The sequence below is a fragment of the Suncus etruscus genome, chromosome 13 (assembly GCF_024139225.1).
Source record: "Suncus etruscus isolate mSunEtr1 chromosome 13, mSunEtr1.pri.cur, whole genome shotgun sequence".
Classification (NCBI taxonomy): Eukaryota; Metazoa; Chordata; class Mammalia; order Eulipotyphla; family Soricidae; genus Suncus; species Suncus etruscus.
In genome coordinates, this window is record NC_064860.1 from 48,255,780 (window position 1) to 48,321,440 (window position 65,661).

Consider the following 65,661-nt stretch of genomic DNA (forward strand, 5'->3'; position numbering starts at 1 on the left):
GTTTGTTGACATTCATTTTCAAAGTAACATTACATCCGCAACTTCCTCTGTAGAAGGAAGACATTTCATCCCACTATTAAGCTAAGGTTTTAATATTTCACTTTGAGCATCTACCTACTTTGTCAGCCATTTACTTTAACCCTGTTTAACAAGGCATTTTGAGTTTATTACAAACACACAGCTCTTTGACAAAATCAAGAAACTGGTTTTCCTTTACAAATACAAATGTATATTATCCATATATATCTTGAAGATATTTTCACCTAAAGTTTGAAAGATAGAAAGCAGGCAGATGATTTAGAACTGATCAGTCCTAGTCTACGAGTCTAATTATATTTAAAGCACTGTAATTGTTGTTCAGGGGTAGTGACCAGTAGATGGCAGGCTCGTCAAGACTATCAGTTCTTCAGAAATCAAAAATCAATCTCTCTCCTCTTTCTCCCTTTCTCCCTTTCTCTTTTTTTTTCTTTCTTTCTTTCTTTCTTTCTTTCTTTCTTTCTTTCTTTCTTTCTTTCTTTCTTTCTTTCTTTCTTTCTTTCTTTCTTTCTTTCTTTCTTTCTTCTTTCTTTTCTTTCTTTCTTTCTCTCTCTCTTTTCTTTCTTTCTTTCTCTCTTTCTTTCTCTCTTTCTTTCTCTCTCTCTCTTTCTTTCTTTCTTTCTTCTTTTCTTTTTCTTCTCTTTCTTTCTTTTCTTTCTTTCTTCTTTCTTTCTTTCTTTCTCTTCTCTCTCTCTTCTCTCTCTTTCTTTCTTTCTTTCTCTCTTTCTTTCTCTCTTTCTCTCTCTCTTTCTTTCTTTCTTTCTTTCTTTCTTCTTTCTTTCTTTTCTTTCTTTCTTTCTTTCTTTCTTTCTTTCTTTCTTTCTTTCTTTCTTCTTTCTTTCTTTCTGTCTTTCTTTCTTCTCTTTTCTTTCTCTCTTTCTTTCTTCTTTCTCTCTTTCTTTCTTTCTTTCTCTCTCTTCTTCTTTCTCTTCCTTCTTTCTTTCTTTCTTTCTTTCTCTCTTTTCTTTCTTTCTTTCCTTTTCTTTCTTTCTTTCTTTCTTTCTTTCTTTCTTTCTTTCTTTCTTTCGTTTCTTTCTTCTTTCTTTCGTTTCTTTCTTTCTTTCTCTTCTTTCTTTCTTTCTTTCTCTCTCTCTCTCTCTCTTTTTTCTCTTCTCTCTCTTCTTTCTTTCTTTCTTTCTTTCTTTCTGTTCTTTCTTTCTTTCTTTATCTTTCTTTCTTTCTTTCTTTCTTTCTTTCTCTCTCTCTCTCTTCTTTCTTTCTTTCTTTCTTTTCTTTCTTTTCTTTCTTCTTTCTTTCTTTCTTTCTTTCTTTCTTTCTTTCTCTCTCTCTTCTCTCTCTCTTTCTTTCTTCTCTCTCCTCTCTTTCTTTCTTTCTTTTCTTTCTTTCTTCTCTTTTCTTTCTTCTTTCTTTCTTCTTTCTTTCTTTCTTTCTTTCTTTCTTTCTTCTTTCTTTCTTTTCTTTCTTTTTTTTTCTCTTCTTTCTCTCTCTCTCTCTCTTTCTTTCTTCTTCTTTCTTTCTTTCTTTCTTTCTTTTCTTTCTTTCTTCTTTCTTCTTTCTGTTTCTTTCTTTCTTTCTTTCTTTCTCTTCCTTCCTTCCTTCCTTCCTTCCTTCCTTTCCTTACTTCCTTCCTTCTTCTTTCTTCTTCTTTCTCTTTTCTTTCTTTCTTTCTTTTTCTTTCTTTTCTTCTTTCTTTCTTTCTTTCTTTCTTTCTTTCTTTCTTTCTTTCTTTCTCTTTCTTTCTTTCTTTCTTTCTTTCTTCTCTCTTCTTTTTTTTTTTTTTGGTGTTTGGGCCACACCCTGTGACGGCTCAGGGGTTACTCCTGGCTATGCGCTCAGAAGTTGCTCCTGGCTTCTTGGGGGACCATATGGGACGCTGGGGGGATCAAACCGCGGTCCATCCTAGGCTAGCGCAGGCAAGGCAGGCACCTTACCTCCAGCGCCACCCGCCCGGCCCCGTCTTTCTCTCTTTCTTTCTCTCTCTCTTTCTTCTTTCTTTCTCTCTCTCTCTCTTCTTTCTTTCTTTCTTTCTTTCTTTCTTTCTTTCTTTCTTTCTTTCTTTCTTTCTTTCTTTCTTTCTTTTCTTTCTTTCTTTCTTTCTTTCTTTCTTTCTTTCTTTCTTTCTTTCTCTCTCTCTCTCTCTCCTCTCTCTCTCTTTCTTTCTTTCTTCTTTCTTTTCTTTCTTTCTTTCTTTCTTTCTTTCTTTCCTTTCTTCCTTCCTATCTTTCTTTCCTTCCCTCTTTCTCTTTCTTTCTTTCTTTCTTTCTCTCTTTCTCTCTCTTTCTCTCTTTCTTTCTCTCTTTCTTTCGCTCTTTCTCTTTCTCTCGTTTTCTCTCTCGTTCTCTCTCTTTCTCTCTCTCTTTCTTTTCTTTCTTTCTTTTTTTCTTTCTTTCTTTCTTTCTTTCTTTCTTTCTTTCTTTCTTTCTTTCTTTCTTTCTTCTTTCTTTCTTTCTTTCTTCTTTCTTTCTTTCTTTCTTTCTCTCTCTCTCTCTCTCTCTCTCTCCCTCCCTCCTCCCTCCCTCCCTCCCCACCCTCCCTTCCTTCCTTCCTTCCTCCTTCCTTCCTTCCTTCCTTCCTTCCTTCCTTCCTTCCTTCCTTCCTCCTTCCTTCCTTCCTTCCTTCCTTCCTTCCTTCCTCCTTCCTTCCTTCATTCTTTCTTTCTTTCTTTCTTTCTTTCTTTCTTTCTTTCACTCTTTCTTTTTTTTTTTTTTGGTGTTTGGGCCACACCCTGTGACGCTCAGGGGTTACTCCTGGCTATGCGCTCAGAAGTTGCTCCTGGCTTCTTGGGGGACCATATGGGACGCCGGGGGGATCAAACCGCGGTCCATCCTAGGCTAGCGCAGGCAAGGCAGGCACCTTACCTCCAGCGCCACCCCTAGCCCGGGCCCCGTCTTTCTCTCTTTCTTTCTCTCTCTTTCTTTCTTTATTTTCTTTCTTTCTTTATCTTTCTTTCTTTCTTTTCTTTCTTCTTGTCTTTCTTTCTTTCTTTCTTTCTTTCCTTCTTCTTTCTTTCTTTCTTTCTTTCTTTCTTTCTTTCTTTCTTTCTTTCTTTCTTTCTTTCTTTCTTTCTTTTCTTTCTTTCTTTCTTCTTCATTCTTCCTTCCTTCCTTCCTTCCTTCCTTCCTTCCTTCCTTCCTTCCTTCCTTCCTTCCTTCCTTCCTTCCTTCCTTCCTTCCTTCCTTCCTTCCTTCCTTCCTTCCTTCCTTCCTTCCTTCTTCCTTCCTTTCCTTTCTTTCTTTCTTTCTTTCTTTCTTTCTTTCTTTCTTTCTTTCTTTCTTTCTTTCTTCTTTCTTTCTTTCTTCTTTCTTTCTTTCTTCTCTCTCTCGTTCTTTCCTTTTTCTTCCTTTCTGTTTTTCCTCCCTTTATTTCACACAGTTACAGAATTATTCATGTTTGAGTTTCAGTCATACACTGTTCTAATGCCCTTTACTATTATTGTACATTTCCCACCAGTTTCCCTCCCTCTTCCAGCCTGTCTCTATGGGAGATACTTTCTCTTTCCCCGTTTTTAGACACAATACTTTTGTTTTGTTTGGGCCACAACTTCCAGTGCTCAGGGCTTACTTCTGACTCTGGGCACCATCTCAGGGCCCCATAGGATGTTGTGATTGAATGTGCTTTCACTCTGATCCATGGATTTTTATTTTGGGGGGGGGTCCACACCCGTTTGACACTCAGGGGTTACTCCTGGCTATGCACTCAGAAATTGTTCCTGGCCTGGGGGGACCATATGGGATGCCTGGGGATAGAACCGAGGTCCATTCTAGGCTAGCACTGGCAAGGCAGACAGACGTCTTACCTCTAGCACTGCTCTGGCCCCGTGACCCACGTTTTTAAATTTAAATACTTTTATTAAAATGGTATCATGCATATTACTTTACCTACTTTCAGCACCCAGTTCTTGTCCAGAGTGATCATTCCCAACTATCACTGTCATAATGGTTCTTTTTCTGTTCTAATTACACACCACCCCCTCTAATTTGAAGAAAGCTTTCATGAACAAGTCCTCAAGACCCTCATTTATAGTATCTTGTGTATTATTCTAATACAATGGTATTTTTGTATAGTCCACAAATGATCATTCTGTCTATTCCTTTCTCTATAACTCATTTCACTGCTCCCGAGAATATACCTTAGGCCTAGGGGTTCCAAAAACAATGTAGAAAAGGCTTTTGTATTCCTATGTTCATTGCAGCACTATTTATAATAGCCAGAAACTGGAAACAACCCAAGTGTCCAAGACCAGATGAGTGGATAAAGAAACTATGGTACATCTATTAGCAAATTCTTAAAGGTACCCATATGTTTCTTTTAAACAGTAGCTTTTTAAGGTTTATGTTAACTTCAGCATCAAAGAAAGAATCCTGTCAAAAAGGAAACACAGAACACTCAAGTTCCCTTCATCGTGGCATAGTCTTATTCTTTGTCTTCCACAGTTAGTAAAGGACAGAAATAAGGAAACTGAACTTTTACCCAGTGCCCCAAAGCATTAGGAAAGCATTGAACTCTTGCACTCTGTGTGGCATTCCTGAAGATGGTAGGTAAGTGCAGGTCCACTGGCTTATGTTCTTTCTGAATAATAAAAAATAGATATAAAAATAACAGTAACTTAAAAAGCACACAAAAATATAAAACCCTTCTTAAAGAAAAGGAAAACAAACCACAAAAACCAAAAACCCCCCTAAAGACAAAAATCAAACTCATAGCCAAATAGCATTGTGATGTTTAATGGAATCACAAAAGCCAACCATTTGCCAAAATGGGATTAGTTTATTGCAGGTGTTTATCATCAAAATTGAATCATATTTCCAATTTTTTATTTTGCAAGCTGGCATTCAAAAGCATTTCAAAGATGCTTTGCAGTACTGCTCATTGCTTCAAGTTTTTGACATTTATTCTAGTTCTATAGATGTGTTATGTTGTCAAGTGTTTGCAAAAGGTCAAACCTGTTAAACTGTTAGAAAAATAAACACCAAGTTAAAAACTTAGTTGAGGAACATTATTAAAGTGAATGCCCAAGGCATTGGATTGATAACTGTGCTGTGTTCATATTTCACCACCACCACAGCATAAGGACATTCATGCTTAATCATAGTAGTTTTAGATCTGTTAACTGGTATAATCCCCCCCCCCAGGAGATCATTAAATTTCTTGTCTCGTAAGAGTTTAGATAATGATTTTATCTGGTATGGCTCCAAGCCTTATTTTATTGACCAGGAGCTGTTTTCCACCAGCCCTTCCTTAGTGGATTTTCTTGACTTCATGTATTATTCAGGAAGGATTTGCCAACCTGTCGAGTAAACTGGGTGAAACACATATATGTGGACTTACCGGAGCTTAGAGATCTCCCACAATTATTCATAGAATCCATATGTGGACTGATTTGTGCCAAACATTAGGAGTTGGCACTTTTCATTGGTAGCAAAGCATCTCCTCAAGAAAGAATATTTAATTTTATCCCCTAATATATCTAGACAGCATATGGAAGATTTTACACCTCATGAAGATGGCAGGAAATTTCTCAATTTTCTTTCTGTGTCTCATCTCCAACATCCTTTAGACATTTGTCTCTCTGCAAGCATCTCTTCTTGCTTATCTTTGATAGTGATGATCTTTCATTCATACAGAAGCCCTGAGTGGTTCATTTCAGCATCACTCTCTCTTTTTCTTGTGAAGCAAGATAGGTTTTTTTTTTTAATTTATTTTTGTTTTTAGGTCATACCCAGAGGTATGCTCAGGATTTGTTTTGTGTTTTACCTGACAGCTCTAACCATTACCTTCTGAGCAGTTCCTAATACTCAATATATTGTCTTCTGAAGGTAAAAGCTGGCGATGACCATAAAAATGAGCTATGATTTTGTTTTTTGAGTTCTATGTTTAGTGCCATGTTCTTGCTTTCTATATATTAAATAGGACTTTATTCTTTTTACCCTTGCTTAGAAAAACTCCATTCTTTGACTTTTTTAAACTTTAGTTTCCTGCTTTTAATTTTTACCTTATTTTTCTTTAATTCCACCCCTCCCTTCATGATTTTCATGATGGATTGTTGTTTTTGTGATTGATTGTGGTGCTCACACACTTGGCCATAGTGTTCCTTGTGCTGCTTGTGCAAAGTCTGGCTGAAGTGCTCCCATGCTCGTGATGTGGTGCTCTCCCAGGTGCTCATTGGGGGTTGATTTCTGATTTTGTCAGATAACTTTAGTTATGCCTATACTTATCTTGCTGTCAGCTGGAGTCAGAGACCCTATGGTGTTGTGGAGATGGTTATTTAGGAGAGTGGTAGAGACTGAACTTATTGCTTATGCAGGTTGAGCTGTGTCTCATTAGTGTTGGCTTATGGCTCTAGATCCGTAAAAAAGTTTACATAGGTGACATATTTTGTGTTGACTATATACCTGCTCATAATAATAACATAGAATAAAAGTATAATAATAACATAAAATAACAGTGGCGCAGCAGTAAGGCGTTTGCTTTACACGCCATTGACCCAGGACAGACCGTGGTTCGATCCCCTGGCGTCCCATATGGTCCCCCAAGCCAGGGGCAATTTCTGAGCTCATTGCCAGGAGTAATCCTTGAGTGTCACTGAGTGTGGCCCAAAAACCAAAAAAAAAAAAAAAAAAAAAAAAAAAGATTAAAAATAGACTAATAACAATTGAATAAAAGTAGTTCTCACCCCTTCATTTTCCATTGTCACTTCAGACAGTGATAGACCTTCCTGAAAAGTGTGGGCCTCCCTCTTGCTCAGATACTTTGAGAATACCACACATTTTCTTCTGTAAAAAATTATTTTTTCCTCTTATCTCAGCTGGTAAGCAATCATTATTGTGCTGTGCTGATGATATAATGACCACCCTGTCACCCAGACCCTATGATTTAAGACCATTTCTTCATCCTTTCCACTATCATATATTTCTTGTAACTCTCTCTGTCTAGTCTAGAGCAACTCTGAGTTATTTTATTTGTGGGTCTCATGTGTGTCATTTAGATCCCTGAAATTCCCAAGACAACAGTGTTTACTCTGCTCTCTTGTCCTTCTCTTTTACATATAATTAGGTAGGTGTTTCCCAATTTTTAAATATGTTGCATTTTTGAGATTTCCTTTTAATTGTGTTTATAAAAAGAGCCACAGTTAATTTGATTGTCAATTTCATTCCCATTAAGTAAAATTACACTTAAATTCTGTGCTCAAAGTGATATTACAGATTAAGACTCTTATACTGCATTAACTGAAAAATAAAGAACTTTGTGGCAGAACCAATCCCCTTATGCCCCAGTATTTTCAGAAAGGAAGGACTAGCAACTGGATTATCACATCTACATTTGTGTTAATAATTACTTGTAGGGTTTTACTTTAGTATATTTGTTTGTATTGAAAGATATTTCTAATTAAATTGTGGTCACTGTAAATGTCTTTATCAAAACCAAGGCCAGTTTTATAATTTATTTTCCAAGAGATTTTTTTTTCTCATTTCATAGATTTTATTTGCATTGAGTTTGAGTTTATTTTATTTGAATTTTCGGTCAGATCTGATTGTGCTCAGGGCTTACTCCTGGTTCTCTGCTCAAAGATAACTACTGGTGGGGCTGAAGAGATAGCATGGAGGTAAGACATTTGCCTTGCATGCAGAAGGATGGTGGTTTTTAATCCTGGCATCCCATATGGTTCCCCGAGCCTGCCAGGAGCGATTTCTGAACATAGAGCCAGGAGTAACCCCTGAGCACTGCCAGATGTGACCTCCAAAAAACCAAAAAAAAAAAAAAAAAAAAAAAAAAGAAAGAAAGAAAAGATAACTACTGGCAGTTCTTATGAAACCATGTGGGAACTATGTATCAAATCTGAGTTGGAAGCTTGCAAGGCCTACTCCCTACCCATTGTATTATCCCTATGGCCCCTGGTTTTGTTTTCTAAAGGAAAGTTATAGTCATTTGTTCCCCTCTTCATACTGAATGTTCTGTTCATTCCTCTTGTAACAGTTACAAGTTATGATATTGACCTTTAGGAATTTCATTCAGATAGACTGTGGTTTCATGAGGAGTCATTCCTAATCCTGTCTATGTTCTCTTCAGGGCAGCTTCATAGCAGATAGGAAGAGATCTAGTGCAGCCAGTTTGCTCAACTATAAAGTTCAGTTCTCAACTGCCACACTGCAATGAGTTTTAAAGATTAAATATTGGATATTTTTCAAATTCCACCTGGAAAATGTATCTTCCTGATTTTGTTTTTCAAATCAGTGCTTTTGTTTTTCAAACCAGTGTGTACTGATAAAAAGAAATCTGAATAAAGCAGTATATATTAATTTTATGTCGGTTTCTTACTTTTCGTGTTTTTGGTGGTATTAAGGATCAAACTCAGGGTTTCACATGTGAAAAGTAAATGCTCAATCTTAGCTACTTCCTCAGCTTGTTTTGTTAGTTATTCAGGCTTTTTTCTATCAACAATGGAAAGTTTTACAAGGCCCTTTCCAGCATTTTCAGCAAGATATTTAAAGTGAATCATGCTATGATTTGATGTACATTATAAAGGGATCTCTTCACATATTTATCTTTCTGTATGAGAAAATTTGCATTTTCCTCTCAGAAAAATTTTAGTGATTTAATAAAAGTTAATCACCAAATTATGCATTAGCTATGTTTCAGACATTAATTAATCAATACCTAAAAATTAATATCTGTTAGACACTTTTTATTTTCCCCCTCACCAGCACTTAGTAACCATAATTGTGTTCTGTTTCTATGAAGTCAATGTTTAATACACTTTTTATGTTTTAATACATTTTTTACTTAAATGATACTTGCACTATTTGTTTCTCTCTGTCAGGCTTTTTAATTTTTAATTTTTTGTTTTTTTGGGTCATCACACTTGGCAGTGCTCAGGGGTTACTCCTGGCTCTGTGCTTAAAAATCACTCCTGACAGGCATGTGGGACCAGATGGGATGCCTGGTTTTGAACCACCATCCATCCTCGATTGGCTGTGTGTAAGACAAACACCCTACCACTGTGCTATCTCTCCAGCCCTGGTTTATATTATTTAATTAGTCTTTTCAAAAATTTTGGATAAATACCCCCCAAATATAATAATATGATAGCTAGATAATATAGTCTATCTATCTATCTATCTATCTATCTATCTATCTATCTATCTATCTATCTATCTATCTACCTACCTATCATCTACTAGTGCTAGCCCTAAATTATTTATTTTCTGGGCCTTTTAACCTTCATGATATATATGTATATTAATATGAGGTAGTATGAATATCAACTTATCTTCATCCCATTCTTTCCTGCCAACCTCAGACATCATATTTCAATTTCAGTAAACAACAATGTTGCCACTCAGTTGCATAAGTCTTAAATAATGGTCTCAGTTTCCTAACATGTAAACTAAGAGAGTTGTACTTGATTCCCTCAAATATTACATTTGAGTCTACAAATTTGTAAGTCATTAGCTATAAAAATTAAATGAACAAAAGGATTTGAGATGATTTTTGTTTGAAATTCTGCCTTCATCTTGACCTTAACATGTCTTATTATTGAAGCAAAACCCTTTAGTTCTTGAATATATTGGTTTCCATTTATAATATACTCTCTTCCAGGTTTTCCTCATGAATTATTTTTAGCTACAACTTGGAGATAAGTAGATATATTCTTTTTTTTATTTAAACACCTTGATTACATACATGATTGTGTTTGGGTTTCAGTTATGTAAAGAACACCACCCATCACCAGTGCAACATTCCCATCACCAATGTCCCAAGTCTCCCTCCTCCCCACCCGACCCCCGCCTGTACTCTAAACAGGCTCTCCATTTCCCTCATACATTCTCATTATTAGGACAGTTCAAAATGTAGTTATTTCTCTAACTAAACTCAGCACTCTTTGTGGTGAGCTTCCTGAGGTGAGCTGGAACTTCCAGCTCTTTTCTCTTTTGTGTCTGAAAATTATTATTGCAAGAATGTCTTTCATTTTTCTTAAAACCCATAGATGAGTGAGACCATTCTGCGTTTTTTCTCTCTCTCTCTGACTTATTTCACTCAGCATAATAGATTCCGTGTACATCCATGTATAGGAAAATTTCATGCCTTCATCTCTCCTGACAGCTGCATAATATTCCATTGTGTATATGTACCACAGTTTCTTTAGCCATTCGTCTGTTGCAGGGCATCTTGGTTGTTTCCAGAGTCTTGCTATGGTAAATAGTGCTGAAATGAATATAGGTGTAAGGAAGGGGTTTTTGTATTGTATTTTTGTGTTCTTAGGGCATATTTCTAGGAGTGGTATAGCTGGGTCATATGGGAGCTCGATTTCCAGTTTTTGGAGGCATCTCCATATCGCTTTCCATAAAGGTTGAACTAGACGGCATTCCAACCAGCAGTGGATAAGAGTTCCTTTCTCTCCACATCCCCGCCAACACTGTTTATTCTCATTCTTTGTGATGTGTGCCATTCTCTGTGGTGTGAGGTGGTATCTCATCGTTGTTTTGATTTGCATCTCCCTGATGATTAGTGATGTGGAGCATTTTTTCATATGTCTTTTGGCCATTTGTATTTCTTCTTTGTCAAAGTGTCTGTTCATTTCTTCTCCCCATTTTTTGATGGGATTAGATGTATTTTTCTTGTAAAGTTCTGTCTGTGCCTTGTATATTTTGGAGATTAGCCCCTTATCTGATGGGTATTGGGTTAGGAGCTCCAGTGGCGCAATCGGTTGCGCGCGGTACTTATAAGTAGATATATTCAAAAATAGACTTGAAATATGAAATAATTTCCACTCCTATTTAGCTTGAAAACATCCATATAAAATTATAGTGCTAGAGAGAAAGAATAAATAATGAACAAAATTTCAAAAACAGATTGAAGATTTGTGTATAAATACATGTTAGCATTGGCAACATTTTAATAGTTCAATTCTCTAGATGTCAGTATAGAAGGTACCAATAGAAAGCTGAAGTTACCTGAACTCAAAACCAAGTAAGAGGCAGAAGATATAGCCAAGCAGGTAGATAGTTTTATTTGCATGTGGCCAAAACAGATTTGATCCCCAGAATCCCATATTTTTAAATATATTGTATTAATTTATTTATTTTTGTTAATATATTTATTTAGGCACTGTAATTACAAACATGTTTTTGTAATTGTAATTGTAATGGGTTTAAGTCATAAAAAAGTACACTTCCCTTCATCAGCGCAACCTTTCCACAACCAATGCCCCCCCACCCCCCATCACCCTCCAACCTTATCCCCTGCCTGTCTTCAAGACAGGCATTCTATTTCTCTCACTCACTATCATTATCATAATAGTTGTTGGTGTAGTTATTTCCTAACTGTGCTCACCAATCTTTGAAGTTCACCAAGCTTCATATCATGGGCTGGTCCTTTCAAACATCATCTCTATTATCTCTGGATATCTCACAGATGAGTAAGACTATTCTGCGTCTATCACTCTCTGATTTATTTCACTCAGCATAATAGTTTCCATGTTCATCGATGAAGAGAAAATTTTCATAGTATATAAGTACCACAGTTTTTTAGCCACTCATCTGTTGTTGGGCATCTGGGTTGTTTTCAGATTCTGGCTATTGTAAATAGAGCTTCAATGAACACAGGTGTGCAGAAGGCATTTTTGTATTGTGTTTTGTGTTCTTAGGATATATCCTAAGAGTGGTGTAGCTGGATCATATAATAGCTCAATTTCCAGGGTTTTTTTTTTTGAGGAATCTACATATTGTTTTCCATAAAGGCTGGATTAGACAGCATTCCCACCAGCAGTGGATAAGAGTTCCTTTATTCTCTCATCCCATCCAACACTCACTGCAAAGTCCCATATTATCCCCTGAAAACTGCCAAGAGTGACTCCTGATCATAGAGCTAGGATTATGCCTGAGACTTTTGGTGAGGTCCTCAAACAAACAAGTAAAATTTACACTCAAGTAAGAGATTTTTTTTTCTTTTCTTTACAGATAATTTTGACTGCTTTTATTTAAAGATGAGAATACTATTCCCAAAGTTAGTTAAGAGGTTTTGATCAACTTGTCAAAACCCAGCCAGTACTTAGCACTGTGGATTCTGGTTTTGTAGCTCAAGTTGCAGGATATGGAACACCCAGGAGCCCTTGGGAATCTACTCTGGCATTGTGCTTGATTTTCTTTTCTACAAACACAACCCCACAGCTTCTGAAAGATTGTGCCACTTCGTGCTTGTAAGCAGAGTCCTAACCACAAATTGCAGTTTGGGAATGGTTTTCCTGCTACAGGACATAAGGTTTCAGGTCATAGGAAAACAACATCAGACTAATTATTGGAGCCTTAGCTCTCGGGGACCCTTGGTAAGTTGGATGCAGCAGAATCTTTGGGGTATTTTTGTCAAGGTTGGTCCCTATGTCTGGATTCCTTTTTGCCATGATTCTCAACATACATGATTGGCAGCTTTGGTTTGTGTTATTAATGTCATTTCAGTAGCACATTGCATCTGTATGAAATGGATTTGCGAAGATAGTCCCCATATTTCTCAAAACAACCCTTTTCTTGCCCTCTTCTTTCTCAGGGAATGTTTTGGGTGAAGGTTTTTTGCTTTAGCAATATTTTAGATTTTCACTTATATATTTCTGTTTTTTATTTTATTACATTTTTACTTTATAACCAGTATATTAAGGAGCTAGTCATACATTTCAAGAATTATTTAAATTCTGGGCCCGGAGAGATAGCACAGCAGCTTTTGCCTTGCAAGCAGCCGATCCAGGACCAAAGGTGATTGGTTCGAAGATCCCGATGTCCCATATGGTTCCCTGTGCCTGCCAGTAGCTATTTCTGAGCAGACAGCCAGGAGTAACCTCTGAGAACCGCCGGTTGTGGCCTAAAAACCAAAAAAAAAAAAAAAGAATTATTTAAATTCTGATATTCAGATTGAAACTTGTGAACAAGACTTAAACTTATTATTGGTAATTAAAATTATACTATAATTAAAGAATTAAGGCTACTTATAATTTGCTATGTTACCAACATGACAGTTACTTTGGCACACAGTTAACTGGTTTAAATTAACCTGTAGCATATCTAAAAAAAATACCATCTTATCTTATACATGTGATTATTTTTTATATAAATACCCTGTCATTCTATCTAAGTATATCCTGCACCAATATTTACTACTGATGCTAATTATGATCCAGAGGAGACAATGTAACAAGGTCTGAGTTTCATATATATTTAAAAAAGAATCAAAATAGCAGAGAACATGGGAATGTGATTCTACAAATTCTCAAGAAGAAGCATAAATGAAAAACCCTTTCTTTTTAGTATCTTTTCTATCCAAGCCAAAGTCAACAACAATAGAATCAAGAGACCTGGACTTTAACATCTAAACTTAACTGGGCCTGTTCTATTGGCAGGCCAGGGAACAAAGAGTGGTGGTATACAATGCACTTTGGGAACATTGATGGAGTTGAGTTTGACACTAGTGTTGAGATTAGCCCTGATTCATTGTATATCTGAAATTCAACTATGAAGGATTTTGTCGATCACAATGGTTTCAATAAAATAAAATAAAAAAGAAAGATATCTTTCTGTCACTGTTACTACAGGCTGAATTATATATGTCCAGCTTAGCTCCTCAGTCTAAGCTATTCCATGTATGTAGCTAAAATCAATTACAGGGTTATTAGCTAAAAAATTGCTAGCAGCAATTTTCCATAAAAGTAGTTTTTATAGGTATTAAATTCATCTTGCACACTGAAGTCATCGTACATATAGAGCAAAGCCAGAGCTTTCATATTTAAGTTTATAATTTATTTAACTTTTAAACACCACTATAGTTTAGTATTAAAACAAAACAAGTGCAGGTAGTGAGTCTATTATTTATAGTCCTTCACTCATTCATGACTCATATAAAATGCCAGCAGTGTATGTAACTTACTGGGCACATAAAGAGTTGTGTTGGAATTATGTGCATGAGAAGCCATTATTCAGAGCACAGTATACAACAAAATATCAATTCACAAAAAGAAACAGTTTGACAATGAATCCCATCCATCCCAGGGTGGGGGGGATGTTTACCGTCCTTGTAAGCTTCTCTGTTGTAATATTTGTTGTTGTTTTTTCTTTTCCTGAGTTGAATTCAATACTACTAGTTCTACTTGGTCCAATTTATAGCTGCCTTCTACTTCCTTTCTCTCAGGAATGCGTTTTTCCAGCAAAAAGAGTTTATTAGGAGAGAGAAAGCTTTGTTTTTTTTTCTTTTTTTTATCTGTGATACTCATTCAATTACTTTATTTATTATTATTATCATCATCATTATTATTATTTTTATAAACCCAACTACAAACATGCTTGTAATCATGGTGCTTAAATAGAAAGAAAGTATTTCTTAAGAGAGTTTATCTTAGGGGCTGGAGAGATAGCACAGTGGTAGGGCATTTGCATTGCAAGTGGCTAACCTAGGACTGGTGTTGGTTTGAATCCGGGCATCCCATATGCTCCTCCGAGCCTGCCAGGATTGATTTCTGAGCAGAGAACCAGGAGCAACCGCCGAGCTCTGCCAGGTGTGGCCCCAAAACAGAAACAAACAAAAAAGAGAGTTTACTTTAAATTCAACAACTAGGTGACCCATTTTCATGTGTTCTTTAGTAAATTGGAAGGCCTTCATTTAAAACACACTTGCTATCTCCCTACTTGACAATCTAACCTGGAGGAGAGGTGATGACAATAGTTTGGTTGTCAAGAGTAGATATTGGCTTCAAACAACACAATGCTTTAAATAATTGTATGTCCATACACAAGAAAAGTCTTCTATTGCCTACTAAAAAAGTTTGGTCCTTCTGATCTAAAACAATGATAATGTTTCATGGCTTCTGTCCTGTTTTTTTTTTTTTTTAAATCCCTTTGATTATGGAATGTTATCATCTAGCTATCTTTTATGCTTTTGCCACATGAATTTACAGAATATTCTCTTGGACTACCTTCCATTGCAGCGTTTACATCTGCCTTTAGGATTAAATAATTTCCCCATGACTCTGGTATTACATGCACACAGATTGAATTTCTTAAACTATTCTAGGTCCTGTCTGATGAATTCTTAATTGTATTCCAGTACCCCTGCAATTGGGACACCATTCTACTATTTCATTCTACTCCTTGGCTTTCACATGTCACAAATCACATTCTTTTGTAGAACTGGCTTTTTTGTTGCACCAATTACATAAATCTTCCAGGGTTGCTGAGAGTTGATGCACAACAGCTTTACCTCTCTTTTCTTTCTTCATCCTTCCTCCTCCTCTTAATGACATATTAAAGATATCCATGAATGAGTTGGACTGGTCACTTGCTCCACCTTCTTTAATTGCCTGTTCTCATCTTTTGTCATATAAATCCCTTTTCTTTGCACCAGAGAGCACTTCACACATTTGGAAAATATGTTCAACCTCTCTCTATCATTTGGATTCTAATAAGTGTTACCTCAAGACCAGTTTTTGGCAAGTTTTTTTCAATTACATGGTATCATGATTAGCCCCCGTCAAACATCATAGTACTTTTTTTCATCATTTTATTTTGTATTTAAAGAACTGTGATTTAAAAAGTTATTAGTAGTTGAGGTTTTTTTTGTTTTGTTTTGGTTTTTTTTTTGGGCCACACCCGTTTGATGCTCAGGGATTACTCCTAGCTAAGTGCTCAGAAATTGCCCCTGGCTTGGGGAAACCATATGGGACACCGGGGGATGGAACCGCGGTCCTTCCTTGGCTAGCACTTGCAAGGCAGACATCTTACCTCTAGCACCACCTCACCGGCCCCAGTAGTTGAGTTTTATGCATATAATGATTCAAACACAAATTCCATCACCAGTGTCAACCTTTATCACCAGTGCTCCCATACTCTATCATCCATCCTTCCCTGCCTCACTTCCCACCTGCCAGCCTGACAGACACATAACAAAGTTTGGTAGTTGAAACTTAGATCTCATATTTTCAGTGTTGTTGATCTGTGATTTGGATTTACGACTCTTCCACAGTAGTCATATAACTGCAGCCCTGACTACTGTTCCTCCATTACATCCTTTCTCAACTTCTTCCTTCCTGCCTTGTTTTCTTTCTACTTCCAAAGGTCTGGCTTTTGGACACTTGAAAGTGTCTTTCTTCTGTTTTACTGTCACCATTTCTATAGCCAGTGAGAGGTAAACTGGCTGAAGTTGGTGTTGGAGAGCAGGAGGGGAGTGTATTGCTGTGTGCAGCTCAGGCCACAGAAACTTCTCCACTCTCAAATGAGAGTTCTAGACAATTTCTATTTTGGTTTTTATACATTAAGAGGTAGAGTTTAATTATATGCTTCTACATTTCTTTATAGGTAAGAGCACTGCATTGTTACTGACCTGCTTAAAAATGCCTTGTAAATATTAGGTGTTCAGACATGTCACTTTGCAAAAACTAACATGGTAGATTTATTGAGTGATGGAATGAGAAGGGGAGTTTGAAATAAAAAAATTATGAAAGAACCTCATTAGATTCTCCTAAGATCAAATCCCAAATATATTATTCATTTGTGTAGAGTATGGCATTTGGTGTGGGACATATCTGAAGTAGTATATATACATGCAAAAATATTTTGTTCATTTTTTAGCACCTATTGAAATGCAAAACTAAATCTAGAAATAGAAAGAGAACAATTATTTATCTTAACTAATTGAAATTTGGGCTTCATAATTATCAACATGAGTAAATTACATTGAATGAACCAAATATTGAAAACTACTTTCTATCTGATCAAAATTGGACAATTTATAAAATTTAAAAATCTTTATTGGATGTTCACTAATCTTATTAATTTCTGTAGATACAAATTGACTAATTGTCTGCTTTACTTTTTTTACTTTTTATAAATTTTTTTTGGCTTTTTGGACCACACCCAGTGACACTCATCGGTTATTCCTGACTATGCACTCAGAAATCGCTCCTGGCGTGGGGGACCATATATGATGTTGGGAGATCAAACCGAGGTCTGTTCTGTGTCAGCCGCGTGCAAGGCAAGTGCCCAATGGCTGCACTACGGCTCTTGTTTTACTGTTTTAATTCAGGAAAACAAATATCAGCTAGTAATACAATACAAAGTAATATGATCATTACAGATGCTTAGTGAAGATAGAAGCAATGAGTTGGAAATGAAGAATAGTTTTGGGTAAAGCTGATAGAGAATCAGGGAAAGTTTTTTCAGCGAGTGGCTTAAGATAGACCTTGAACAATGAAGGAAACCTTGAGAGACAGGAAAAGGAATAAAAATAAAACACATCCAGAGCTCAAAAAATTTGATGAGCAAAATTTGCCAAGACATTATTTAATGAGATATTTGAATGATGCAATAATGATAACTAATTTCAGATATTTGTGTTGCTACAAAGCACTTGTGATCTTTCTAAGGTCTGAATAACCTCTACCCAGAAGTGGATCAAGTATGGAATGTTTTTAAAAATTGGACATAATGATTAATAATTCTTACAACATTGAGACAGTGAAGTGAGCTATCAGAACTAGAGACTAATCAGACAACACCTTAAACAAGTTGAATTTGCTCCATTAGGATACTTTAATGGCCAATTAAAATATTTCCTTCAGTAGATAGTGTACTTTCAAAGTTTATGTGCAAGGTCTTGTAATGTAAACAAAGATGTTCTCCACTAAAAGCTGCTTTATTGTCTAACAATTTCTGGCTTGTTAATATAGGCATGGTTGGGATTTACATTTTATTACTAAAGCTTATTAAATTTATCTTCTGACGAGCTGAGCTTTGATTTCAAAATTGGAACAATGCATTTTTCTCCACATTGTCTCTTTGGTTCTTGCAAACCCCAGAGAACATACCATTGGAGTGTGATGGAAATTATTTCACTTTCTCTTGATTTATGGTTTAGTGGAGAGTATTTAAGACTGGCATTGGGTTACAGGTTTATTTTTTGATTTCCCCCGAGACCCCTCCCTTTCAACATGTCTCATTGCTACGGCATGTTCCAGGGCAACCACTCTCCCCACCTCCAACCACTTTCTGGGAAAAAATTCCAGAGAATGCCAGTCCTGAAGCTGATGGGACTGATGGCCCTTCTGGGATTGCTGCTGCCCAAAATATGTTTCCAGAGCATTTCATTCCAAGCAAGGTGCTGTCTTCTCACAAGCGCTCTTGAAGCTTTGCTTTTTTTTTTTTTTTTTTTTTTTTGGTTTTTGGGCCACACCCGGTAACGCTCAGGTGTTACTCCTGGCTATGCGCTCAGAAGTTGCTCCTGGCTTGGGGGACCATATGGGACACCGGGGGATCGAACCGCGGTCCGTCCAAGGCTAGCGCAGGCAAGGCAGGCACCTTACCTTTAGCGCCACCGCCCGGCCCCGAAGCTTTGCTTTTTATACTCTTTATGATTCTGAAAAGAATGTCAGGTGATCCATAGTAAAACATTGGTATCATACTATCACACTGGATATAGAAAGTAAAAATTTATGACGTAGACTAAAAGAAGAGAGAAAAGTGTCACCCAGACTAAATCTTTAGGATGAGTGTTTCAGCCTCCACACTGTTAGTGTTCTAGAAAGGGAAATTAGTTTTGTATTATAACAAAATTTGTATTTCTCAACATTTAATTAAGACAGGCCACTTTGCATGATGAGGGGAAAATCTGTTAAATTAAAAGAAAAATAGGAAGCAGAGTGATAATAGAGTGGGTAGAGCATTTCATTTGCCTTGCATTCAGCCAATTTGGGTTTGGCCTCCAGTACTCCATATGGTTACCTAAATCTTTCTAGGAGTAATCCTTGAATGCAGGACCAGGAGTAAGCCATATGATAGCAAGTTGTGGCACTAAAACAAAAATCTAAGTATAAAAATTGTAACCACAATATTAGGACATGGAATTGTAGGATTTATTTCCTATGAGTTTCTACAAGTACCACTTAATCTGAAAGTTTGAAATATGAAACCTAAATGGTTGGAAACTTAAGAGAGCACTTTCCTTAAGTTGCAAACACTAATGGTGTCCATTTGAAACTCACCATATGCACCTAGGTTGGGTGACTTGGGTTATTTGGGAGGATTCATTTATGAGAGTTTTTGTATACAAGCACTTTTCCCTGTGTAAAGACTGTGTGAGTTCTAGTGTGTAGATGTTGAAATTTTTTATTGGTTTTGGACCACATACAGTGGTGCTCAGGTCTTACTCCTGGCTCTACACTCAGTGGGGATCTTTTGGGGTACTGGAGGTATATCCCAGGTCTACCACAAGCAAGTCAAGTGCCTAACTGGCTGTGGTATGTCTTCAGTTTCAAGTCTATTTTCCAGCTTCCTTCTCCATCCTTAATTATGACTAGAGGAAAAGATGAGAGGTGGCTGATCCTTGGCACTGAATCAGGGAAGAAAAAGAAGAGACAGGTCTGCAGAATAATAACAATTTATGAACTATCCCAATAAGGAGGTTTAGAAAGATCCCAGTGTCTTGAGAAAATCTGACTTGCCATTTTGAAGCCTTATTCTCTACTCTCTTCAAACAGCTGGAGCCAAGTAGGTGAATAAAATCCAAGAAAGGCCCAAATAGCATGGAACAAGGAGATTAAGAAGATGGGTTGGTTATAGGATACAGAGAATAAAAAAAAGGCTCAGCGGAAAAGTTTTGTTTTTCCTTCCATCAATTTTGAATCTTGTGGCTGAGTGAGAAATCAGAATGTGGGTGGGGTTTTTGGAATGCTTCTGAGTGGAGGAGACACCCCTCAGTTCTACTGCTTTGAAGCATATTTTATAAGTCCAACAAACCTTGGGCAATAAACAGACCTGCTACAGGAAATCACTTGTTTATGGCGCACATCAGTGCTCAAACAGTGATGTTTCTTGCCTTAGATGGGCCTGGCATGTTGGCGGATGCCTCTTATGTATTCAAGTTTCATTCGGATACAATTCGTTATCCAAAGCACAACATGTTTAGTTCAAATGTGACCCCTGGAAGCAATTCATTCTGTGAAAATTGTTGCTTACAAAGGCACCGTATTTAGAAATAATTCACAGTAGGAAATCTTTAGAGTCAGAAAGATCTGAATTTTTGTTCTTGGAATGGAAAAGCTAAAACTTAATCGGGCTAATTTTAGGTATGTGCAGGCTTTTTCCACAGACAAGAAAGCTTCCATTGCATGTATTTTGTGGAGAAAATGTTCAGTTCATTGGCTTTCTGCTTAAATCTCTGAGACCAAGTGGGAGGGAATAAAGATCTGTTACCATTGGGTGAAACATTTAAAAAAGGTAGAATTAAAAATGATATATCATTCTTTGTCATAAACAATGGATCCCCAGCCTCTCTCATTCTCACAATAGGCTAGAAAATTTCTTTCAGGAATACAAAAGACAGTGGAATAGCAATACAGATGTCCTAGCACACCATAAAGGTAGTGGTGTCAGGAGCTAAACCTCTGTGTTTGTTTTGCTTTGCTAAAAGTTTTGGGTTATTTGAGGGTAGACAACACAGGGGTGTCTTCAGTAAGTCCAAACATTCCAAGTTAGCTAACTCAAGGCCCAGGATAAAACATCTGCAACTTTTATATAATTCTAACAACTTATTTTGCAATAGTCAGGGATAAGACCAGAATCTGCAATTCAGAAATTGGGTCTCTTTTTGGGAATCTGAGTCAATTGGTGGGACTAAATTCATTGACATATGGAGATATTAAAACCTGCTAATGAATCAGTAAGAGTCCTTCCTGATGGGTTCTGAGAGTAACAATGCTCAACTTATCAAGAAATTAGTGGAGAAGGATTTTGATTGGTTCACTTTGGTTTTCTTAGAAGGTTGCTGTGCTCTAGACCGAGACCAAGGGAAGATCACATTTAATACCCTACCTCCTCCATATCTAAGTGTGGGAAGGCTGATCTGGAGGGGATAGATACGTCTCAGATGAAAATTGTGAAAGAGGAGAGCATATCTAGCATTGGGAAGATGTCAGGTGGAGGGCTTGAATGTAGAGAAGTACTTTGCTCAGGAAATCTGCCATCATGAAAACAGGCATGTGTGAAGAGAGTGAAGACTTTCTTTCATGAAGCCCACATATGCTTTGTGCTTCCCATGGCAAACTGAACAGTAAGAGACATCACTGATTTTTCCAGTGTTTGGTGGAAATGGTGCAGGAAGAAATATCTTTTAATAGACTCACTGAGTTAACTCAAAAGGACCAGGTCTAGAAATCCCTTCATTTTTTCTACATCTCAACTCCTTATGCACTCATCCTAAGTGGGGAAATAAATGCACAGGAAAGAAAACAACAGACCCTGTGAAAATGGGCTCTGACAGGCTCCTTTCACAATAGAAGCCCTCAGGTATAGTGAGAAGATGGTCCTCATTCCCTTTCTCACATTCTCTAATCCCCATATTCCTCACTTTTCATCTATGTAAGAAGCAGAGGGGGGTCAGAATGATTGACAACCATGGCAGTGGTTGAGGTGATTAAAAAAGAAATCCCTAGAAGGCTGACAAAAGAGCAAAAGGAACTGAGGGGTTTGGGGAAAGAAGATTTTTTCTTTACTCAGGTGACCATGAGGGGCAAGTCTCATGATTCAATGCCAAAAACCCCACATTCATAAAGGTAGAGGAGATATAAAGAAAATAATAGCTTATCCTTACACACACACACACACACACACACACACACACACACACACACACACACACACACCAATTACTATGGTAGAAATCAAATGAATTATATCCAAGCTCTTTTCTCTAAATTCTTCTAGTCTGCATATATGGTTACAAGTCATTTCATGATCATTTTTTACTATTGTTTTCTTTCATTATTAAGAACATTGATTCAGTTAGTACTCTATTGTTGCTCTTCTCAATTGATAATTTTCTTTATTTAACAAGCTTAAGTTCTGAGTTTTCTTGAATTTTGTTCCCTAGAGAGTAGTCTTACTAATTTCTCAAGAATCAAACTTCTTTTGAAAACAAACTCACCATTGTTCCAAACTGTAACTCTTCTGCTAGCCCTTATTCACAGATATGACTTGCTCTGATTTTTCCTGAAGCTTAAGGGTGAGAAAAAGAAGCCAAATACACTGTTTCTTTTTGTTGATTCTAGCCCACCTTAAAGCGAGCATAACCTCTTTGCTCTCAGATCTGACCAATGCTACAGGTTCCTCTAATCATTCATCTGAGGAGCTGAGTTTAACGAAAATCTTTTTGTCTGCTAGTAACCTCCAGAATTCACTCTAACAGGGAGCTAGGATAAAGGCTCACCCCACCAGGAATTTCTGGCTTGTTCCCTGTGACCCAAATGGGGCAACCATAACCAAGAATTTTCTCAAGAGAGGGTAGCTGTTGCATGCACGCAAAGGCATGAGGTAATGGGTAGAGAGTTCAAAGGTCAGGGATGTGTCTGCTTGCATTAAAAAAATCTCAAATTCAATCAGTCCTCAGCATCAAATGACTTTCCCTGGCCCAGCACTAATAGATGTAGTGCAGTACCCCTCGGCCTGAGCATGAAATCGTCCAACCCCACTGGCAGAGTATCATTAGGACGGTGGTCCTGGGATGCCTTGAGCACAAAACAAAGAAAGTCATTGGTTTGAGAACATCTCTCAGATTTGTGTGAGTGGCTCCTTATCTCCTGAAAACAATATGGCCACACTCATCACCCTATTTCTTTTTTTCATTAAATTAAATAACATTGGCTTTTTATTGATGTCACATTGGCTTACGAGAGTGTAAATGTTTATAAGGTGGCACTGTATCACACTATGTCCACTCACAAAGTGCCAGTCAGTCACCAGGGTCCCAGGAACCCCTGCAGCTATCTCCCTTCCTCCCCTCAGCCATCTTTGGTCCTGTCATCACAGTCTACAAGTTTGTTTTCACTGGACATTCCCTATTCATTATGCCACTTTTTTTCCTTTCTTTAAAGTTTAGTTTATTATTATACTTGTGTGTGGGGGGCTGAGGGGCTCCTTTGGCAGTGCTCAGGTGCTTTAACCTCTGTACTCTCTTTTTGGCCTTTGATTTTAAATGTTTTAACCTTAATTTTAAATAAAAATTATTTTTAATTTAAAAATTTAAAAATTTTTAAATTTTTTCAGGGCCGGTGAGGTGGCGCTAGAGGTAAGGTGTTTGCCTTGCAAGCGCTAGCCAAGGAAGGACCGTGGTTCCATCCCCCGGTGTCCCATATGGTTTCCCCAAGCCAGGGGCGATTTCTGAGCACTTAGCCAGCAGTAACCCCTGAGCATCAAACGGGTGTGGCCCAAAAAACCCAAAATTTTTTTTTTAAATTATTAAGGGTTTACCCCTGACAGTTCTCAGGGGGCTCCCAGAGTCACATTGTCTCAAGACTTGAATTCATTGCTCATGCTAGACATAAGATCTACCACTTGAGGTTTTTTTTTCAGGGGGACCTGGAAAGTGAAGTGATAGCACAGCAGGTAGGGCATTTGCCTTATACTCGACTGACCCAGGTTCAATCTCTAGATCTTAAGTGGCTCCCTAATCTTCCCCAGGAATGGACCCTGAGCACATAGCCAGGAATAACTCTTGAGTACTGATGGACTGATGGGTGTGTCCCAAAAATAAAGCAAAAAAATGATATTTTGTGTCCAGAGCAATAGCACTAACAGAGAAGGCATTTGTCTTGTATGCAGCAGACCTTGGTTTGATTCCTGTCATCTCATATGGTCCCTCAAGCCTGCCAAGAATAATTTCTGAGTGCAGAGTCAGGAGTAACCCTTAAGAGTCAAGTGTGGCTTCCAAACACCCCTCCCCAAGAAACAAAACTATCTTTGATCTTGTTTTGTTCTGGGGGGCCATACCTATCAGTGCTCTGGAATTACTCCTGGCAGGGCTCAGGGGACCATATGTGATGCTAAGAATTAAATCTTAGTCAGCCACCTACAAAGCAAGAATCTTACCTACTTGCCTGGGTTGATATTTTAACACAAGGGCCTGAGGATGCAGAGTTGCTTGTGTTCAGTGGTGCCAGAGGATTTTCAGGCTGTCAATGTTGTACTAGGGCCCTCCAGGACTGTACCCTGGACATGGAGATGTTTGAGAAACCATGTGATGCCGCAATTGAAATGATTTTTCACACCACTTTCTTTCATTATAAGTCACATATGAGTGTCATTACCCCATTTCTTTATTGGTCAATCATTGTTTCATCTCTTCTGTCACTACCATTCCCTTATCCCTTGGAATTGAGTTGACAAGAATCCCTTTAATGCTTTTGAATTCTCATGAGGAAGGCTGTATCAGGGTGATCAAAAATTTTGACCAATGTCCCATGACAGGGCAGTAACAGGAGTTGCCACTGTTTTACCTGCCAGGTGTCCAGAGAAAGGTAGAAAGGGAATGCAGCTTTGCTTGCACAAATTGGACAGTTGGTGGTCCAACCTCATGCAATGGGATCATGTCATTTCTTGATGGACTTTCTGGGTGTCTCCCCAGAAATCTGCAATGGACACAATTGATGTAAATATAATGGTGTTTTCTCAATACTTCCCCCCTGCTGCCAATCCTCATTCATCCTAGAATCTAAAATAAAGCACATATATTCTCTAGAACATATTTTTTTTCTCATTCAAGAATTTTCTGGGTTCCCTTGCACCCTCGCAATGTGTGACAGGACCTTGCTGTTTAGAATGTCCTGGATTCAAAGGAAAAAACTCAGGCTTATTTATTTTTAATTTAGACCATGGCTTGGATGACCTTCATTTGTCAAGCCAAAAATATTGTAAACATTTTCAAAATATTCTGGGGTATGTTCTTTGTCATTTTGTGTGAAGCCTTGAACATAGGACATGAATAGCTCCTGGTGTAACTAAGTTGGGTCAGCACTGGTGAAAGCAGGGAGACACGGTGTCCTAGAGATAGTATCTGCTGGAGGAACACGCAAGCAGCATTCCTCTCTTCTGTGTGAAAGGGTTCTTGCAGGCCATCAGCTCTGTGAGGGCAACATTGCTCTCTGGAAAAGCTTAAACCAGTTTAACTCAAGGGTGAGGTTCAAATTGTCTGGGAAGGTTAGAACTTCCTAAGGACCAGGAATTTATCTGTTCTTAAAAGGATAAATTTGGGTCACACCTGGCAATGCTTTGAGTTTACTTCTGGCTCTGTGCTCAGGTATTACTTTTGGCAGAACTCTGGGAGACCATATGTGGTGCCAGGGATGAAAATAGATAGACTCTGGCATGTGCCTTTCCAAACCTGTCCTATCAGCTTAGGCATCTCATTGCTTCCAAGTTGGAGTACAAACCATTTTCCTTTCCATCTGCATTTTTTCCCAATCTTTTGCCCCATATTTGGGTCTCTTCTCCCAAGTTCTGGTTCTTCTTCCTGATGCCTCTTCTCTTTAATTCAGCCTATTGCATGCCTCAGTCCTTCCTCACATGTGATTTTATAAAAAAAATAAAGGACAGACTACCAGGTAGATAGAATGAAGAGACAGGCAACTTCTCTGAACCTATAAGGTTTTCCTTTAAGTATTTTAGAGCTCCATCCAAATATCTACTAATAAGTCCAAGGGAGACAATAGGTAGGAAAACAGGGGTGCTAAGAGAATCAAGGTCTTGTTTGGAGTATTAGCACATAAGTAACTGAAAAATCAAACTTCAGAGCATCTATCTTTTACTATTTTCTTTGATCCAAGGATACAACCTTTCAAGGGAAGGGGTTGGTAAAACAGTTGGTAAACCCTGGCCTTATTTCTGTTCACCATCAAGATGGAGGTGTTTGTTCCTAATAAAGTCTGTAACAGAAGCTATGGCCTGTGATCCCAGAAAAGAAGATGCCATTTCAATTCATTTTCAGACCTTAGGCAGATACACTGCAATGCAAGGTTCTTGATAAAAAGAAACAACAAAAGTTAAAAAGCTATTTAGGATATGTGGTTTTTGGACTAAAGTGTTTTATTATTACTATTGAAGTAACAAAGTAGTATTAATGTTTGTGATTTAGGTGTACAGTGTTGCTAGATTACACCTATTGCCAAAATGCCAATATTCCTTGATCTTTATTCTTGGTTATTGCTGCTTCCTTTTCTTCTTTCTCTTCTCCTCTCCCACCTCCTCTCCTCTTCCTCCTTCATTCTTCTTTATCCTCCTCCTCTCCTCTTCTTCCTCCTCCTCCTCCTCTCCCCACACCGATACATTTACTTTTTTCCCCTGCAGACATATATTTTGGACTTTTTTTGGTCATCTTCTTAAGACTAAAACCAGTTTATAATGCATTCAGGACTTGCATTGTACCACTGAAACACATTCCTGGGCCACATTTAATAATCTTTGGAGGGATGGGGCCTGAGCAGTGGTGCAAATGGTAGGGTATTTGCCTTACAAGTACTGACCTAGGATAAACCACGGGTCGATTCCCTGGTGTCCCATATGGTCCCCCAAGCCAGGAGAGTTTTCTGAACACATAGCCAGGAGTAACCCCTAAGCGTCATCAGGTGTGGCACCCCCCATTTTTTTTTTTTTTTGGAGAGGAGTGGTGCTTCTGGCTTAATGGCTCTCGCTCTGCACTGGGATTATTCCTGGTAGGTTGTGGGAGACCATATGGGATATCAGGGATTGAACCCAGTTTGTGGTGCTCAATATGCAAGGCAAATACACTACTACTATTACTCTATTACTCTATTACTATTACTAATCCTCTATACCCTTAAAGCTCCTCTTACCTGCTCTCTCCTTTCCTACATTTCCCACCTCCTCTGAACTCTACTTTGCGACCTCAGTTTTATAATCAAGGCTAAGTGCTTATTTTTATTGACTGTGTCTATTTCCTTGCTTTGTTTCTTTATATACCACATAAAAGTGAGATTAATCTAGAAATAGTCCTTTTTAATTTTGGGGTCACACCCGGTGATGTTCAGGGGTTACTCCTGGCTATGCACTCAGAAATCACTCCTGGCTTGGAGGACCATATGAGACACTGGGGGAATCAAACTGTGGTCCGTCCTAGGCTAGCGCTGGCAAGGTAGATGATGTATGGCTTGTGCCACCGCTTTGGCCCCTTGTCTTTTTCCTTATGTCTTATTCTGCTAGCATGGAGGCAAAATGCAAGAATTCATCTTTGTTATGGTGGTTATTTTATTCCATATTCCTGCTTCTTTTTTCCACTCTCTGTTGTTGGGCATTTAGGTTGTTTAGATCTTGGCTTTTGTAAATAGTGCTGCAATGAACATAGGTGTGTTAATGTCTTCTCAAATTAGTATTTCCATATTCTTGGGATAGATACCAAAGAGTGGTATTGTTGAATCATACGATAGTTTAGTTTTAAATATTTTAGAAATTTCCACACTATTATCTGTAGAGGTTGAACCAAATTATGTCCCTGTTACTAGTGAAAGGGATTCTTTTATTCCCACATTCCTGTCAGCACTGATGATTTTTGGCTTCTTCAGATATAAACTATTCTTATTTCTTGTATTAACCAGGGTCTATCCTATTCAGGATATGCTTGTTACTCATTGGTGGGACGCACCTTTGGATGGAAGCATCCTTTGGATTGGTGCCTTAGATTACCTGTTCTCCACCTCAGCGTGTAGTCTGGCACTTGCTATTAAAGACCTTGGGTCTCAGGAAAAAAATCTCTTGTGGCTTCAGTTTTTCATCACTGAGCTATCTGTTTCTTAGTAGTGGAAGGCTTGCTTGTGAAAGTCCCTAAAACCATTTTATCTCCTTAACCATGTATGGATTATTTCCTGCATTGGCATTTGCTTCTAGACTCTTATCTCTCTAATGTCCTGAATTTGGGACATAAGGCTTCTGCTTTAATATCTCATTATGATTTTGATTTATTTTTTCACAATCATCAATAATGATGAACACCCTCTCATAAGTCTATTGATAATTTTAATGACAAAACTATGCCTTCAAGATATCAATGGAAGATCATTACATCCAATCCAAGATTCAATGGAGAACATCCAGGTTGCTGGCCCTGTTTTTCCAGAGCTTAATGGAACATTGGGGGCGGGCACCTCATCGACAGTTACTCTTAGAAATCTAGTTATGCCACACTCTTCAGCTGACTTCCTGGAGCAAGTGAGCAGCGAACTTTGGCAACTCTGCAGAGAGACCCTAAGAAGAGCACGTTTCTGCACCTGGCATGGACTGTCTGCCTTCTGGATCCAAGCAGCATGCCCGGACCCACAAATCACTCAGCTCCAGCCCACTCACCACTCTCTCAGTACCTGGAAATTATTTTTAGGTGACCTGTAGAAGAGACGTTTGACCCACAGTCTTCATGCCCGAGGACTGGATTTCATGAGAAATGTTTCAACCAGTTTAATACCATACCAAACACGCCCATATTTAGGCGCATGGGTTTGTTCTTGTTACCTTGCCACAAAGAGTTTCTATTCTTAGTCTTGCTCTGTTCCTCTCACTGCCCATTCCCAGCTCAGTCCTCTCCGGCTGCCTATTTTTTTGCTGTGCCAGTTCCTGAGCCCCTCACTGCCACATGGGTTTCCTGTTCTTTCTTGGCTGCCAACCTTTTTGGTTCTCTGCAGTGAATGAATGAATGTTGCTGCCAACTTCCTTTTAGACTTTTTAGTTATTTAAGACACTTTTCTATTTTTATTTCTTGTTCTTTTCCTATTATGCTCCTAATTTCTATATCTGGGACCAAGGCATTAATCTATTTCCCTCCTTCCTTCCTCCCTCCCTCCCTCCCTCCCTCCCTCCCTTCCTTCCTTCCTTCCTTCCTTCCTTCCTTCCTTCCTTCCTTCCTTCCTTCCTTCCTTCCTCCCTCCCTCCCTCCCTCCCTCCCTCCCTCCTTCCTTCCTTCCTTCCTTCCTTCCTTCCTTCCTTCCTTCCTTCCTTCCTTCCTTCCTCCCTCCCTCCCTCCCTCCCTCCCTCCCTCCCTCTCCTTCCTTCCTTCCTTCCTTCCTTCCTTCCTTCCTTCCTTCCTTCCTTCCTTCCTTCCTTCCTTCCTTCCTTCCTCCTCCCTCCCTCCCTCCCTCCCTCCCTCCCTCCCTCCCTCCCTCCCTTCCTTCCTTCCTTCCTTCCTTCCTCCCTCCCTCCCTCCCTCCCTCCCTCCCTCCCTCCCTCCCTCCCTCCCTTCCTTCCTTCCTTCCTTCCTTCCTTCCTTCCTTCCTTCCCTCCCTCCCTCCCTCCCTTCCTTCCTTCCCTCCCTCCCTCCCCTCCCTCCCTCCCTTCCTTCCTTCCTTCCTTCCTTCCTTCCTTCCTTCCTTCCTTCCTTCCTTCCTCCCTTCCTTCCTTCCTTCCTCCCTCCCTTCCTTCCTTCCTCCCTCCCTCCCTCTCTTCCTTCCTTCCCTCCCTCCCTTCCTTCCTCCCTCCCTCCCTCCCTCCCTCCCTCCCTCCCTTCCTTCCTCCCTCCCTCCCTCCCTCCCTTCCTTCCTTCCTTCCTCCCTCCCTCCCTCCCTCCCTTCCTTCCTTCCTTCCTTCCTTCCTTTCTTCCTTCCTTCCTTCCTTCCTTCCCTCCCTCACTCCCTCCCTCCTTCCTTCCTTTCCTCCCTCCCTCCTTTCCTCCCTCCCTCCTTCCTTCCTTTCCTCCCTCCCTCCTTTCCTCCCTCCCTCCCTCCTTCCTTCCTTCCCTCCCTCCCTCCGTCCCTCCCTCCTTTCTTTCTTCCCTCCCTCCCTTCTTCCTTCCCTCCCTCCCTCCCTCCTTCCTTCCTTCCTTCCTTCCTTCCTACCTTCCTTCCTTCCCTCCCTCACTCCCTCCCTCCTTCCTTCCTTTCCTCCCTCCCTCCTTTCCTCCCTCCCTCCCTCCTTCCTTCCTTCCCTCCCTCCCTCCTTCCTTCCTTCCCTCCCTCCCTCCTTTCTTCCTTCCCTCCCTCCCTCCATCCCTCCCTCCCTCCTTTCTTCCTTCCCTCCCTCGTTCCCTCCCTCCCTCCCTCCTTCCTTCCTTCCTTCCTTCCTTCCTTCCTTCCTTCCTTCCTTCCTTCCTTCCTTCCTTCCTTCCTTCCTTCCTCCCTCCCTCCCTCCCTTCCTTCCTCCCTCCCTCCCTCCCTTCCTTCCTTCCCTCCCTCCCTTCCCTTCCTTCCTTCCTTCCTTCCCTCCCTCCCTTCCCTCCCTTCCTTCCTTTCCTCCCTCCCTCCCTCCCTTCCTTCCTTTCTTCCCTCCCTCCCTCCCTCCTTCCCTCCCTCCCTCCCTCCCTCCCTCCCTTCTTTCCTTCCTTCCTTCCTTCCTTCCTTCCTTCCTTCCTTCCTTCCTTCCTTCCTTCCTTCCTTCCTTCCTTCCTTCCTTCCTTCCTTCCTTCCTTCCTTCCTTCCTTCCTTCCCTCCCTCCCTCCAGGCAGTATTCATGGGTTAATACTGGCTCTGCACTCAGAAATCATTTGTGGTGGGCTCAGGGAACCATATGGGATGCCTGGGATAAAATCTGAGTTGCCGCATGCAAGGCAAGCACTTAACTCACTATACTATCTCTCCTGCCCCAGGGATGGATTTTCTCACTTTATAACCAAGCAGAAATTATATTCACTATGATAACATCTATGTTTTTGTTTGTTTTCTGATCTCATATTTTTGGGGGAGCCAATATAAGAAGTGACCTGACATCAGGTGTTACCAATCGGATTTTAGAAATAAATGTTAGGAATGGGCTAACACATTTATTTTATTAATAATTTTTTTTTTTGCTAGAGGGTCATATATAGTTGTGCTCAAGTTTCACTTCTTGCTCTCTGTTAGGGGATCACATGGGGTGCTGGGGACTGAACTCAGGTTGACTACATGCAAGGCAAGTGCTCTACCTGCTGCTCTATCATCACTGGCCCTTTCTTTCCTTTTTAGCTTTGTCCTTCACAAGCTGTATGTTTCATTATATTACTAGACTTTTGTTGTAGTTATTTTATGCTGCATGGCTGCAATTGTGTTAAAGTTTATGGTGTGCCAAACAACACCAACATCAAAAATTTTATAGTATTTGTGTCAATATATCTGTTTTGGGTTAGAATACATTCCTTGTTATCTTCCTTTTCTTTCACACTTATCCAATCCATTAATATATCAACTACTATGTGCTTGATAAATGAAATAAGCCTTCTTCTTCCTTCCTCTTATTTCATTTAAAGGAGATATCTTTCAGTCACAATTTTTATCTGCTCATTGGAACCCGAGTAACTGTTGATGATGGGATAGCTACCTAGTAGGCTAGATTTGATAGTGTTAAAACAATTCTCTTCCTTAATGCTAGGTAATGCTGTGTCATCTTACAGGTAAAGATAAAGGTAACTCCTGAGTTGGTTTTCCAAACCTCTGGTCATCCAAGATATTATATATCTTGTATTAGCTCCCCAGACTTTAATAGTGTTCACATAATTAAGACCTCCAATGGAATATTCATGTAGTGAAATAAACTACGTTGAAAGGCATTTGTTCTAAACCACCTAGATAGAAGACCGACACGATAGGGTTTTCTGAAAAAGAGAGTGGCTGGAAGGTGGAGTGGCTCTAGTGAAATACATGTACAAGTATATGTGTGTGCACTGGGTCCTCAGGCAAATGACAACATGTTAACATGTCACCAGATTTAGATTAAGCCTTGTCAACATTAGTGTGCATGGTCATTCTTTTGACTTCAGGCACTATGCAGAAATAATATTTTCCCTTTTGTTTAGAGTTCGTTTCACAAAAGAGCGTATTTGTGATTGCATGGACTGTGGGAATCATTATTCCAGTGATACTAACCTTCTCAGTTTGGAAGATTCTATCTCTGCCATCCTAAAGAATGCTGAAAACTTTTGAAGACCTCACACAATTTCCTCAATGCCCTGCATTTCTATTTCTGCACATTGCCTGTCCCCGAAGCACTTTCCTCTTTCAGCCGGACCAACTCTATTTATCTTTGAAGGACCACATCAAATGATCCATGTTCTCAAGAGACCTTCATTGATCCACACCAACAAAGATCTTTGTTTTTTATCTAGCTCTTGGTTTCTGTTCCTTTTAAAACGTGCACTCTAGCTTGCCTGGCTCAAAAGCAGCTCATTCTCAGGAAAGATCTTGATTCTTCCTGCATTATAGACAGATATAGACATATCTCAATTCTTTCTGCATTATACAGATATTTTTGGCCTTATATTCCCCCTGGGGCCAAACAAAGTGCCTCATGCATAATAGATTCTCAATTTCAATTTCTTGAATAAAATCAGATTAGAATTTATAAATGTTGGTAATTAGAAAGCATCACTTTATATGGTTTGCCCCAAATAAGCTGAGATTAAAAATAGACAAAAAGCAGGAATTTAAGATGAAGGGTTACTTCTTACTCAACAAGGTTGGGTCACTTTGGATTCTTGGGAAGCCACTGAGGATTCTCGCTCCTTCAAGATCCTGCTATGCTAGCATTTTGTCCACATGCTAACAGGCATCAGAATGGATTTTGATAAAACAGAGTATTTTTAGGTCTCCTAATCAGCCGGACTCTGCCAAATTCTTGGCCTTTGGTATGTGCTGCTGAGTAATGTCAGATGCTCACACGTAGACAGGCTGACATTTACAAGGCATCAGGGGAACTCAGCCAAGTTCAGAAACAAAGTTCCTCTTTTGATGGCTTCACCAGAACTTACTCAGACACTTTTATTGTTTGCTACTGGAGGCTGCTGGTACCAAATGCATTTTTATTCATTTCTTCACTTTGGGGAATAGTAGCTGCAGAGGAGGATAAGGTTGTCCCTGAAACTTTGAATTATCCAGGTTACTATTCTACTGCTGGATGGAGATCCCAGTGGGTTTCTCAGAGCTGCAGGTTAAACTCTTGGATTTAGAGAAATATAGGGAACAGGGTGTGGATAATAGAAAATTGCAGATAAAAATCCTAGAGGCCAGCTCTCTTTTTTCTGAAAAATATTATCTTTTGCCTTCAAAATGAAAAGAAAGGAAAAGATAAAGCCTTGCTTTTTCTTCTGCATTTTGCAAAAACTTCAGAATATATTTAATAACCTCCTGGTTTCAACGTCCTATTACTGATTGGTTGATTGATTTTTTTGGGGGGGGGCGTTATATTTGGTGATGCTTGTTACAGCTCCTTACTCCAGGCTCTGTGCTTATGTGTCATTCTTGATAGTGTTCAGGAAACCATGTGGAGTTCTTGGTATCAAACCCGTGTCAGTCATGTGCAAGGCAAGTACCTGTGCACTCTGGTCCCTTAACTGCCAAATACAAAAGTATTTGCAGATACTGTACAAATGGCTCAAATGTAAGGACAGTAATTTTTGTTATGTGACTAATTTAGTTCTCTTCTAAGTATTCAGAAAATGCTTGTAAACTTTAAGGAACTGGACAGGAATATTTCCATGATACTCTTGGAAACTTTCTGACCATGGGAAGAGGGACCAATCTGCATATATGACTAAGTACCCTATAAAGATAGTTTTACATGATCACTTAGGAGATGAAGTGATTTCTTTCCATTTTTCTATTCTTGATTAACTGATATCATGCCCAGAATATTTTTGATTTCTTGGATTTTCATTAGTAGATCCAGAAGTACCATACACTTCTGAGCTTTATATATTATACTACTATATTACCATTATGAAATATTATAATATTTATATTATAGGTATAGTAATTCTAAGCCTTCCAGAATCCTCTTTAAGGGACGAGAATGGTGGGAAGTGTGCACTGATGAAGGTTGTTGGATATTGTTTGACTGAAACTCAATCGGGAACAACTTTGTAACTGAAAAAAATTTGAAAAACCCCAACATTATCATGAACAACTTTGTAACCCCAATGTTTAAATAAAGTAATTAAAAATATGAACGAATCAGGGCCGGAGAGATAGCATGAAGGTAAAGCGTTTGCCTTGCATGCAGAAGGACCCCCGGCATCCCATATGGTCCCCCGAGCCTGCCAGGTGCAATTTCTGAGCATAGAGCCAGGAGTAACTCCTGAGCTGCCAGGTGCGACCCAAAAACAAACAAAGAATGAATCCTAGTTTCCCATATTTAATGAAAATGGGTATAAAGAACAATACATTGTCAATTTAAAAAGAACAGTTTCTTACCTACACTGTTCTTAAAAGTGTCCTGTTGGAGTTGGAAAACAGAAGATACTTCTGTTATCTAGAGGCATTTCCTCTCCAAAGATTTCAGAATAATTGAGCATGACAATTTCCTTAAAGCCAGTAAAGGGAGAGAAGTGCTCTGATCAGACCATAACTTCATCTTTATTTCCAGCAGTTTCCTAGGACGGTGGAGCTCCATGGACTTCTTTTTCCTCATGTAGGCTGATCTAAAGTCAGTTAAGGGATTCTTTTTTTTTTTTTTTTTTTTTTTTTTTTTTGGGTCATACCCAGCTGCGCTCAGGGCTTACTCCTGGCTCTACGCTCAGAAATTGCTCCTGGCAGGCTCAGGGAACCATATGGGATGTCGGGATTCGAACCACTGTCCTTCTGCATGCAAGACAATTGCCTCACCTCTATGCTATCTCTTTGTCCCCAAGTTAAGGGATTTTTAAGTTAGTTAAGCTAGTTAAGGGACTTTTTCCATCAAAGCTCACCTACTTGAATAGATTTGAAATCAATATTGCACATGGTAATAAATCCTTCATCAACTTAGAAGTCATATGGAAAGCTCTTCTCTGAACTTTATCAGAAGTGTATGGTGAGATCCAGTGGGATCAGAGTATAGGATGAAACTCAGTGTACATGGTAGGGTTCAGTGATGCTTAGATGTCCATGAAGAGCTAATTGAAGGTTAGTTGCATATGGCAGCTCTCAGTATAATATGTTGGCTGCAAATGACTTCTAGGGTTTCTCTCTTCCCACAGTAGGTCTTGTTTTAAGTTCTTCACCCTTAAACTTTTTCCTTCCAAGGACATGCTCAACTAGGCATTATTTTCCATTGATCCCTTTCCTTTTCTTTCCAACATGACTCCATCAATTATCCCTGTAGACTTCAAGTCACAACCCACTCACACGCATGTGTCACCTACATATGACATGTAATAGCTATCTAAGAGGTGCATGGCTTTGGATTGTGGACTCCATCTTCCCGTTGGATACACTTGTACTGCTTTTTCTTCCTGGGTGTTTGCACCTAGACCAATCCAATATATCAACATAATTAATCACAATAATTTAATTTTGACAATTATATGACATAATTATATAACATAATCAATTATACTAATATCCAATCTAATATAAATATTATAATATTGCATAATGGTAATGTAATGCTATAATGACATTTTCAACTATTTTTGTAACTAGAGTCCCAACTCTTCCTTGACAGCCAGAATTATTCTCCCAGAAGACATAAAGCTTCCAAAGGCCTCTCTTCTCTAAACCAGCCACCAAGTCCCACCTTGTTTCTGTCTTATTGAGACTCAACCAGTGGTTCCTAGACCTCTGGACCCATTTTCTCCTTCTCCTCTTCAGTTTCCTGATCTCTAGCAGCCTTATTGGTATTAATTATTTTTCATTATTATATTTTTACTTTATTTTGTAGTCAATTATTTTGTTTCATTTTTTAAAATTTATTTAAACACATAGTTACAAAGTTGTTCATAATAAACATTTTTTTTACAGATACAAAGTTGTTCATGATTGAGTTTTAGTCAAATGATATCCAACACACCTCACCAGTGTGCGACCCTGCATATTTCCTGTTACAAATGTTCCAAGTTTCCTGCCTTCTTGCCTCTATTGCAGTCTCTCTTCTCTCTCTATCTCTTACCCTTCTAAACACCATGATTTACAATAGTATTCCTAAAGGGATATCATGCCTATCCCTTTATCTCCTTTCAACACCCAGTTCTTGTCCAGAATGATCATTTTCAACTGTCACTGTCATAGTGGTCTCTTCTCTGCACTAACTGCACTATCCTGCAATTGTGAGGAAAAACGAAGTCATAAAATTTGCTTATACATGGATAGATATGGAGAGTATTATGCTGAATGAAATGAGTCAGAGGGAAAAGGATAGACATAGAATGATTACATTCATTTGTGGGATATTAAAATAAGAGTATGATAATAACACCCAGAGACAATAGAGACAAGGCCAGAAGGAAACTTCTCACAGACCATTGACTACATCAAGGCACTGTCTGTCTCAATTCCCTATTTGGATTCCCAAAACCTTTCTCCATTTTCTCAGTAAATGAGGCAGCTGCTTCCTGTCGTTCAGATCCGGAGCAGGGCAGTGAGCCTGGCCCTAGCATGCCCTTGTCAGCTGTGCTTTCTGGCACCATCGACACTTGCGAATGAACAGCCTCTGAGTGGCACACGTCACACTTTCTCTTATCCTGGACTTCCTGAATGACAAGGCCTCGCCCTCCTGCCGGCCAGGAATGCTGACGCAGTAGCCCTAGGTGCAGGACTCAGCTGGGCACTAGCCTGCGGCTTCAAACAAGTCCCTTTCCCAGAACTGAAGTTGCTTATCAAAGCACATGGTGGTGTGAGAGAAGTGGAGGGGGGAAAGGGCACAGGAGACATCTAGGAAGATGCAGGCACCATGTGAGGCCTTTGTTTTACATAAATCCTTAGAGATCCATCTATGGTACAATGAACTGATCTGATGTTTATTAGGTAGCCGTACTGTACATATGCGATCTGAAAGGAGTGTTGTGCTACTTTTGCTATTTTGCAAGAGAGCAAATTAAATGGGCTACAAGATTTGAGAAATATAAAGGAAGTGACAGCCACTTCTTTCTACCCGTCTTGCAAAATATTTAGGATTTATTCCTTCCTTCCTTCCTTCCTTCCTTCCTTCCTTCCTTCCTTCCTTCCTTCCTTCCTTCCTTCCTTCCTTCCTTCCTTCCTTCCTTCCTTCCTTCCTTCCTTCCTTCCTTCCTTCCTTCCTTCCTTCCTTCCTTCCTTCCTTCCTTCCTTCCTTCCTCCCTCCCTCCCTCCCTCCCTCCCTCCCTCCCTCATTCTTTTCAATTCTCAAAGACATATTTATTGTAAGCACAATCAACATGAGATCTACCATCCTAACAAAATATTAAATGCTTTGAGACAGTGGGTAGGCAGCTGACCCGAGTTTAATTCCTGGCATTCCACAGGTCCCCTGAGGCTGCCAGGAGTGATTCCTGAATCCAGAGCCAGGAGCAGCCCCTGCATGCTGAGGCTCCTAAACCACTCCCTCCCACCCCCCACCCCCCAAATAAAGCTCATTATAGTATCAGCACGATGCCGTACAGCTAGCTGATCTCTAGAATACAGTCATCTTGGGGAAATATTTTTTTTACTAATGTCAAGAAAACTTTATGCAAATATAGGCCAAGTTCTATTAATGGATAAGGTGTCTGACATAAATCATTCCACACCCTTCATCTGGTGTCTGCTTCCCTTACCATTGTCCCAGTGTACCCCAGCCCATCCTATATGAATTCTATTGCCCATTGCCATTTATTTGCCCTTTTTTTCTTTATGTCCTGAGATTCATCATTTTCTGTCCCTCTCCTATCTATATACAGTTTTTTTTTTTGAGAGTTAACAGCGGTCCAAGAATATCTATTACAAACAGTCGCTGGAAATTTGAGTGGAAATATAAAATGATTAGACCTAAACACCAAACCCAAAGATAATGACAGCAGAATCAAGATACTCAATCTACAACAAGCTACAAGCTACACACAAAGGGGACCTGTTATACTAGTAGTGCAGGGGGCAAAAGGGGGAGGTATCGAATGCATCATGGGAACAGGGGTGGAGGGAGGACAACACTGGTGGTGGGAATGATCCTCATTCACTGTCACTTCGTACCTTAAATATAATGTGAAAGACTTTGATTCACATTGGTCACAATAAAAATTATAAAAAGGAAAAAAAAAAAAAAAGAAAAAAAGAATATGTTGTTACAACCAGTGTCCTGAAGGTGTCAGCCGAGTCCACGAGTTTGGAATAAAAACAACAAAACTCCGGTTCTTCCTCTAGTACGTGATGTGAAAGGCTCAGAAGTTATCCCAAAGGGCCTGTCTGTATCTTAAAATTTCCGCTCATTATTAGTATCGCCGGGAAGGGGTGTGTCGTGGTAATTCGGGAAACTAATGCAAATGATATCTGGGAAGCGGATGCTCGTTATGGTTCATTAATCCCGAGAACATGAATGCATTAAACCTGGCAAGTGTAACTGGTGGTGGAGGTGAGATGGAGGACAAGTACCAGAAGGAGAAAGGCACGACTTAGGCTTCTTTGTATTTTCTGGCTCCTGAATTCCCGGATCCAGCATCCTAGGTATCAGGATCATCAGCCTTTGGAAGCCTAAGTTGATCTCAACTCCCGGGACCAGAGCAGAGTCCCGAAATTCTTGGAACAGCCTTATATTTTATCTTTAGTAAAGAATATTTAACAATGTCTGTGTGTGCTAATCAGATTTGCGGTGACAGGGAGAAATCAGGAAACAGAACAGCTATATCCAGGAATGCACCGCTAAGGGCAAAAATACCTCATTCTGAACATCAGGGAGCAGTATTGCCCCACAAAAGGCTTCACTAAGGTCCCACTTCATAATTGAAAGCAGAAATTAATTCTTCAAATAGAATGCTTGTCTTGAATACAGGTGAGGGGTGAGGGAGGAGTGAGATGGGGGACATTGGTGGTGGGAAGGTTGCACTGGTGAAGGGGTGTTCTTTTTAATGACTGAAACCCAACTACAAACATGTTTGTATTCATGGTGCTCAAAAAAGATATTATTAATAAAAAAGGGGGAAAAACTCCATAGGCATCAATCTTGCCATGTGGTATTGTTCTTCCTTTGCATAGGCACATTAAAATGGGAAATTATATACAAACACGTTCTTATCTAATAGAGATGGGAACACACAAATTTTGTAATGCAGTAGAACCTTACACCCTGGACATTGTCATAAAGACCTGGCTCAGGCCTCAGAAGAACACATTGTCCGTTTTCCCCTGAACCAGGGATGCCATCTACAAAACAACCACGGTTGCGTGTACTACATCACCTGAAAGCAATCCTCTACCAGGAAAGACTACCCTACCAATACTCTGGCATAGACTTATTCAACAGAGACTTCCCTTTAACACACAGAGGACTTAACAACAACGACCTTTTTTCTGGAATGAGCTCTCTGCATCACCCTCTAATTGTGAGTGAAACTAAAGGGTGCTCCGCATCATCCTGGCTTTTATATAGGATATGGACATATTCCAAGATCTTTGGCTACAGAAACCTGACACCAATAACAGTGACTGTGTGAAAAATAAAAGTGTATTGGCACTACAGACAATGACTTGAGTTGGACAACCTAATATGCCTGGAACCTAGAATTGGTCTTATGCCAGAAAACTTCAGGGGTAAGGTCTTCTTGTATTTAGGCCAAGGCTTTTACTTTCCATGTCCCCTATATTTTGCTGGGCCTATGCAAACAATTTCCACACTAACACCGTCTTTGCTGTGCTCCTTTGACTCATCCTTAATAAAATAATGTATTATGATCAATTGTGTCAACAATACTGTATCTTTTAATGTTAAAGGAGTTGCATAAGAAAAAGGGGGGAAAAAGGAAATTAACTCTTCAGAGGACCTTTTCCCCTTAAATGAATACTATATGTTTTCTGTTAACAATTGTTACTTTAGGTATTTCCTTGGAAATAGGTGAGCCTAAAGGTTGTACTGAGTAAATATGTCCATTTAATAATTCACAACAACCAGTGATAAAACCTTAAGCCATTATGCTAGCTAAGGTATCTTCCCATAGCCAGAATAGATCAAATGCTGTCAAACCACTAGACAAAATAACAGAAAGTCGTTCCATTGATGATTTACTATATATGATTGTCAGTCTGCTTTACAAAAAAAAAAAGTATAAAACGTTTACAAAAAATAATTTGTATGGATGGCTCACATTCTTTAGAGCAGTTGATATAGAAAACAACACTTTATTGAATGAATTGCACTGATGGGCTTGAGGAATTTGATAATTTGATTACGAAAGGGGACGACTCATAGTAGAACCAGCCTCCTGTGAAGCAGGGATGAGTTGCTGCTCCATTTAGAAAGGAGAAATAAGCAGGTCGAAGTCTGAGCAGTGTAGGTCTTCCGTGGTAGAGGATTGCTTCCAGGTGATGTTATAGACCAGCCTGGATGTTTCGTGGATGGCTTCCCTGGTTCAGGGGAGAATGGATTATGCCTTTCTTCTGAGGTCTGTGCCAGGTCGTTATGTCAATGTTCAGGGTGTAAGGTCCCCTTGCACTACAAGATTTGTGTGTTCCAATCTCTATTAGATAAGATCTTATTTGTATGTATAGTATTTTCCCATTTTAATGTGCCTATGCAAATAAGAAGCAATGCCACGTGGTGTTATTGGGGCATATGGGGGCCATAAGAACAATTCCAATGATTCCCATGACATGGTTCAATCATAAGCATTAAACTGGGGGACTCTTCCACAAAAATTCCTTGTTAAACAGCTCAAAAAGAGAAGATAAAAGTGGTTAGAATCATCACTGTATAAGACAACATTTAGTAAGAATTATAGAAAAAACACAAAATATTCTAAAGAAATACGTGTCCATTTTATGTATCTTGAAACAGTTTGGGGTTGTTCCACCTGCTCAAAAGAGACTTCCCTTAACACTGAGAAGACTTAACAACAACAACGACCTGCTTACAGGACAGGGCTCCCTGCATTGCCCTTTGATTGTGAGGTGAAAGGAGAGGATGCTCCACATCCTGACTTCAATGTAAGATATGCAGATTCCAGGATCTTTAATACAGAAACATGATACCAACAACAGAGACTGTGTGAAAAATAAAAGTGTGTTGGCACTACAGACAATGTCTTGGATTGGTCGATCTAGCTTGCCTGGAGCCTAGACTTGGTCTTGTGCCAGGAAACTTCAGGGGTCTGGTCTCTTTGTACTTAGGCCAAGGTTATTTCTTTTCATGTCCCTCATATTTTGGTGGGCCTATGCAAACAACAATTGCCACTCTAACACCATTTTTACTGTGCTCCTTTGACTCTAATCCTTAAAAAAACTCACTTAAAATTTGAGGTTAACTTAAGCTAATATGCATGTATATGGAAATGTAAGAAAATACTATGCCTGTAATGTTTAAGGAGTTACGTAAGTTTTATGGCTTTAGATTGCCTTGTGTACTGTTAAGAAATATTATAATGTGTTACAATCTGGGGACTTGAGGGACAAAGTAATTGTACATGGATTCTGTCTTATTTATCTTAATGTTCTTTGGCTGAAATTTCAAAGTTAAGATATCAGCAAGGGGACTTCTGAGAATTATGTTATGGGTGATTGTCCTTCCACTGTAAATTTACCTTGTCCTCTTTCTTTGCACCCTTGTTCTCATAATTAAAAATAAAAATTAAAAAAAAAAAGAAAAGAGAAATAAGAGACTGGAGAAGAGGAGAAATAATCAGTTGCTCTTCTCGAAATCCCAGACTGTTGCTTGCATGGAGCAGTCACTTGTGAGCTGTGTGCTCAACTGCTTTTCATGATGGATAATTGGGGTATAAACAAGCATCAGGGGGTGCCGTCTTTGGGCCCCGGAGAGCAGAATATCTAGCAATTAAACATGACTGTCTTTCAAGAATAGCAAGTTCATGTTTTTCTGTTTTACTCAATTGGGAAGAAATCTCCAGTACAAATTTGTGGGGGAGCAGGGAGGGAGGGTCATCTGCCCCACTGAGATCTGCTGAGATCTGCACCGCTCTTGGATTTTCTAGGGTGCTGAGAGCCAAGAGTGCATTTCACGGCAACTTCCAGACACTAATGGACAAAATCAGGCTTAACAGGCAAAAAAAAAAAAAAAAAAAAAAAGTGAATGATGACCTTAAGGGCTGGCATCATCCAACTGGCATTTTTTTTTGTTTGGCAGTTTTTGGGGCAAATTCTTTTTTTTTTTTTTTTTTACTTTTTATTGAATTTTATTATTTATGTAATTTTGATATTTCATGTTGCAATTAATTTCTTCAACACACAAAATCTTAAACACTATTACATTGTCTTTGTTAATGTGCTTCTATATATTACTTATTAGCCATATTCGCCTACATTTTTCTTGTATTTCTCTGGATCACCTCTGACTTGAAATGGTAAAACGTGCATGACTATCATTAATTATTTATAAAATAAATGTTTACTGTTCTGTTCTATCTTTTAATCTTTATTCTGTTCATTATTTTCTGATTTTTCTACTTTTTCCTACATTTTTTATTTATTCTGTTTTTCATTTATTTTATTTTTAATATAATATTTTAATTTTACTTCCTTAATCAAGTAAAATTTCTTATACCATATTAGATTACAGTGCATTTACCACTTTTTTCTTTCTTCTTCCTCTTTACATTTTGGGGGGGCAATACCTTGCAGTGTTCAGGGATCACTCCTGATGGTGCTTAGGGAACTTAAAGAAATGCCAGGTTCTGACCTGGGTCAGCAGCATACAAGGTGAGCACTTTCCCTGCTGTACCAGTGCTCTAACCCCTACATTTCTCTTTATTTTCCCCCATTTTCCACTTTTTGTCTTGTCCTTCTTTCTTATTCTTCCTTCCTCTCTTTCCTTCTTTTCATCAATATTTTCTTTGTTAACATCCTACTGCCTTGTTCCTTACTGTATTCATTTTAGGTGTAAGCAAACAGGAAGTGCTTTATTTAACTTCTGATTTTCAGTTATAAATTGACTCTTGTCTTCTTTCCTGCCCCCTTCCCATGATCAGTAAAAACTCCCAGTGCCTCGGTATGTGACTGTATTTGAAGCTTTGGTCTTCAAAGGAGCAATTAAAGCTCTGTAAGGTCACTGCAGTGCTTAAATAGAGCAATTAAAAATAATAAAAATAGGGCCCAGAGAGATAGCACAGTGGCATTTGCCTTGCAAGCAGCCGATCCAGGACCAAAGGTGGTTGGTTCGAATTCTGGTGTCCCATATGGTGCCTGCCAGGAGCTATTTCTAGCAGACAGCCAGGAGTAACCCCTGAGCACTGCTGTGTGTGGCCCAAAAATAAAAAAAAAATCTCTATAAAGTCATCCCAGTGCTCTAGTCCACTGGCTTTTGCACAGACTGCAAGTGAGGATCACAGAAAGAAGGAAGGAAGTGGATAACTTAGAAGCAGGGGAGAGATCCTCAGAAGAAACCAACTTTGCATGTGTCTTTATTTTACACTCTCACCCTATAGAGCAGTGACAAAATAAAATTCTTTCACTGAGGCAGCAAGTCTGGCAGTTTTTTATAGCAACTCTCGCACACTCATACATCCTTTACATTTGTTTATTTGTCCTGGGGACACAACCAGTGATGCTCAGAGTCTATTTCCTCATGATTGTTCAGGGGTCATTTCTTCAGTGTTCAGAAGACAGTATGGTGCTGAAATTGAGGCTGGGACCTTCTGCATGCAAAGCAGTGCTTAAGGCATTGCAAAAACAAAAGTGAGAGCAAGAGAGACAGAATGAAAGAGAGAGAGAGAGAGAGAGAGAGAGAGAGAGAGAGAGAGAGAGAGAGAGAGAGAGAACAAAACACTCTGTTTAAACTCTTTAATTTCCAAATTGACCAAACTAACTAATTTTGGGTGCCACACCCAGTGGTGCTCAGGGGTTACTCTTGGCTCTGTGCTCAGAAATCATTCCTAGTAGGCTTGGGGGACCATATGGGATATTGGAGGTTAAACCCAGGTCGATTGTGTGCAGACTTACCTGCTGTACTATTGCTCTGACCAAAAATTTACCAAAGTTGGAAAGTCTTGATTCTCCTAAATTCTAGGATATCTTCACTCTGGGATGGTACCATAACTGGAACTACAGGTAGTGTCTGTGTGAGTGGAGCAATCTAGGGAAGGCAACTTGTAATAGAGAGCCCATTGACTCATTTTACCATTTGTCTATCTAGCCATATCCGGTTGTCTAAGTATACCAGGGATCTTGTGTACCAGTGATCATACTTCAGAGTCTCCCAAGCAGAGACATGCTATAGTCCTTTGAGCCATGTCCCTGGCCTCCCCACCCCCACCCCACTCCAGTTTGATATTTATTTATTTAGCTATGTCTTGCGGTGTCCAGAAGACCAGTTCAATGCTTGACCAAACCAAGGCTGACTGCATGCAAGGCACACCTTGTCCTAGGTAATCTCTTCCAGGCCCCCTTTTCTTTGCAGTGTTTAGGCATCATTCCTGGCTCTGCCAAGGAGTGAACTCTGGTAATATTTGGGGGACCATCTTTGATGTAGCTGTGGTGGGGTGAGGTGGGGATTTGAACTGGGAGCAGGGTATGACAGATCTCCTTGTTCCATCTTAGCCCCAGTCCCATCTCCCTACATCAAGTTTCATTCTTAATGTGTGTGTGTGTGTGTGTGTGTGTGTGTGTGTGTGTGTGTGTGTGTGTAAAAAGTCTGCTCAGGAAATGAAAGCAGATTTAAATATCATGCTGTGCTGTGTAGTGATGGAAGAAAGAAAGACAAGGATCACAGAGAAAACATCTTTGGTAAAAAGCTCTTTTTTTAAATATTTTATTTAAACACCTTGATTCATACATGATTGTGTTTGGGTTTCAGTCATGTAAAGAACACCACCCATCACCAGTGCAACATTCCCATCACCAATGTCCCAAATCTCCCTTCTCCCCCACTTGACCCCCGCCTGTACTCTAGACAGGCTTTCCATTTCCCTCATGCATTCTCATTATTAGGACAGTTCAAAATGTAGTTATTTCTCTAACTAAACTCATCACTCTTTGTGGTGAGCTTCCTGAGGTGAGCTGGAACTTCCAGCTCTTTTCTCTTTTGTGTCTGAAAATTATTATTGCAAGAATGTCTTTCATTTTTCTTAAAACCCATAGATGAGTGAGACAAAGAAGAAATACAAATGGCCAAAAGACACATGAAAAAATGCTCCACATCACTAATCACCAGGGAGATGCAAATCAAAACAACGATGAGATGCTACCTCACACCACAGAGAATGGCACACATCACAAAGAATGAGAATAAACAGTGTTGGCGGGGATGAGAGAAAGGAAAAACTCTTTCTTACTATCATGCTGGCAAAGCCCATTACCCTTGAACAAAAGGGTAATCATAGGTGAAAAGGCTAAATTCCTGCAGGGGACAGTGTGGCACCATGTATGATTCTTCTACAAACATAAGAGTGCATCAGCTGCTTTGCTTTTCTCTCTGTCTGTGCCTTGCTTTTCTTTTCTCTTCTTTCATTTGTGGTCAAAATACTGGAAATTTAAAAAAGGACTATTTTCAGCACACTCTTAAACCTCTGAGTCTGGGTTTAGCAAACCTTTTGTGCACCTGTCCTGTCAGTATTATTAACTTTGGGAACCCTGTAGTCTCTGTCTCAACTACCCAACTTTGCCCCCTGTACGTTGCAAGCAGCAGATAATAGGTAGAATAAAGGGCATGACGTTGTACCAATAAAACCTTATTGACAAAAGCAGTCAAATTTTGCATGGTCCGTTGTTAGTTCCCATTTTCTCTCTACCTGGGTTTCCTCTCCAAGAAATACTCTTGGCACCGGATGCTAATACCTTATCCATCTTAAGAACACCCTTGGAAAACCTTTGCTTTGCTTTATTCAGGGATCACAATTGGCAGTGCTTCTGCCTTATTTCTGACTATGCTCAGAGATTACTTTTGGCAATCTCTGGAGACCATGTTTGGTGCTAGGGATGGAACTGGGATCAGCTGTGTGACAGGCAAGTGCTCTTCCCACTGTTCTCTCTCTCTCTCACTCTCACTCTCTCTCTCTCTCTCTCTCTCTCTCTCTCTCTCTCTCTCTCTCCCCTCTTTCTCACCTTTGTATATTTGTTGGTGAAGGTGCAGTGTTGGTTTTGGGTAGATTAGGGTAGTGACTGAGCACGAAGCTGGCAACTAGTCTCATCCAACTACACCTTGAATTAGTTTATGAATGAACTGTCTCATCTGCCTGTGGACTGCAACATACACATAGAGAAGCAGGTAGAAATCCCTGGTTGGCCTTTCAATGCTGACACCAGATAATATGAATTCTTGAATTCTGGGTAGAGGTGTTCCAGGCACTTACCTGTACAATCAAGCCTTTTGGGCGATTTTCATCTTTCTTGCATTTGGAAATCTTACTGCATGGTCTGGAGAGCGCAAATAAACAAAAGTCCATAGAGAAATCTCATTCATGGAGAAGCCTTGGAAAGTGTGGCTGCTGGGCTAGAGATGGGCTTTCCGGAGGGCAATTTCCATGATGCACTGACTCAAAGGGCAGAACATGAATTCCTGGGAAAGCCTACAGGAAGACATGTACGGAAAATGTGTTTCTATAGGCAGGTTGTGTAAAAAGCATATCGAGAGTTTACTCAAGGTGTCAAGATGTAAAGTACTGCTGAAGTTGTTTTAATCATTGGCTGAAACTGGAGGGAAAGAGGAAACATTCTCCCAATAATACAAAGTAGACCATTTTTTTCCTTATGGAGATATTGGGGAAACACTTTCCAATTCCACCCTTCTTTGGCAAACTCTGAATATATATCTTCAGAATTTTATATTTGTGCCCTTAAACACCTTCACTAGGTCTTAGAATTCCTCTTGCACTTTCTTTGGGTTAATTTATTGATTTCACTCTCAGGAAAACAAAGACCTTTATCTGGTTTATTTTAGATAAAAAATTAAGAAACCAGCAATTATGATTAAGTTGTCATTGGTTGACATTGTATGGCTTTAACATTTATCTTTAAAATTGATGGGGCCAGAGTGATAGCACAGTGGGGAGGGTGTTTACCTTGCATGCCGCTGACTCAGGATGGACCCAGGTTTGATCCATGGCATCTCATATAATCCCCAGAGCCTGCCAGGAGCGATTTCTGAGCACAGAGCCAAATGGTCCCTCGAGCCCAGCCAGGTGTGATACTTGAGCACAGTGCCAGGAGTAAGCCCTTGGGCACTGCTGGATGTGAATGAAATGAAATGATTTACAACGGAGCGTAGGTGGAGTTCACAAGATATAGCCGATGATTTCGTAATCATGGTAAGGTGTTCCTGACATGTTCAGAATGATAATTTATGTGATAACTGCATCAAGAAGAAACGAGTCAAAAGCAGTTCAGGTGCCTAGGACACAAGGTCTTCCTGAGACATCAGTACAATTGTCATGGTCCATGGAAGCCCTCAGCATCCCTAGAGCAACTGTGTTGAGTGAGGATCAGTGGGATGGAAGCATGTTAATCTGACTTGGTTTGAGTTTTATTTTGGGGTGAGAAAGATTATACCTGCAGACCTTGTTGGGAATCTGGACCATTTCTTTTTATTATTTATTTATTTTTGATTTTTGGGTCACAGGGGTTACTCCTGACTCTGGATTCAAAAATTACTCCTGGATCAGAGACCATCTGAGATACTGGGGACTGAACCTGGGTCTTCTGCCTGCAAGGCAAATACCCTAAACCTGCTGGGCTATTTCTCTGGCCCCCTCTTTTTATTCTTTAAAAAGATACTGTGATAGATAATACTGTTAATGTTAGTTTCTCATATACCTTATTCCATTACCACATTCATTACCTGTGTACCCACCTTTTTACTTCAATGACCCCATTTAACTCCTTTAAACCCTTCCAAAAGAAAGTAAAACAAACTGATTTAAGTTTTGTGGATGGTTCTATTATACTGCCTTTAGCTCAAGGCCTTTCTCTTTTTTTTAAAAAAAGTGTTTTTAAATATTAAAAAATTGTAATTTTAAAGCAAGGTACTGAAAAATATTCCACACATAAAATTCTACTAATAACAATTTATAAACAATGTTGTCCAGAACCAGGATAATTTCTGAGTGATTTTTCCCAAGTCCTACTGTTTTGGGGTCCAAAGTGTTGGGTGGTTATTTGGGGTCAAGGAATCCCCAGACTACTGGTCCCTCCAGATGACCATTTCTTGTCTTCATTGAGGTATGAAGGGGGAGGATTTAATCCTCCTGCAGTCATTTATGCTGGAAGGAGATGCTCCCCTTCCAGGGGGTGGCAGGAAGTGTCCTGAGTCCCACTTCAACATCCTGTCTCCTTTCCTGCCCCCTTCATCTGGACTCATCCTTCCTTTCTCAGGAAAATACCTCCCCGAGGCTACCTCTGCAGTTGCCAACACCTCTAAATAATAGCCATCAATGTGGTGGATAGATTTCAGTTGCCTTTTGGGGGTGGGGGTGGGGAGGGAACTTTAGCAACCTACTCTAATAAAAAAAAAAAAGAGTCAGATTTGTAAAAAAGAAACACTTGTTTTATTGCTTAAATGTGGAAAAATAATACAGGCCACCAGCTGAGCTAATAGCATGCTGAAAAAAAATTAATCCCATCCATTAGGATTTCAGTAGGTCATGCGAACCTATATAGTAATTTTAAAGAACCAATCCCAACTCAAAGGAGCAGATTGGCAATCAGGGCCCCTATTCTGAGCTTCCTACCTGGAACAAGGACTGTGGGTCTGTCACACAGCTGAGGGCACTCTGCTGTGCTATCACTTACCCCAGGCAGGCACTATTAATAAGTCTAAAAACAGTGACCTTCGGCCTAAGTGATAGCACAGCCATAGGGCATTTGCCTTGCACACTGCCCACCAGGGACTGACTTGGGTTCTCTGCATCTATATGGTCCCTCTAGCCTGCCAGGAGTGATTTCTGAGTGCAGAGTCAGGAGAAACCCCTACCCCCATACCGCTGGGTATGGCCCCCAACTCTCCCAAACCTCCCTCAAACCCAGTGACCTTCCCTTCTCTATGTCTCCCTCCAGCCGTTTTTCGGGGACACTTCCCTTTCACACCCCCCCCCCCCATGGTTCCTTAATTTTGTACATCTTGCAGACTTCCCAGTGCATGTTACTGGTAAGATTCCAACCAGCAATGGGAACTTGTGAGTTTTGGCAGTCGGCTGGTGAAATGATGCAGAACCTGGAAAAATGGAACCCGGGTAACTTGGCTGAGAGAGTAGTAAAGTGAGGTGAGTAGCAAAAAGGGGGTGATTCTGTCACAGCTATTGAGACCTTCCAACTGAGCTTCTCAAATTGGGTTCCAGGGTGGCCTAGGAATCTTCAAGCAGCAGCTCATCTTTATATATATATACATATTTTTTTTACTTCTTGTTTTTTTAATTTTTTTCCCCCGAGAACATTCCATGAACTAATTAAGTTCTATAAAACCGTTTAAACCCAAGTAGGCCATGATTTCAACACTTCCTAAAATATAAAAATAAAAAATTGAAAAGGGGCTGATCTGTGAAGTCCTGTTTTTTCTGGCCTGGCCCCCAAAGCCTCAAAAACATTGAATAATAAATAGATAAAATTCCACCAAGGACAGAAAAGAAAATAACCCTCCACCTCCCTTCCACCTTTCCAGACCCCCTGATAGTTTTGTATGACTTCTTGAGTTTCTGAGCAAAAAAAAAAAAAAAAAAACCTCCCTGACTCCTCAATGTAACCAGCATCTGGGAGAAAAGGGCCCCCAGGGTTCAGGAGCGAGATAAGACTCAAAGATTCCCTGGAGCTTGAAAGATCAATTGGAAAGGAAACCCAGTGCCCGATTTTAACTTTCCCAGCTGATCTGGCGGGGTTTGACTTCCTTTGCACCTGCCTTCCTCATTCTCTCTTTGGGAACCCACGCAGTCAGCAGGATTTCTAGAAAAGATATTAGCAGACTCAGGTTTCCGAGAGTTGGGAACAGCCAAGTTTCCAGCCTGGGAGGCCCACCCCCTCAGGGAGGGCTCACTCCACTCCAGGGGGTGTGAGAGCATCCTGCAGCTCAGTGTTAATGAAAGAAGCCAGAGCCTGGGCACCTTGCAATGCACCAGCTAGGGACAAAAGAAGGAGGATCGGGGGTCTATTTCTAGGGACAGTGTGAACTTGACCTTTACTTCCCTGCTTCTCATCCTGTCCTCCTTTGTCATTTGAAGCCCTAACTTGCTCTCTAAGCCACTTGGACTCGGGACCCCTCCTGAGGGTGGAGTTGCAGGGACTCAACAGGGCTTTGCTAAAGCAGGTCTCCCTTCCTCCTTCCCTCCTGGCTCTGTGTATCTGCAGTGCTTTTGCAATGTGGCTTTCCAGTTCCTGGCAGCTAAGAAAAGGAGCATCTGCAGCCCGTTGCTTGCCTGGAGGCTGCCGGGCTTTGTTTGGTCTTTAAAACGTGGCAGTGTTAACTAGGAGCCCTATAGGAAGCGTGGGCAGGATTTTCAGGAGACAGAGGTGCCAACTGAACCTTGGTGACCTCAACCCCCTGTCCCCCCCACCCCTTGTTGTGATCATATCTTGAAGCGCAGTCGGCACTTGTGGATTTGATGAGCCATCATTTTGAGCGAGTATGTCACAACGGAAGGAGTTTTGCCAGTGCCATGAACTGGCCTTATTTGATTTTTTTTTTCAGGCCGGGAGGTCATCCAAGGAGCTTGATCGAATCACAGGAACCTTTTAAATCTGGGGCTCAGACCAAAGAGAGAGCTTCAAGGGCTGGAGTATGTGGGCTATGTCTGTGGTAGCCCATGGCATGATCTCTGCACCTTAGGGTCCCCCAAACACTGCCAGAAGTGACCTTGAGCACAGAGCAGGTAATAGTCATCAAGCATTGCTGAGTGTGGCTCTACCACAATGATGACAACAAAAACTTAGAATCCTAAGGTTAGAATTCAAGAAGAACTTGAAGTGCTCTTGCTGGCTTGGGAAGGGCCTGTGGTAAGAATAGTGGGTTATTCGACTTGCAGAGAATGGACTGAGGCACCCAGCTAGCCAGGAAACAGGGACTTGAGTCCTACAATGGCAAGGAACTGCATTGTGGCAACACCAAGAATAAGATTGAAAGCAGATTTCCCTTTACCCCACGCCATATGCCAGCCAGTATCTCCAGATGAGAATGAAGCCCACCTTGATTTCAGCTGCCCCATCTTGCCCAGAACAGAAAGGCCAGTCAAAGAGCATGGAACTGATTTCCCGGACCATGAGCAAATTAATGATGTTTGCATGAAGGTGCCAATTTCATCATCATTGTCACATAGAGAGAACATTTGGGGTTCAAGATAGTTGTATATTTCTCATCTCTTTGGGGACTTTGCCAAGGTTATGAGTCCAAGTACAGACCTGCTTGCTGGAGAGAGATTTGCACCACTCTGTGGCATTTAAAGGCACGGTCACCTAACCAACACTCAACAGTTGAGCCCCGATGCCTGCTGAAGACCATATTAATGTAGAGTCACTTTGCCGATCCTGGTCTGCTGGGTTGCTGACAGTATTATGAGTGCTGTGGCTAGAATATTTGTATAGTTCACAAACTCATCTAGGCTCATCACACAAAGGTGACAGTGCTAGGAGGGGACTGTTAGCCAGTGCCATGGTCTTAGAGATTATTGGAATTGATGAAATAGAATATTGCAGAAATAAAATGCATGCTGCTGTAAGTCCCCCTACTCACCCTCCCCCAAGTCTGATATTTTGTCCTAAGCAATCTGAGTAGATGAAGACAAGGAGTGATGTGAATGATTGTAGCTTGGGCCATTAAGTTCTAGGTTGTGTGAGACATAGCAATATCTAATTTATGTGCTGTCTCATCATGAGCACAAATATTCTTCTGATGTAAGCATAGCAAACACAGTATCACTTTTAGAATCAAATCTGCAGTGATAATACATTGGGTAAGGCAATTTCCTTGTGTGTACCTGACTCAAATTTGATCCCCATCCCCCCAAATAGTTCCCTGTACTACACCAAAAGTGATCCCTGAGTGCAGAGTTGAGAGTAAGCCCTGAGCAGGGCCAATGAGGCCACCCACACCATAAACAAATGACAACAGCAAAAACCCTAAGCTAGAATTAGTGGTGGTCCAGAGAGTAAATTTTCTCTGCCCAGTGATGAAGGCTTCATTTTCATCAGACCTACATGCGCTAACAACTGTGGAATGTTTGCTGCTGAGGTATAGGAGGGGCTACACAGTGCTGAGGCTCAAACCACATTCCTGCCATGTAGCACGGGGTTCATTAGGATTATACCATAGACAGGGCTAGTATTTCTCAGTGCATGGCAGAAACATTAATTTACAATCTTTGGGGACTAGAGACGTAGTTCTATGGGTAAGCTGCATGCAGCTGACCCGAGTTCGATCCTGTGTATTCCTTAGGGTCCCCTGAACAGCTCCAGGAGTGATTCCTGAGCACAGAGTCAGCATTATTACCCAGAATAGTGCTGGGTATGTCTCCCCAAAAAACAAACAAACAAACAAACAAACAAACAAACAAAAAGACTTTGGTTAGACCATGAATTGCAGGTAGATTATTTGGAGAATCCTGTTGGTTCACTGTTGGTAAATGCATTGGTAAATTGTACATTATCTAGGCCAGGGGTCTCAAACTCAATTTACCTGGGGAATGCAGTAGGCAAAGTCAGGGTGATGCAGGGCCGCATAAGGGATTTCGCTTACCGAATATTCGCAATAAAAAATTGCATTAGTAAGAAAAAAAATCGCAAAAATTGCATTAAACATTTGCATACCCCGAACGGAAATGCTCGAGGTATGCGAATGTTTAATGCGATTTTTTTCTTACTAATGCGATTTTTATTGCTATTATTTGGTAAGCGAATAATCGTGAATACTGTGATATTTGAAGGCCAGCCGCGGGCCACAAAATGTTGTACGAAGGGCCGCAAACAGCCCACGGGCCGTGAGTTTGAGACCCCTGATCTAGATAAAAAGAAAAAAAAGAAAGTCATCTGGTGACATTTCTGATTTTGATCAGAGGCAGCCTCAGGCTATGGGAGTTCATAAATATGGCAGAATGAACATGATAAGATTTCCGTGGTGTGCTCAAGGATCAAAGGTTGAGGTTGTAATAGATGGTTATGAATAAATATGGATGTCACTTTTCATAGTCAATCCAGGGCAGGTGCTTTTTGCAAAATTGGTGTCTTTTTCTGCCCCCATCAGGGATATAGTCTATTTAATATTTCCTAGATGAACAAGCAGGTCTGTGAAACAAAAGATATGGGTCCCTTCATTTCTGTGTGTGTGTGTGTGTGTGTGTGTGTGTCTGTGTGTCTGTGTGTCTGTGTGTATATGTGTGTGTGTTTGGGCTACACCCTGTAATGCTCAGGGGTTACTCCTGGCTTTGAGCTCAGATATTGCTTCTGGTTGGGATTGCCAGGTATCGAACCTAGGTCCATCCTGGGTCAACTGCATGCAAAGCAAATGCCCTACTGCAGTGCTATTGCTTTGTCCCCCTCTTCATTTCTTTTTGAATCCTTTTTTGGGTCATTTTGGGGATCTTGTGTTGAAAAATTTTAATTTCATAGTATAGCAGGTGTAGAATCTGCTGATTTCCTTTTTAAAATAATAATATATTTATTTAAACACCATGATTACATTTTTAAAAATAATAATATATTCCATATGACATATTTTCAAGGTAGGAGATATCCCTGTATTGTAAACAACTATGAGTTCCTATCTCTAGTAGATAAGAGCTCTTTTTTATATGTAAGATTTCTCTTTTTTTTAGAGTGCCTTTGCAGGGAGAAATGGTGCTACATCATATTGTCGGTGCATTTGGGGGTGGACAGAGGGGAAAACAAAAACTGGTCACATACCCCAAAAAATATAAAAAATAGGAATAAAAATGTATGTGCTCACCTATGTATATGTAGGACAGACAATTTAAAAAAAATAAATTAACGAAGTATTTAAAGGACCAAAGTGATGCAAAAGACTACCTTACATTTGGGGGAATGCAGGTAAAGAAGTGGTGTAATACAGGTCTTATGCTTATGTTGGAAGTACAGGTTTTCCCATCTCCTACCTTGAAAATATGTCATGTGGAATCAACTTAGACCACAGCCTTGAACCCTGGATCCCAGACATAGAAACTGCACAGTTCTTCACAACAGCTGCAGGAAACAAATCCCATCCAGGACAGCCTTAATACTACTGGGTCACCAACAAGTGCCAGCTCTAATATGATATCCTGACAATGAGGAATATGGGAACAACTTGACCTAAGAGCAGATTATCCTACCTTACCAGCTAACGATAAGACAAAATTAGAAGACTTGTCACCCTTTGGTAGGTCCAAATGCCAAGATCGCGATTTACAGATGACTGGCTGCTAGAACCATGACCAGACTGTATATATCTTGGGACCAATAAAAAACCCTAGTCTGGGGTTTGAACTACGACCTGCACAATAACCATGATCCCCAGTTCCAAAGGTCTGGCAGAGACAATTGCAATAGAATGGGGCTTCTGGAAACACAAAGAAAGACGATATCCTAGGTGCCATCCTAGGTTCAGTGCAAAGACCAAGACCACCAACCACAGAAGATGAATTAAAATGACACTGAGGAACTTCTAGAACCACAAAGACTGACTTCATTATAAGTCCCACCCCTGGACCTGTGCAGATACTGAGATCTCTAGATACAGAGGTCTGATTGTAGCACCCAGGATGGAGCAGAAGTCTTCCAAACACCACAAAAGCACCACTGGGAGAGTAAATGATCCTGAACAGAGTCTATAGTTAATCCTATAGTTAATCCCATGACAATATACTCCAAGGACGGAGAAACCCCATATCTCTTAGGCCAAGTGAATTCCTTTTCGAATGACCCCAATATTTACTGTGCCAGGGCAGGAGGAAAAAAAAAACAAATAAAAAGCACAAAACATTGTTTATTTTTTATATATTATATTTTATCTTCATTTATTATTATTATTATTATTTTTATTTACCTATCTATTTTTGGTCGATTTCTTTGTTTGGGTGTGGTTATTGAAGTTGTTTTCCCCAGTTATACTTATTTTTTTCTCTTCTTTTCTTTTCTTTCTTTATGTGCTATGCCATGTTTCTTATCTCAAGACAATGGCGGTTTTTTTTTTTTTTTTTTTTTTTTTTTGGTGGTGCTTATCGTTATTGTTGGAGTCCTCACTGGATATTTGACACTTCTTTTTGTACTGGTGGAGTCTTTCACCTTCTTTTTCTCCTTCGTCTCTCAAATTGATGATGAGAGCCTCTAGAAGGATTCCACCCATTTTCGGCATATTAGACTTTTACCCCAATTTATTACTTTTCTTCAAACAAAACCACGTAACTTGAACTAGCTAGTCCTGCCTCCCAGTTAGAGGGGGAAAAAAGGGAGGCACCAAGACCAAACAGGTGCAAGACTACTAAGTAGTAGGCTAGGTATAGAGGGGACAACATATTCTAGCAGCCCTGGGGGTGGGGGAAGAGGATATGGGAGGTAGGACGAAAACGGAGGTGTAGGGAGGACAAATTGGTGATAGGAATCTCCCATGATTTTATGTAAATATGTACCCAAAATATTATTGTCAACAATATGTAAACCACTATGATCAAAATAAAAATTATATTAAAAAAAAGTAAAACAGGTGTCAAATTAGTTGGTGAAAAGAATAGGTATAAACAGCAAAACTTAAATCAAGGTGATTTTCATTGCATTCTAAAATTTAAGGTACAAGCTATTATATTCTTTACTTTCTGTTTATTCATGTCTCCTTAAATTTTAATTTTTATGAAAAATAAGTTCATTTAGCTTCACATTTAACCTTATTAATATTGTAGTAGCTTTAGCATAATAGTATTAACCTTATATTAAAAGGTCTTTAAGTTCTGCCAGTCTTTGACCAATACATTGTATGTTTGTTTTGAAACTCATATATGATTGGCTCTGACAAATAATTAAAGTGTAAAAAAAATAAATATTTAATACCTGCTGATTTAAAACAAAAAAGCCATTAGTTATTCAACCAATTAGGCTTATTTGGGAACACAATAGAGTCAATTTTGAAAAACTGCTGTCTCATGGGGAAAATATTTATACTTTGCAGAACTTATGCCTTATAGAATCTTTGTTTCATCTGATGTTGTGTGAAGGACATTTTCCTTCCACCATCTGGGGAAACAACACAGCTCTTTAAGTGATGCAAGGTGTGTTAGATCCTGTATTTTGCTGATTATACACACCTAACTTTCACTTCATTTAATTTTTTTTGGGGGGGGGAAGAGAGTCATAGCCACCAGTACATTGGGCTTTCTCCTGGATCTGCATTCGGGAATCATTTCTGGCAGATATGGATTGGGGGGCCATCTGGGGAAAAGGGTATTGAACCTGGGTTTTCTGCATGCAAAGCATGTCCCCTACCTGTTGTTCTATCTCTCCAGCTCCTTGTTGATTTTAACTTTAATTTTAAATTGAGATTCTAATGTGGTTTATAATACTGTGAAGAATGGTTTCTCATGAACACAATTCTAACACCACCACTATCTACCAGTACCCTCAGCTCCCTCCTGCAAGGACCTCAATGCCTCTCCCTTTAACCTTGCCCCCACAACTCAGCTTTCCCATTCTGTTGTCTTTGTTGCTACCTTGCCATCTATTTTTATTTCCTGCATATGAGAGAGATTATTTTGTTTTTACCCTTCTTTCTAACTTCACCAGCACAATGTTCACTGGTTCCATTCTTTCATGACCTCCTTTACACGGAGTCTCTACATATTAGTATTGGTACAAACTAATTGAAATATCACTTTATTTTGGCTTTTGAGTCACTTAGGAATTACCTCTGCCTCTGCATTCAGAAATTATTTCTGGCAGGCAGAGGAAACTATCTGGGATGCCAGGATTGAATTTAGGGTGGCTACATGCAAAGCAAATGTTCTATTCAATCTGCCCCTAAGATACCTTTTAAAATATAGTTTAGGTAATATGGCTACAATACTGTCAGTTTATAATAGTAATAAATACTTTTATCATTCCCCTTCCCATCACCAGAGTACCCTTGGCTCACCACCACTGTCTCTATATCACCTTTCGTTCAATTTCTGTTCCCCCATTGCTTGGTAATTGTACTTTTCCAATTTCTTTGAGGATACTGTGATTTGCAATGGTGTTAATTGTAAAATAAAAATATAAACAATTCATGAGTTGGGTGAGACCACCCTAGGCACTGTGTTTCTAATCGTTTAGGCAGATGGGACTGATGTAGCGGTGGAGAAATAATACCAAGACTGAGTTAAAGTTTTATTGGAGTTAATCTGCTTTATTTATATGTCTCTCTGACATGTGCTGCCTATCTGCCATGTACTTTCTCTGTGGAGCCCACAGCCAGCCTCCTCAAACCACCCCCAATTCCAGGTCAGGGTAAGTCAAATGAGATACAAAAGCAACTTTACTGGTTTTTACATCTCAAAGGAAGAGGTTAGAGAAAAAGGAAGTTGGGAGAAGGGTTCACCTACAGTTAATGGTAGACTTTCAAGGACAGAGTTCCAACACCACACTTTGTACCACAGTATCAGCATCTGTCCACCAATGGACATTCAATATTAATTGTTTTGGTTTGGGGGCCATCCCTGTCTGTGCTCAGGGTTTCCTTCTGGATCTTTGTTTGGAGATCACTTCTGTCCATTCTAGGAGGATATGTGAAAATTAAACCCAGGTTAGCTGCAGGCAGCATGAGTGTCTGTTTTGCTGTACTATCTCTTTGACCCCTCACTGACAAACAATTTCAGAATACACGGCTAAAGATTGCCCATTATTTGATACTATTTTCTTTTTTTTTTAATAATTTTTTATTATGAATTATGAGAACAAAAGATGCAAAGAAAGAGGATAAGGTAAAGTTACAGTGGAAGGACAATCACCCATAACATAATTATCAGAAGAAGTCCCCTTGCTGTTATCTTAACTTTGAACTTTCACCAAAGAAAGTTAAGATAAATAAAACAGAATCCATGTGCAATTACTTTGTCCCTCAAGTCCCCAGATTGTAGCACATTATAATATTTCTTAACAGCACACAAGGCAATCTAAAGCCATCAAACTTACATAACTCCTTAAACATTAGAGGCATAGTATTTTTTACATTTCCATGTACATGCATATTAGCTTAAGTTAACCTCAAATTTTAAGTGGGTGTGTTTTAAGGATTAGAGTCAAAGGAGCACAGTAAAAACGGTGTTAGAGTGGCAATTGTTGTTTGCATAGGCCCACCAAAATATGAGAGGCATGGAAAGGAATAGCCTTGGCCTAAATACAAAGAGATCCTACCCCAGAAATTTCCTGGCATAAGACCAGCTCTAGGCCTCAGGAAAGTTATCGTTCGCTCCAAGACATTGTCCGTAGCGCCAACACACTTATCACACAGTCTCTGTTGTTGGTCTCATGTTTCTGTATTAAAGATTCTGGAATCTGCATGTCCTACATTGAAGTCATGATGTGGAGTGCCTTCTCGTTTCACCTCACCATGAAAGGGGAATGCAGGAAGCCCTGTCCTGTAAGCAGGTTGTTGTTGTTAAGTCTTCTCAGTGTTAAGGGAAGTCTCTTTTGAGCAGGACGATGTCTGAGCAGTGGTAGGGTCTTCCGTGGTAGAGGATTGCTTCCAGGTGATGTTATAGACAAACCTCACCATAAAGGGGCAATACAGCAAGCCCTGTCCAGTAAACAGGTCATTGTTCTTGTTGTCTTCTCAGTGTTAAGGGATGTCTCTTTTGAGTAGATCGATGTCAGAGCAGCTGTAGGGTCGTCCCTGGTACAGGAATGCCTCCGGGTGATGTTATATACAACCTTGGATGTTTTGTAAATGTCTTCTGTAGATCAAGGGGTAAATGGAGAATGCCCATTTTTCTGAGGCCTGTGCCAGGTCTTTATGTCAATGTTCAGGGTGTAAGGTCTCATTGCACTACAAGATTTGTGTGTTCCCATTTCTATTAGATAAGAACTTATTGGTATGTATAGTATTTTCCCATGTTAGTGTGCCTACGCAAACAAGATATAAAGCCACGTGGTGCTATCAGATATATGGGGGCATACAAACATTTCCAACAAGACCCATGACTTGGTTCAAACATAAGTATTAAACTGAGGGATTCTTTCACACCAAATTCCATATTGAGCAGTTCACAAAGAGAAGATAAAAAACATGGGGGGGGGATCATCACTGTATAAGAAAGTATTTAGCAAAAGTTATAGCCATCAAAGAAAACACCCATAAAATGTTGAAAAGATATGTGTCCTTTTTATGCCTTTTAAAATAGTTGGGTGGGTGTTAACTCTAGGGCACCACTTTGGTCTGTGAATTAGGACTCAACAGTACTTAAGTTAGAAAGGGTAAAAAAGGAGTAATGATGATAGGAGATAAAGAAGTTAAAGAGAAATATGAACTTATGAAGGGGTATGCAAAAGGGCAGAGTACAAAATGGACATTCTGCATACATAAAAACATAATTCAATGATAGTGAGTACTATTAATGTTTCTTGTGAGAGTACTATTAATGTTTCTTTGTTTTTTTTTGTTTGTTTGTTTGTTTTTGTTTTTTTGGGCCACACCCGGCAGTGCTCAGGGGTTCCTCCTGGCTGTCTGCTCAGAAATAGCTCCTGGCAGGCACGGGGGACCATATGGGACACCGGGATTCGAACCAACCACCTTTGGTCCTGGATCGGCTGCTTGCAAGGCAAACGCCGCTGTGCTATCTCTCCGGGCCCCTATTAATGTTTCTTGTGAGAGTATGATTAATGTTTCTTGTGAGAGTACTATTAATGTTTCTTCTGAGAGTACTATTAATGTTTCTTGTGCGCACGGGGAGCGATATTGAAAATGTAGACTGGATAGAGATTACCAGTGCCAGCCAAACCTCCTCCTGCTAGACTCCTGGCTCCCAGGAAGGAGAGATCCTTCAAGAAGCTGGGAGACCAGAAGTTCAGAGCCCCACCCAGACCCTCCCTAAGGATCCGCATGGATAGTGGGGGAAGGCCTAGGGTACCTTCAAGCTCCACCAAGGGACCCAACTCACTGGCTTGCCCAGGCATGTGGCCCGGGGAAGCCCTGGAGATCTGGAGCAAGGCGGCAGAGGGGTGCTGGGGTTACCCAAGTCCCGCACCCCCCCTAGGCCTGGCCAAGCAGGCCTCCGGCATGGCGTGGGCCTGCCAAACCTCCTCCTGCTAGACTCCCGGCTCCCAGGAAGAGAGATCCTTCAAGAAGCTGGGAGACCAGAAGATCAGAGCCCCACCCAGACCCTCCCTAAGGATCCGCATGGATAGTGGGGGAAGGCCTAGGGTACCTTCAAGCTCCACCAAGGGACCCAACACACTGGCTTGCCCAGGAGTGTGGCCCGGGGAAGCCCTGGAGATCTGGAGCAAGGCGGCAGAGGGGTGCTGGGGTTACCCAAGTCCCGCACCCCCCCTAGGCCTGGCCAAGCAGGCCTCCGGCATGGCGTGGGCCTGCCAAACCTCCTCCTGCTAGACTCCTGGCTCCCAGGAAGAGAGATCCTTCAAGAAGCTGGGAGACCAGAAGTTCAGAGCCCCACCCAGACCCTCCCTAAGGATCCGCATGGATAGTGGGGGAAGGCCTAGGGTACCTTCAAGCTCCACCAAGGGACCCAACTCACCGGCTTGCCCAGGCGTGTGGCCCGGGGAAGCCCTGGAGATCTGGAGCAAGGCGGCAGAGGGGTGCTGGGGTTACCCAAGTCCGGCACCCCCCCAGGCCTGGCCAAGCAGGCCTCAGGCATGGCATGGGCCTGCCAAACCTCCTCCTGCTAGACTCCCGGCTCCCAGGAAGGAGAGATCCTTCAAGAAGCTGGGAGACCAGAAGTTCAGAGCCCCACCCAGACCCTCCCTAAGGATCCGCATGGATAGTGGGGGAAGGCCTAGGGTACCTTCAAGCTCCACCAAGGGACCCAACTCACCGGCTTGCCCAGGCATGTGGCCCGGGGAAGCCCTGGAGATCTGGAGCAAGGCGGCAGAGGGGTGCTGGGGTTACCCAAGTCCCGCACCCCCCCTAGGCCTGGCCAAGCAGGCCTCCGGCATGGCGTGGGCCTGCCAAACCTCCTCCTGCTAGACTCCCGGCTCCCAGGAAGAGAGATCCTTCAAGAAGCTGGGAGACCAGAAGATCAGAGCCCCACCCAGACCCTCCCTAAGGATCCGCATGGATAGTGGGGGAAGGCCTAGGGTACCTTCAAGCTCCACCAAGGGACCCAACTCACTGGCTTGCCCAGGTGTGTGGCCCGGGGAAGCCCTGGAGATCTGGAGCAAGGCGGCAGAGGGGTGCTGGGGTTACCCAAGTCCCGCACCCCCCCTAGGCCTGGCCAAGCAGGCCTCTGGCATGGCGTGGGCCTGCCAAACCTCCTCCTGCTAGACTTTGATACTATTTTCTTATATGTCTCTATTCTCAGATAAGTAAAATCATCTAAGGGTTGTCCTCTTTCTGACTTATTTTTTTTAACATGTTTTATTTATTTACAGTAAATAGTTGATCTCAAATTAAATAATAACTTTAGTGTCCCATCTTGTGTGTGTATTTCTCTATCTATTTCACAACTTTTTTTTTTATCCTTTTATCAATCCTTGGATATGTGGTTTGTTTCCATAGCCTGGCTATTGCATTTAGTGCTGCAACAAGCAAAAGTGCACTTACGTATTTTCTTACTAATGTTTTTGTGTTTTCTGCATAGATATCAAGAAGTAGATTGCTGATCATATTGGAACTCTATTCTTATTTTCTTGAGAAAATTTACTTTTTTTAAAAATAATAACTTTATTTAAACACATAATTACAAGCATGATTGTAGTTGGGTTCCAGTAATAAATAGTAATAAATCCCCTTCACTAGTGCAACATTCCCACCACCAATGTCCCGAATCTCCCTCCTCCCCACCCCTGCCTGTATTTGAGATAGGTATTCTACACCTGTCACTCCAGTAATATTGTACTAATAGTTGTTAGTGTAGTTATTTCTCTAACTGCTCTCAATACTCTTTGTGGTGAACTTCATATCGTGAGCCGATCCTTCCGGCCCTCATCTCTATTATCCCTGGGCATTATCACAATAATGCCTTTTATGTTTCATAAAACCCATAGATGAGTGAGACTATTATGTGTCTCTCTCTCTCTCTCTCTCTGACTTATTTCACTCAGCATAATAGTTTCCATTTTCATCCCTGTATAGGAAAATTTTATGACTTTATCTCTCTTGAAGGCTACATAATATTTCATGGTGTAAATATACCACAGTTTCTTTAGCCATTCATCAGTTGAAGGGCATCTTGGTTTTTCCAGATTCTGGCTATTGTAAATAGTGCTGCAAAAAATATTGGTGTGAGGAAGGCATTTTTGTATTGTGCTTTTTGTGATCCTAGGGTATATTTCTAGAGTGGTATAAGTGGATCAGATGGGAGTTCAATTTCCAGTTTTTCGAGGGATATCTATTTTGTTTTCCATTAAGACTAACTAGATGACATTCTCACCAAGAGTCAATGAATGTTCCCTTTTCCCTACATCCACACCAGCACTGATTGTTCTTCTTCTTTCTGATGTGTGCCAGTCTTTGTGGCATGAGATGGTACCTTCTTGAGGAAATTTTCATGCTATTTCCATAATGCTAAACAGGACAATATTCCACAAATATAAATGCGACTTCTTCACCACATCCTAACCAATGTTGTTGTTTCCTGTCTTTTTGATACATAAGTTCTCGCACTTGGGAGATGAATTTACATTGTTGTTTTGACTGATACTTTCCTAATAAGTGAGGATAAACACTTTTTTCATTTGTGTACTCATTGTCCATGTTTTCTTTGGAAGAATTTTTCCATCTTTTCTACCCTCCCTCACCTTTTTATTTTTTTTAAATTTGGGGTCACACTTAGAAGTGATCAGGAATTACTCCTAATCCTATGCTCAGGATTCACTCTTGATGCTACTCAGGAGACCACAGGGCACTGCCAAGGATGGAACCAGGCTGTCCACATGCAAATACCTGGAACTATTTCTCTGGATCGCCCTGTTTTTATTTTATTTTATTTTATTTTATTTTATTTTATTTTATGTATTTTTTTTATAGAGTAAGAGATAATTTTTGTAGTTGAGCTTCATGTGTTTTGAAAATTAGCATTTTACTGGATGCTTTTAGTAGTACTCCTGAAGTTAAGCAGGTGCTGGAGATTAGTATAAGACCAGTCTCTTCTGGACACTGTCTGATGTATCCACAGAGGCAAAGACATTGGCAATTGTGCTGCTATTGTGGGTTGGGTGGGTGGTGTTTGTGGCCGAGAAGGCATATGCAGAGGCTTGTGAAGAACAACAAGCAGGTTACTAAGAGGGAAGACAGGAAAAATATCTGTTTGTGGGAAAATTTGGAATAGGGGACTTAATTGAAAGCATAACAGGAATCAAGCAAAGGAGAACAACATGGCAGGAGGAAGTGGGTGGTCAGATAGCTGAGTTCAGTGACAGGCTGTGACTGTGTCATTGTTTCATGAAGCTCAGAGGCATGTCTCAGAAAAAGTGGGTCACTAGATGGTTGGTGTACTTGGTGGGGTAGTTAGTGGAGAATTCTGATGGATGCTTAGGTGAAGAATAGAATCAGTGTAGCCTCGAGGGAATCCTGGTGTCTTCAGGTATAGAAGACAGTGTGAGTGGCACAGCATGTTTTAACTGAAAATAGTTGTGTTCTGTCTGACATCCAGAGGTTAGAGTATGTTCATGCTGTAGTGGATGAGTGGCTGTAGGGATGTTGAGTGGCTGCTGTATGGATGCTGAAGGGCTAGCAGTGGTCCTCAAACTTTTTAAACAGGGGGCCAGTTCATTGTCTGTCAGACCATTGGAAGGCTGGACTATAGTAAACACAAAAACTATGAACAAATTCCTATGCACACTGCATATATCTTATTTTGAAGTGAAGAAACAAAATGGGAACAAATACAATATGTGAACCGTGGGCCATAGTTTGAGGACCACTGGATAGGGTTGTGGACTGGCTGTAGGTTTGCTGAGTGGTTGTAGGGCTGCTGAGTTATAGTTGGGATGTGGAGTGGCTGTTGGGATATTGAGTGCTTATTGGATGCTGAGTACTGTAGGAATGTGGAGTGGCTCTAAAGATACTAAGCAGCTATAGAAAAGCCTAGTGGCTGAATGGTAAGTGGCAATTCCAAGACCTTGCCTGAGAAGCTTCTTCCAATACCCTGTGATCCCTACTTGAGAGAGAGAGAAAGAGAGAGAGAGAGAGAGAGAGAGAGACACACAGAGAGAGACAGACAGAGAGACAGACAGAGAGAGAGAGACAGAGAGAGAGAGAGAGAGAGAGAGAGAGAGAGAGAGAGAGAGAGAGAGAGAATATTCACATGGCCACAAGCATTTTGGGTGCCTTGGCTTTCTCTTGTGCCTTTCTCAGGGTGGAGAATTTAAGTGAAGACACATGGAACTTTGGGTTCTGGCCTTTCTTAGACATTTTCAAACACAGTCTAGGAATAGACAGTGAACTGCCTCTGAGTCAAGGTCTTGAGCTCTCTGGGGGCTGAGGAGTGTGCACTCTCCCTCTGGAAGAAAAGAGGGAGAGATTTGCGGCCTGGGCACTTGGAATAGTAATATGTACAATCTCTGTTTTAGATTCGGTTGAAAAGAAAAAAAAAGAATTTCAAATAGAACAATAGCATTTGAATTTTATAAGCTACAACAGATCAATTCCTACTTTTGGTTGTACCCTGGAGCCTGGCACTTGAGGAAATTCTAACATATATTTTTCAAAAACCATTAGGTTCACCAGAACTCAAACTGGCCCATGATATTTGGATGAAATCCAATAAAAAAAATAAAAAAAGAATCCTTTTCCACCTTCAGTGGTCTCTGGCCTTCCGTTCTGTAATCATGAATTTGGGAAGAAGCATGTATTAGTCACTGAGAATATACATAGAGTACTTTCATACTCATGAACTTTTGGGCCAATATAACCACTTTAATAAGAAAGAGAAGCAAAGTTGATAAATTTCTCATTCTTTAGGGATGTCCTGTAATTTTAAATAACCTCAAATTTCTGCTACTCATTTCATGTAGTTTCTTTTGGCTCAACCCTGGTGAATAACTGATTTTATATTTTTAAAAGAGTATGGAAGGTACTCAAAGGTCGGATGTATTTTAAAAGGGGTTTATGTTAAGAAACACCATATTTTGCTCTATATTTAAAATATGGTGTGTAGACTTGGTTAATTTGTAAAGATATCTACCACTTCATTAGGGGTCTGAATTATATTTCTCTTGCTACTATAATCAGTTAACAAATTTTGAGTTCAGACAGACATAGTTGCCATGTCTGCATTTGGCCAGATCCATAGACTCACTACTTTCTCAAAAGAGATGTATAACAATCCATGAAAAATCATAGATATATTAGCCAGAGAGCTGAAAATGGCAATCTCAGGAAGAAAGGGTGAGACAAGTCCCTACCCTGCTGAAGCTACACCAATTGCACCCACCATCCACAATGGCTACTCCAACAAAGCCCTGCTTAACTACTTTTCCATGACTCTGCAGAGACCAAACTCCAGAGATGCTGGTATTTGGGCTGATTTTGCCAATACTTCAGTGAGTGAGGGCACCGTACCCATGCCCCTTGCCCACACCTTCTTGTACTTCCAGAAGGCCTGGTAGCCAAAAAATGCCCCACAAAATCTGTAGAGTAATACTTGGAATTCTGTGACAACTCCAACTTTCTAAATACTGTCATTTTGTATTCCTGTAGGAATACAACAATGTACACACTAATGTGTATCTGAAGCTACCTAAAAACCGAAGAAGTAACAGAATGGTCAAGTAGCAACAAGGGCTTAATAGACTTTGTGACAAAGACTTAATTTAGACCTCATTGTGAGATAAATAATTTTCACAAAATTTTCTTGTCACTATTTTCTTCTTGATTTATTTCCTTCCTTTTACTTCCTTCCTTCCTTCCTTCCTTCCTTCCTTCCTTCCTTCCTTCCTTCCTTCCTTCCTTCCTTCCTTCCTTCCTTCCTTCCTTCCTTCCTTCCTTCCTTCCTTCC

General features: G+C 40.3%; 1 pseudogene; it reads right to left on the reverse strand.

Annotated features, from left to right (window-relative positions):
* Positions 1 to 13,950: 13,950 nt before the first annotated feature.
* Positions 13,951 to 15,391, reverse strand: LOC126025821 (dnaJ homolog subfamily A member 1-like; annotated as a pseudogene).
* Positions 15,392 to 65,661: the final 50,270 nt, after the last annotated feature.